General features: G+C 40.5%; 3 protein-coding genes, 2 long non-coding RNA genes and 2 other non-coding genes across 7 annotated transcripts in view; 3 read left to right on the top strand and 4 right to left on the bottom strand.

Annotated features, from left to right (window-relative positions):
* LOC115193750 (uncharacterized) overlaps nucleotides 1-5,286 on the top strand; it is an 8,263-nt gene extending 2,977 nt beyond the window's left edge. The window contains exon 2 of the long non-coding RNA XR_003878228.1: nucleotides 4,735-5,286. This is a non-coding gene — a long non-coding RNA (uncharacterized LOC115193750). The remainder of the gene's footprint in view (nucleotides 1-4,734) is intronic.
* Nucleotides 5,287-12,634: 7,348 nt separating this feature from the next.
* On the top strand, nucleotides 12,635-21,695 carry LOC115193752 (uncharacterized). The gene is made up of 2 exons (XR_003878229.1): nucleotides 12,635-13,531; nucleotides 21,144-21,695. It is a non-coding gene; the product is annotated as an uncharacterized LOC115193752 (long non-coding RNA).
* LOC115193751 (interferon-induced protein with tetratricopeptide repeats 1-like) lies at nucleotides 13,809-15,980 on the bottom strand. Its single transcript, XM_029752708.1, has 2 exons — nucleotides 15,871-15,980; nucleotides 13,809-15,725 (listed from the first exon to the last, which is right to left on the bottom strand). The coding sequence occupies exons 1-2, from the start codon at nucleotides 15,894-15,896 to the stop codon at nucleotides 14,408-14,410; spliced, it is 1,344 nt and encodes a 447-aa protein (XP_029608568.1). The 5' UTR covers nucleotides 15,897-15,980; the 3' UTR covers nucleotides 13,809-14,407.
* Nucleotides 21,696-27,063: 5,368 nt separating the features above from the next.
* Nucleotides 27,064-29,169, bottom strand: LOC115193753 (interferon-induced protein with tetratricopeptide repeats 1). Its single transcript, XM_029752709.1, has 2 exons — nucleotides 29,085-29,169; nucleotides 27,064-28,966 (listed from the first exon to the last, which is right to left on the bottom strand). The coding sequence occupies exons 1-2, from the start codon at nucleotides 29,108-29,110 to the stop codon at nucleotides 27,649-27,651; spliced, it is 1,344 nt and encodes a 447-aa protein (XP_029608569.1). The 5' UTR covers nucleotides 29,111-29,169; the 3' UTR covers nucleotides 27,064-27,648.
* Nucleotides 29,170-31,603: 2,434 nt separating this feature from the next.
* LOC115193387 (cholesterol 25-hydroxylase-like protein) lies at nucleotides 31,604-32,781 on the top strand. Its single transcript, XM_029752105.1, has one exon. It carries the CDS (start codon nucleotides 31,760-31,762, stop codon nucleotides 32,690-32,692), a length of 933 nt encoding a protein of 310 aa, XP_029607965.1. The 5' UTR covers nucleotides 31,604-31,759; the 3' UTR covers nucleotides 32,693-32,781.
* A 17,608-nt stretch (nucleotides 32,782-50,389) lies between these two features.
* On the bottom strand, nucleotides 50,390-50,465 carry trnag-ucc (transfer RNA glycine (anticodon UCC)). Its single transcript has one exon. It is a non-coding gene; the product is annotated as a tRNA-Gly (tRNA).
* Nucleotides 50,466-62,097: 11,632 nt separating this feature from the next.
* On the bottom strand, nucleotides 62,098-62,173 carry trnag-ucc (transfer RNA glycine (anticodon UCC)). Its single transcript has one exon. It is a non-coding gene; the product is annotated as a tRNA-Gly (tRNA).
* Nucleotides 62,174-72,089: the final 9,916 nt, after the last annotated feature.

Genomic DNA, 72,089 nt, shown 5'->3' on the forward strand with positions numbered 1-72,089 from the left:
CATTGCGCATGGTGAACTTAGGCTTGTGTGTGGGTGCTCGGCCTTGGAGGCCCATATCAGGAAGCTCCCTAGGAACAGTTATTATGATGACATTGCTTCCAGAGGCAGTTTGGAACTCGGTAGTGAGTGTTGCAACCGACGACAGACAACTTTTACGCGCTAGGCGCTTCAGCACTCGGCATCCCCGTTCTGTGAGCTTGTGTTGCCTACCACTTCGCGGCTGAGTCGTTGTTGCTCCTAGACGTTTCTACTTTACAATAACAGCACTTACAATTGACCGGGGAAAGTGACTTGATCTTGATGCCTGTGTGCCAAAACGATTTAGTTGTAAAACGAGAGTGACGAGTGTTTTCATAAAGGTAATATTGTCAAAATTCCGCTTTTAACAACCATCATAATTGGTCACTTGGCGATAATGTTCCCAGACAGCACACATATATCTCACTGACATCGGCCTGGCCGATGTAGTATGGAGAGCGTTTGCACATTGGCAAGATGTCGCCAAGACGTCGGCATTAGGCATTCGCCTTCAGGCGCTATTTGGACAATGCACGTCGAAGCTGCATGCTGTCTAACTCTCTACAGACAATGTAAAAAATACCTTTATTTGAGGTTGGACCCAACAGCAAATAATGTTTCACTACATGACTTGAATTACTCATTACCAAATGAGTGTAAACATCAAATTTGAATGTAAAATATAGAAAAGATTATTAGCAAAATTATACTGGCAATAATAAAACACAACAGGCTTTTAATTTTTGTCATTTAGCAGAGACTATTATACAGAGCAACTTACAGTGGTGGGTGCACATATTTTTCATACTGGTCCCCCATGGGAATTGAACCCTCAACCTGGGTATTGCAAGCACCATGCTGTACCAACTGAGCTAAGTGGGACTATACTAGACTAGAAGTTATTTTGTTTGTAAGTAAAATGAAAAGAGAAGGTTCACATTAATGTCAAATTTTATTAGGCTACTGCTATACAATCAAGTTCTTAAAAGAACTCCGGCATAAAGAGAGAAACAAGGCACAGAGAAACCGAAACATCACCATGTAACAAAAATATATCTTATGCAGAGGGTGTCCAGTTAGTTCGATAAAGATGGAATTAAGGTTTTATTACAGGCAAATTGATTTTTGCAGTGAATGTGTGATGAATATATTTACAAAAAATGGTAACATTTGAGCCAAGTGGTGAAATAATGTATGGGACAAGTCCTGTTGTCAGAAAATGCGTTTTTATTAAGTTATTTAAGCTTATAGGCTTCATACATCTTTTCTGGTAAAAGTATTGCCAACCATGACCCGAAAATGTTTGACTGTCCATGGGTAGGCTATGCATAAAAGATGTGAAATTGTGGCCCCAGCGGGTGAGGAATGATTATGCATCGAGAGAAGGCAGCATTGTTACACTCGGCCCCATTTCGATGTCTACACGATCTATGGCCGACTCTGTGATGCTGAGCGGCCATGTGACCGTGCAGCGTGCATGCATTTCGACCTCCCACACTCACAGCTGCCCTTCCGCCAACCTTCTAAATGGACCCCGATCTACTAATTATATACCGCTGTCAGGCCGACGTCGGTGAGATGTATGTGTGCTGTCTGGGTTGCATACAACATTGCATTCATTTGAGACAAATGTTGATTATTTCCATCAAACACAATCAAAGTTAACATAAGTCCTAGAGGCCTTCAATTTCCCAACTTTAGCCATGCTCAATTTTAGGGATTTTTTTTTATTTTTACAATGTGATGTTGCACTCCAAACGAATAACTTGAAATAACATGATGTAGGTAATTCAATAATCGAAAGAAATGTATTTATTGGCCTAGTTGGTTTTAAAAGTATTTAGGCATATCATGTGAAATAAGCCTCATGCGACATCATTGTCAAAAGCGCAAGAGACACTTTTGCATGTACGTCTAGATTATTTATGGATTGATCATATACCAAAACATTATGTTAACAACTCCAAAGCAGTTGCATGTGGCGCAGGAACCATTGACTCACTGCATACTTCTATTATCATGACACCTGCTATTAACTCAACTCGTTAGGGCAGCTCATTCAGTGATGCCAATTTAGCAATTTTGTTGCTAGATTTAGCAACTTTTCAGACTACCCTGGCAACTTTCTTTTCAAACAGCACCTAGCAACAAATTTAGCTACTTTAAAAAATGTATTTGGAACTTTTAGCAACTTTTGAAAAGTGACTCAAACGCTAAACTGCACACATTTTCCCTCTAAATGACACAAAAAACGATTTTCTCTGTCACACACTCAGTCACAACACAAGGTGCCTGGCTGCAAAAGTGCATTGTGAGTGACGTCAGCAGCAGGCTCTCAGCTCGTGCACAGGCAGCAGCAGGCCAGCAGCAATTTCAGCAAATTGCAAATCATTGTTGGCTGACTGCAGCAGCAGTGGTACGGGTTCGACGAGCCAAACCCAATGAATATAGTTGGTCACGAATGTTTGATCTTGAACAGAACTTACAACATCAATCAACATGTCTCAATCAAAATTGTACAGCCAGAAGTACAGAAAAGAGTGGGAGTCTGTACCTGAACAAATGTGAAATCATATTTTTTGCCGAGATGGCCAGTCAATTTGAGTAACGTTATTGTTTATTCTACGTAATGACGCAGTTTTACGTTATCACGCAATGACATCACAATGTCATTTAGCAACTTTTAGCAACAAATCAACCTGCCTCTAGCAACATACCCTGAAAATTTGTTGGCAACACTGAGCTCATTAGATATCCTAAATATCTGTATCCTAAGTGGGACTCTTATGAATAAAGAGGTTTCATTCATAATTTTTATTTTTACCCATAAGAGTAGGAGTAAAATGTATATTCTCAGCACATGCGACAAATGTTCTACTCTGGGACACTTTTTTGGATAAGGGCTCTGGTCCACCCTGATCATATGATAGTGTGATCATACTCCTACTCTGAAACGCTTTGTGAATACTGGCCCTAGTGTATGAATAGCAGTCTACAAAATCCTCCATATTCTTATTGCGTCTCTCACAGGTTTTATGAGATGGTCCTATTGCTTGTGTGATTTATATAGTTTGGCTCAACCAAAGTGCACTGCGAGCGACAAGGGCTCATTAGTCTCATTTCAAAAAATAAAATAAACGTAATCTCTTATTCCCACTGAGCTCAAGAAGTGGACGGAATGCATGTTTGAGAATCCAACAGTGAAAGCCACCATGTTCCCCAATGAGACCTACTGTACAAGGCCTTTATTAACAAAGGCTACGTCGAATGGAAATCCAATTTTGACTATTGCCTGTAGATACATGGCACGATGGCAATTCACCCTTGACCGTCCAGTTTTCCCATTCTAAAATTATTTTGACATATCCTCTATGTAATTAGGGTATCAGATGTCGATGTCAACTTAGTTGTGCAGCTGTGTATCTCATAGGAAACTTTTCTGAAGGTTCATTTCTGTGCTCCTCCAGACCATTATTCCTCCTCCACCAAATAAAAAATGTGTCACTATGCGTTCAGGCAAGTAGAGTTCTCCTGGAATCTGCCAAATCCAGATTCGTCCGTTCAATGGCAGCGAGCTTTACAACACACCAACCGACGCTTGGCATTGTGCATGGTGCGGCTGCTTGTGCAATGTTATATGCAACATTATCGGCAAGTGACTTGATCTTGATTCCTGTGTGTCAAAACAATTTAAAGTTGTAGAACGAGAATGAGGAGTGTTGATATAACGGTGATATTGTCAAAATACCGCTTTTAACAACCATCAGCATTAGTATAAACGTTTAATATAATTTTTGCCTGACATGATCACTTTGCATATTCTTAATTATTGATTATGTTGGCATGAATAACTTTTTTTTAAAGCAATTCTGATGGTTGTTAAAGCGGAATTTTGACAATATTACCGTTCTATCAACACACTCGTCACTCCCGTCTTACAACTCTATATCGTTTTGGCTGACAGGCATCAAGATTAAGTCACTTGCCAATAATGTTGCATACAACATTGCATACGTATGAAACTGTCTATTATTTCCATCGAACACAAAGTTAACATAAGCCCTAGATGCCTTCAATTGCCCAATTGTAGGCATATTTGTTTTACAATGTGATGTTGCGCTCCAAAGGGATAACTTGAAACAACATGATGCAGGTAATTAAATTATCGAAATAGTCAAAAGCGCAAATACTGTTGCATGTACTTGTAGATGATTTATGGATGGAAATATCAAAACATTTTAACAACTCCAAAGCAATTGCATGTGGTGCAGAAACCACTGACTCAATGCATTTTTCTATTATCAAGACACCTGCTATTAACCCATAACTGGTTTGGACAGCTCATGAGGTTTCCTAAAAATCTATTTTTACTCATAAGAGTAGGAGTAAAATGTCTCTATTCTCAGAACTTGCGACCAATTTTCTACTCTGGGATGCTTTGTGGATATGGGCCCTGGTCCCCCCTGATCATATGATCGTGTGATCATACTCCTACTCTGAAACACTTTGTGAATACTGGCCCTAGTGTATGAATATCAGTTCACATAATCATTCACATTCTTATTGCATCTCTCACAGGTTTTATGAGATGGTCCTATTGCTTGTGTGATTTATATAGTTTGGCTCAACCAAAGTGCACTGCTAGTGACAAGAACTCATTAGTCTCATTTTCAAAACTCAAATAAATGTAATCTCTTATTCCAATCTGTCTGAAAGGTACCACTGAGCTCAAGAAGTGGACAGAATGCATGTTTGAGGATCCAACAGTGAAAGCCACCATGTTCCCCAGTGAGACCTACAAGGGAGCTATGTCGGAGGGAAACACCATTTTTACCATGGCCTGTAGATACATGGCACGGTGGCAGTTCACCCTTGACCGTCCAGTTTTCCCATTTTAAATGTATTTTATATTCCTGCGATGGTAATTATGTCATCAGCTGTAGATGTCAACTTAGTTGTGCAGCTGTGTATCTCATAGGACACTTTTCTGAAGGTTCATTTCTGTACTCCTTTCCTTTGTTTACATTTCATTGTATACGGAACATGGTTTGATTACCAGATGTTCAATGAACCCATAACAACGATTATTTAGAATGATTGTAGTGTAGTTTCATAAGTGGTAGATCAGAAATACTGATGGAACTATGTGAATCATGTCTGTTGAAGTTCATTTCTATCATGCTTTGTCAACACCTGGCATATTTTTAATTTTTTTACATTTACAAAAGCATATAAATATTTTCATGTAATAAAGACTGCACAACAAGAGTTCCGGTGTTTTTATATTCTTGTCCTGAAATCTGTAAGTGAAATAGTGTGATAGTCATCTGCATTACCTTTTCAAAACCAGTCCTGACATAAACCTATACTGTACTTGGACAGGTCTGTGAATAGAGGGTGGAGCACTGCCATGGAATAATATCTCTTTGTGGAATTGGTTATGCTACTGTCTTGCCTGCCACATTGTCAAGTCCTATCTTGTATGTCCATGCATAGCTAAATCAATGTCACGACACAACACAAGTAATAGACAGTCCTTCAAACTGGAAGCAACCTTCAACATTAATGAATAGAAAAACCTCATATGCAAATAAAAACATACATTGTTAAAATTACATTATGTGGTAAAATAGGCAAGTTACAATGGGTATGAGAGATACTGGCAATACTACAAAACATACAACTTAAAACAAACATATACACAAATTTTAACTAGTGCATTCCACTCTTCTATCTTCAACCATACATTTCTATTTGACATTTAATTATACATTGACCCAAGACTGAACTTAAACAGAGGGGAATTGTTTCCTTCAATTATACTGAACAAAAATATACTTTTACAGTTCATATAAGGAAATCAGACAAGTGAAATAAATTCCTTAGCCCCTAATGTATGGATTTCACATGACTGGACAGGGGTGCCGGCATGGGTGGGCCTGGCTCCCAAATGGGTGGGCATATGCCCTCCTAGGCCCACCAATGGCTGCGCCCCTGCCCAGTCATGTGAAGGCCATAGATTAGGGCCTAAGGAATGTATTTCAATTGACTGATTTCCTTATATGAACTGTAACTTAGTAAAACCGTTGAAATTGTTGCGTTTATATATACCCACTTGGGAGTCAGGCCCGGCAATTCAGAATATATTTTCCCCACATAGGGCTTTATTACAGACAGAAATACTCCTCAGTTTCATCAGCTGTCTGGGTGGCTGATCTCAGACGATCCCGTAGGTGAAGAAGCTTGATGTGGAGGTCCTGGGCTGGCATGGTTACACGTGGTCTGTGGTTTCGAGGCTGTTTGGATGTACTGCCAAATTCTATAAACAATGTTGGAGGAGGCTTAAAGTAGAGAAATTAACATTCAATTCTCTGGCAACAGCTCTGGTTGACATTCTTGCAGTCAGCATGCCAATTGCACCCTCCTTCAAAACTTGAATCATCTGTGGCATTGTGTTGTTTGACACAACTGCACATTTTAGAGTGGCCTTTTATTGTCCCCAGCACAAGGTGCACCTGTGTAATGATCATGCTGTTTAATCAGCTTTTGATATGCCACATCTGTCAGGTGGATGGATCATCTTGGCAAACGAGGAACGATCAATAACAGGGATATAAACAAATGTGTGCACACAATTTGAGAGAAATACGCGTTTTGTGCGTATGGAACATTTCTGGGGTATTTTATTCCAGCTCATGAAACATGAGACCAACGCTTTACATGTTGCGTTTATATTTTGTTCAATATATTTGGCATTTCCTCGGCAAACTGCAATAGTAGCCAAGCATATGATACAAAATATACTCCATAAAGTTGTCATGGCTTTTAGGTTGGTTTTGTCTGTTTTTTGAAATTTCCCTCATGACAAAGACTATGATAAGGTATGAAAGTTATAGAGCCAGGAAAAATATAATTCAGAATTCATTGTTGTTAAGAGCTGCTACACTCTGTCTGAACATTAACCCCCATCACTTGTGGTACGGTTTTGGAAGCATGTGGACCTTCTTTATCTTTCATATCGGCAAGAAATCATTTTCCAAAAACTAAACAGGTTAAATTGATCAACTTTATATGTTTAGGGTTCCCACACGGCCATATTTCCATGTCACAGCACTTGTTTGTGGAAAACAGATGGAAGACAGAGTGGACTGGCAGAATCTAAGCGATAGAGGTGAGAGAGACATGGCTGCCAAGATGGAAAATGGAACATGAGTAAATATGGAGTGGGGAAATGCACAAGCCTTCTGAAAGATCTGAAAGAGAAGGTGGTGGACAAGAATAGAAGTAAAAGTTTAACATGTCTTGAGGGAATATGATATGGAGGAATTCACAAAACTTTTGGAAGAGCTACAGACGGAAATTAAACGCGACGAGAGTGAGGATGAATTAACTGCGGTGGCAGGGGCAGTGATGAATGCTGAGAAAGAGCTGAGTGTAGAGGGAAGCAGTGTGGTGAGGAAGGTTGGCGTCAAGTGCAAAACGAGGGGCATGTGCTCCAGTAGTTCAGAGATGGAACCTGACGAGAGTGAGGATGAAGTACCAGCGGTGAGAACCACCGAGTTCATGCCTCATCCCAATGACGACAAGTAAGATTCTGGCCCAGTGAGAATGAGATTTCTGGAGAGAATCTATCCTTGTGACCTGTGATGATTTATTGTATTTCTTCCGTCCAGTGGGAGCAGGTGCTCCAGACCAAGTGACAAGGACTGGGACTTGCTTCGCTCTCCAGAGCAGGGCGCCATTGAAAGGAGTGATAACAGGGGTAGCATTAAGTGTTGAGGAGGATCAGCTGAAATGGAAGATTCCTGGTGTCTGTGACACCCAGCATTTGGTGTGATGCAGATCCAGGGAGGAAGTGGTGAAACGGTGAAGACATTGTCTGTCCTGCTGAGTCTTTGTCCAACAAGGTACATTATTTTGTACATTTTATTCATTTAGCAGACACTCTTATCCAGAGCAACTTACAGTAGTGAATGCATACATTTCATTTCATGCAAGTTTTTTTTTTGTACTGGCCCCCCATGGGAATCGAACCCACAACCCTGGCGTTGCACACACCATGCTCTACCAACCGAGCCACAGGATATGTCAGTCAGTTATCCTGTGAGAGAATTTGTTACGAAAATACTACAGTGTTTTAGGTGCCAAGCTTATGGTCATGTGGCAGCAGTGTGTAAGAGGGAGATTCTTAGATTTGAGAAGTGTGCAGGAGAACATGAGACGAAGGAATGTGTACTATCGGTGGAGAAAGTTGGCCCTAGACTCACTTCAATTTTCTTACCGCTCAGCAAGGAAAAAGCCACTGCTCCAAAACCGCCATAAAAAAGCCAGACTACGGTTTGCAACTGCACATGGGGACAAAGATAGTACTTTTTGGAGCAATGTCCTCTGGTCTGATGAAACAAAAATAGAACTGTTTGGCCATAATGACCATCATTATGTTTGGAGTATAAAGGGAGATGCTTGCAAGCCGAAGAACACCATCCCAACCATGAAGCACAGGGGTGCACATTCAACTATGTAAAGAAAAAAGTATTTAATAAGATTATTTCTTTCATTCAGATCTAGGATGTGTTAAGTGTTCCCTTTATTTTTTTGAGCAGTATATTACAAAGTCCACCTTTTTAACATTTCATGATCCCTCGTTTAATGAGAAACTAGTGGTGGCTCTACTACCATTGTTTCTTCCCCGCCATTCGCTCCTTCCACTCTTCTCACCACTTCCAGATAGGAGACACTGGACATCCCTTACTCTTTCCACCTCGGTCTCCTTCACCCTAACAGGGCACTCCAGGAATTCGGACGCATGTTGCCACCACAATTGCAGAATTTAATTTAATCTGGCATATGATACTCTTCCCGTCTGCACACATTTGACACATGACCAAATCTTCTGCATTAATGGCACTGAAAGGGTTTGTGCACAAAAGCTCTTACAGGGTATCTCATGAATCTTGACTTTATATGGGAAGGGAAAGACTCTTCATTAAAGAACACTAGTATGGATGAAGTAAATGTATTTTCTCCATCCACCATACGGGTCAGTCGACATGCAACAACCACTCCATCTACAGTATGTCTTCAGTTATATCATCTGCCTTTACTTCTTGCGAAACCCCAGAAATAACCCTCTTGATAGGCACCCTGCTTTGAAAATCCATACAGGAAGCATTCCACCGATTATCTTTTTGAGTATTAAAACATGCTTCTTCTGCTCCGCATACATGAAACATCTAAATAAGACCACTTCTTGTGATTCTCACTGACTTAACACTTTCCTTCAACACATTCCAGATTTTCCTAGAGACGTTAAACAGATTTCCCAGGTAGCATTGGTCCAATACCCTCACTCCGACTAAAAATGAGTCTAGGGGTTTCCTAGTTTCCACCACAACTGTACTTCTCTTGTTTCCATTTTTTTTGCCACTGTAACCCACTCATTATAACTCTCTGTGCTATTATCTTCACCCAACTCACTAACAGTTTCAAACAAAACCTCATTTTCCGCAATCTTGTCAAATCCTTCTATGTAAGAATGCTGTTCGTTGACTATAGCTTAACCTTCAACACCATTGTACCATCATCAAGCTCGGGGCCCTGGGTCTGAACCCCGCCCTGTGCAAATGGGTCCTGTACTTCCTGACGGGCCGCCCCCAGGTGGTGAAGGTAGGAAACAACACCTCCACTTCACTCTTCCTCAACACAGGGGTCCCAAAAGGGTGCGTACTCATCCCCCTCCTGTACTCCCTGTTCACCCATGACTGCGTGGCCACACACACCTCCAACTCATTCATCAAGTTTGCAGAAGACACAACCATAGTAGGCCTGATTACCAACAATGACGAGACAGGACGGCACACAATTGTCCCAGCGTCGTTCGGGTTTGGCCAGTGTAGGCCGTCATTGTAAATAAAAATATGTTCTTATCTGACTGGTTAAATTAAAAATAAATTAAAAAAGACAGCCTACAGGGAGAAGGTGAGGGCCCAGGCAGAGTGGTGCCAGGAAAATAATTTCAGAAAAAAGCAGTGGAAGATCACCCCTATCCACATTGAAGGGACCGCAGTGGAGGTGGAAATCTTCAAGTTCCTCGGCTTTCACATCACTGACGATCTGAAATGGTCAGAGACAGTGAGGTGAAGAAGGCGCAACAGTGCCTCTTCAACCGCAGGAGGCTGAAGAAATTTGGCTTGGTCCCTAAGACCCTCACAAACTTTTACAGATGCACAATTGAGAGCATCCTGTTGGGCTGTATCACCGCCTGGTATGACTACTGCACTGCCTGCAACTGCACTGCTCTCCAGGTGTGATGCGGTCTGCCCAACCCATCACCGGGGGAACACTGTCTGCCCTTCAGGTCACCTACAGCATCCGATTTCACAGGAAGGCCAAAAAGATCATCAAAGACATCAACCACCCAAGCCACGGCCTGTTCACCCCGCTATCATCCATAAGGCGAGGTCAGCACAGGTGCATCAAAGCTGGGTCCGAGAGACTGAAAAACAGCTTCTATCTCAAGGTCATCAGACTCTTAAATAGGCACCACTAGCTGGCTACTGCCTGGTTACTCAACCTTGCACCTTAATTAATAATGTTTACATATTGCTTTACTCATTTCATATGTATATACTGTATTCTACTGTACTGTATTTTAGTCAATGCCACATTGCTCTTCCTAATATTTATTTATTTCTTAATTCCATTATTTTACTTTTAGATTTCTGTTTATTGTTGTGAATTGTTAGATATTACCGCACTGTTGGAGCTAGGAACACAAGCATTTCACTACACCCGCAATAACATCTGCTAAATATGTGTATGTGACCAATAAAATTTGATTTGAGCTGGCGCCCAATTGACTCCCATTCACCCTTTTGAAGGAGAGCGCTCTATGTCCCAAAATAGCTCAGCATGCACAGCGCGGCCCTTTGTGTACGTTGCCCATGCATCGTCAATGGCGTTATCAAAAGAATAATGGAGTTTCCCATCTCCTCTAAAGTTTCAAACTGGGCCTGCTAATTGGCTCATCGATTAAACATATGATCTCAATACATTTTTAAATTCCCAAAACTAAGATATGTTACGAACACAGTGCACTAAATTTTATAGAGTTGACACTTTGCTAAAGTAAAAAAAAATGCGTTGTTTAGAAGGAGTGCAGTGTTGAATTGAGTTTGTGCACACGCGTACTTCACAGAGGAGGCGTTACCTAACGGCAATATGCAAATAGTTGCTACAACGCGCCAATATCTCGTGCTTGACTTTGCCCAGCTCATTTATTGTTCTGCCCACTATGCTTCATTTGCTCCCTGTGAACGGCACAGAAGATCTATCTTGGGATAGTTATACATATCTTTGTTGTAGTCCTTAAACCTGGAAATAAATTTCATCTGGTTCGTTCAGTTAGAGAGGTAGACCCAACTCGGCGGAAAATCTGTCTCCCTCCAGCATGTTACGTTTTTTTGTTGTTTCCCCAACCAAGGAAGGACGTTTTGTATGGAAATCAATTGTATGGAGTGTCGAATTTGGTAAATAAAAAAATGCATGACTTATTTGCTACGTGAGGTTTATTTGATTGAAAATAAGTTTCGTAATGCTAATGCTGTTACGAGGGTACGTGACATACCAGCAACTTTGAAAAAAAAAAAAACTTAATCGGAGTTGTCTTGAGATGCATGGTCTGAGGCTAGTAGCATAGCATCTCTCTATTGAATACGTGCGGTTGACGTCAACAACCCTCATCGAACATTCAAAAGAGGATTACAATGAGATATATCCACCAATCCAAAGAAAGTGCCGCTTTGTGGACAACAACTCCCATTGTTAGGGCGGAGAAACATGTATTTTGTCAGTATGACCATAATCTTTGGTTCAGGCATTCCTATGTGGATAATTAACATACGTTTAGGAGAGTTTATACGTTTTGTTCTGTGAGATAATATAAGTCAGTTAACATGACCTTTATGAATGATGAAGCCTTTATGTGCTTTTAAAAAAATCACAAAAAGTTACATTAGCCTGACAAAGATGACCAATAAACGTTTAAGATCTCCTAAACCTGTGTTTACCGCTGACCTTATTTTTGGCGTTTATCCAAAAACAAAACTACAAAAACACTATTTGGAGTTAGTGTGCCTCAAAAATACGTAATTACTATTTATTTCTGGAGTTTCTGGTCAATATAATCGATAATCTGTGCCTCTGCCGTGTCCCCTAACCAGATGTTCTGGTTTTCAGAAGAAATGGAAAGAGAGCCTGTGACGCAAATCCGCTTTTGGAAGTTAACAACGAGACACCAACGATAGACAAAAAGAAAAAAAAGCCTGTCGTTTCCAATAGGAAAAATGTGTCATAGTGGGCAGAACAAGAAAGGAGGTGGGCAGAGCCTATTGGCGCATTCTACTATAGATCTGCATAGAAGAGAGTGTGTGTGTGTGTGTGTGTGTGTGTGTGTGTGTGTGTGTGTGAGTGAGTGTAAGAACTCAAATCGCCTTTGCACTCCTTAACAGCGCGATTTAAAAAAAACCTATGACAAAGGGGAAGTCTACAAAACTTAGTCCGTTCTGTTCATAACATATTTTAGTTTTGGGAACAGAAAACTGTATTGAGATCAAATGTTTCATTGATGAGAAGATTTGCAGAATGTTGACCAAAATCCATCTCGTTCCATCTTCTCCCATTGCCAGCAAATAGGCTTGATGGCGGATGCTTCCGGATGCTTCACATTTATACATCCAGTGAAATATCTGTCTCATTGTTCTATCTGTGGCGACACTCCATTTTAACTACTCTACAGTTACTGGATTGGTTGAACAGTGCAGAAGAGAACACCCCCGAAAGTTTTTTTTCTTCACGTCAGATCCAGGATGTAGGGGATCTAATTTCAGGCGTTTCTGTTAGGCCTGCCATATAAGATTAGGGGAGAGATAACCAAATAGAGAAACAGTATATACCATCGAAGAGTAAGGGACAGAATGTAAATAAACGAGCCCTGTGTTCACATATGGATTCACCTACTATGAATAGGTACACCACCAGAGACAGGAGAAGAGAGATGGAATGAGAATGTTATGTTTAAGGCCAGGAGTTTTCCTTGACCTGACTTCAGCATGTCAGTCAATCAATGACAAATAGAGACACATGGGTGAATTTATGGATGTTAAACTGGTTGTGATGCATGAGATGATGGGGAGTTATGGATTGTCTTCATTAAAACACCAGGTGGCGCCTTATGCACATAAAATCAATTTTTTTGTCAAACCCTTTCGAGAGAAGTAGTTGTCTGACTAAAACTGAAGGAGCAATGTTAAGTCAGTTGAGAAAAAAGTATTATTTACAATGATAGCCTAGGAAGAGTGGGTTAAATGCCTTGTTCAGGAGCAGAAGAACATATTTTACCTTGTCAGCTTGGGGATTCAATCTAGCAACCTTTCGGTTACTGGCCCAACACTCTAACCACTAGGCTACCTGCTGCCCAAACGATACTGTGATTTCTGGAGCTACTTCTGAGAAGGTGATGTATTATGATGCCAACTGACCCTAGTCACACTTCATTCCCCATTGCTTTCCATGGAAACATTCTGTGCTGTATTGTGGTGTTCTGTCTCTGACTGTGTACCATGACCTTGTAACGTATGCATGACCTTCAGAGCCTTAATCAAACGCAGACCATAGCTGATCATAGTCAATGTATTTTGTTGTACAATTTCAACTAGATATCCACAGCTATGCATTACGAAATTGTAGTAACCTACTGGGATAGTGGTGTATTATAAAATAACTTGGAATTGTTTGCTGTTACTGTATTTCTTTAATTAATGATCTCTTAATTAACATAATACCTTTTATTTTCACAAGAACTTACAAGATATTTGACAGTACAATATTACACATTACATACCTTTTCCAGCAACATAATCTATTGTGCCCAGTGTGAAGAAAATGAAATCAATAAGATCCTATCTGGATAGTCAGTCTGTGAGGCTATACAGGGCCTCTCTACTCTATAATGAAACATTTAATAAATAACATATTAGTTTGTCTACAGTACATTAGTCCAAAGTACATTTTTACAGACTCAATTCAAAATGTGGATTCCAGACAGATGTTTGTCATGTTGGCCTACATATTTATAAGACTATTATAAGCATTGCATTTACTTTCAAGTGTTAGTATTGATGGTCATGCAATTGAGTGCAGACCTTTTTAATACTAAGGTATTCAGTTTCTTCTAAATCAAAATGTGTCCTAGATTGCCCTAGATTTTTCCTAGTGGTGTATTGGTAGAGTGAATATATTTTCTACATTAATTAATATTAAAAAGGTGATGCAAATTTGACTGACTCGGCAGGCAGTTCTACCTAATTCAAGCCTTTATTGGAAAAAAGGTTTAGAATTGGCCAACAGCACCTTCTCCATTAAGGCCATCCAGAAAGTCCACAATTTCCTTAGCTCTGTCACCTCCATTATGAACAATGGACAACAGAACATGAATACTGCTATCACGTTGGTCAGTAGGTAGCATAATTTCCACTGCCTTCTTGTGGAAATCAATTGACCTGGAAGCATCTTGTTTTGCATAAAACAGATGTTGGGCATACCAGTTGTAGATTTTTTGTAAATTCTGTGGTTCCATTCCTTCCCTATCAAGAAGCAGGTCCTCGAATATCTTATCCGCTCTATCAACTCTGCCAGATTCTTTGTACATAGCAGACAGTTCCAGTTTAGCTGCAAGGGATTTTGGGTAGAGTGTGACCACCTCTTCATAAAGGTTGACTGCATTTTCAATCAGAATATGCCTCATTGGGTTCCTTTTCTCTTCCGGAGAGAAAATCTTCCATTTGTAACACTTCCCAAGATGCCTTTTCAGCTGGCGTGAATTGGGGTGCCTCTCCAGGGTCCTTCTTGCCAGGTCAATGCTTGAATCATTAGAGATGTAATCTCGTAAAAAATATAGCAAGATTCCAAATCCACCAAAGCTGTCCAAAGGCTTCTCTATCACTTCCTTTGCGAGTTTACGTGCTTCCTCAACCTGGCCGTTCTCTGCAAGCCTCTGCAGGTACATCACTGTGATGTACACATCTTCTGGATCCAATTCTCTAGCAATCTGTAGGTGCTCCAACATCTCAGATCGCAGCTTCGGGGTAATGTCTTTCTTTTCAACAGATTTATTAAACGCCATGGCGTAACCGCAGCGCAGCAACTTGTTCTCAGGGTCCCCTTTCAAGGCCATCCGGAAGCAATATACCGCTTCCTTCCTCTTGCTTACATCAAACTTATTCAAAGTCCAGGCCCTTTCTCCCCACACTACACCTGGGCAAGTCAAGCGGTTGTCCTGCAGTAGTCTCCCCACCTTCTCCACATAGGTCTGGCTCTCTGTCAGCTCCCCTTGGTGATAGTGCACCCAGGCCAAGTTCCCATAGTGGACTACCAGACTTAGCTCAACGTTGTCTGGGCTGTTTAGGCGAATGGCCTCTTCAGCCTTCTTCAGGCAATGAAGAGCGTCCTCTGTGGAGCCCAAAGCGTGGTGTAGGTAAGCCAGGAAGTTGTACAGATAACCCGTCCAGGAACATTGAACCCCCTCGCTGCTGCTGATGTCTATCATGGTTTCTCTGAGGCTGTGAAGTTTAGATCTGTTGTAATCCAGCTTCCAGGTGAAGTGGCATTCTAAACCCTGCAGCCTAATTTTCAATGAGTTCTGAGCCATTCTGGTTGAAAAAAGAAAACAGTTCAATCAAAATAGTTTAGAACTAACAATACTTAAGGGAGATATTTCAGACCTGGATGATGAACCAATTACTCGTTGTTTGTGTGTGAGTGAGAGAGAGGGAGAGAGAGAGAGAGATCACTTACTTCGGAGTTGGGCAAGAGAAAGCCATCTTGTGGTCTCTGAGTTTCAAGACAGAGCAAATGAGTGTCTGATTAGATACCTCACTGACTATCCTGATTTTATACTGTATGGACCAAATTGTTACCTTCCAATGGGCGGGTTATGCGGTTATTGTCATAGTTTCGTTTCAAACAAATAGAGACTAAAGCAAATGGGTGTGTACTCCACAAGACTCATGTTGAAACACGAAAGGGCCTTTTGCCACAAAGTTGGAAGCACAGAATCATCTAGAATGTCATTGTATGCTGTTTCGTTAAGATTTCCCTTCACTTGAATTAAGGGGCCTGGCTTGAGCAATGAAAAACAGCTCCAGACCATTATTCCTCCTCCACCAAACTTTACAGTTGGCATTATGCATTTGGGCAGGTATCGTTGTTCTAGCAAAACCTAGATTAGTCCGTCGGACTGCCAGATGGTGAAGTGTGATTCATCACTCCAGAGAACGTATTTCCACTGCTCCAGAGTCTAATGGTGGCATGATTTACACCACTCCAGCCGACGTTTGGCATTGCGCATGGTGAACTTAGGCTTGTGTGTGGGTGCTCGGCCTTGGAGGCCCATATCAGGAAGCTCCCTAGGAACAGTTATTATGATGACATTGCTTCCAGAGGCAGTTTGGAACTCGGTAGTGAGTGTTGCAACCGACGACAGACAACTTTTACGCGCTAGGCGCTTCAGCACTCGGCATCCCCGTTCTGTGAGCTTGTGTTGCCTACCACTTCGCGGCTGAGTCGTTGTTGCTCCTAGACGTTTCTACTTTACAATAACAGCACTTACAATTGACCGGGGAAAGTGACTTGATCTTGATGCCTGTGTGCCAAAACGATTTAGTTGTAAAACGAGAGTGACGAGTGTTTTCATAAAGGTAATATTGTCAAAATTCCGCTTTTAACAACCATCATAATTGGTCACTTGGCGATAATGTTCCCAGACAGCACACATATATCTCACTGACATCGGCCTGGCCGATGTAGTATGGAGAGCGTTTGCACATTGGCAAGATGTCGCCAAGACGTCGGCATTAGGCATTCGCCTTCAGGCGCTATTTGGACAATGCACGTCGAAGCTGCATGCTGTCTAACTCTCTACAGACAATGTAAAAAATACCTTTATTTGAGGTTGGACCCAACAGCAAATAATGTTTCACTACATGACTTGAATTACTCATTACCAAATGAGTGTAAACATCAAATTTGAATGTAAAATATAGAAAAGATTATTAGCAAAATTATACTGGCAATAATAAAACACAACAGGCTTTTAATTTTTGTCATTTAGCAGAGACTATTATACAGAGCAACTTACAGTGGTGGGTGCACATATTTTCATACTGGTCCCCCATGGGAATTGAACCCTCAACCTGGGTATTGCAAGCACCATGCTGTACCAACTGAGCTAAGTGGGACTATACTAGACTAGAAGTTATTTTGTTTGTAAGTAAAATGAAAAGAGAAGGTTCACATTAATGTCAAATTTATTAGGCTACTGCTATACAATCAAGTTCTTAAAAGAACTCCGGCATAAAGAGAGAAACAAGGCACAGAGAAACCGAAACATCACATGTAACAAAAATATATCTTATGCAGAGGGTGTCCAGTTAGTTCGATAAAGATGGAATTAAGGTTTTATTACAGGCAAATTGATTTTTGCAGTGAATGTGTGATGAATATATTTACAAAAAATGGTAACATTTGAGCCAAGTGGTGAAAATAATGTATGGGACAAGTCCTGTTGTCAGAAAATGCGTTTTTATTAAGTTATTTAAGCTTATAGGCTTCATACATCTTTTCTGGTAAAAGTATTGCCAACCATGACCCGAAAATGTTTGACTGTCCATGGGTAGGCTATGCATAAAATATGTGAAATGTGGCCCCAGCGGGTGAGGAATGATTATGCATCGAGAGAAGGCAGCATTGTTACACTCGGCCCCATTTCGATGTCTACACGATCTATGGCCGACTCTGTGATGCTGAGCGGCCATGTGACCGTGCAGCGTGCATGCATTTCGACCTCCCACACTCACAGCTGCCCTTCCGCCAACCTTCTAAATGGACCCCGATCTACTAATTATATACCGCTGTCAGGCCGACGTCGGTGAGATGTATGTGTGCTGTCTGGGTTGCATACAACATTGCATTCATTTGAGACAAATGTTGATTATTTCCATCAAACACAATCAAAGTTAACATAAGTCCTAGAGGCCTTCAATTTCCCAACTTTAGCCATGCTCAATTTTAGGGATTTTTTTTTATTTTTACAATGTGATGTTGCACTCCAAACGAATAACTTGAAATAACATGATGTAGGTAATTCAATAATCGAAAGAAATGTATTTATTGGCCTAGTTGGTTTTAAAAGTATTTAGGCATATCATGTGAAATAAGCCTCATGCGACATCATTGTCAAAAGCGCAAGAGACACTTTTGCATGTACGTCTAGATTATTTATGGATTGATCATATACCAAAACATTATGTTAACAACTCCAAAGCAGTTGCATGTGGCGCAGGAACCATTGACTCACTGCATACTTCTATTATCATGACACCTGCTATTAACTCAACTCGTTAGGGCAGCTCATTCAGTGATGCCAATTTAGCAATTTTGTTGCTAGATTTAGCAACTTTTCAGACTACCCTGGCAACTTTCTTTTCAAACAGCACCTAGCAACAAATTTAGCTACTTTAAAAAATGTATTTGGAACTTTTAGCAACTTTTGAAAAGTGACTCAAACGCTAAACTGCACACATTTTACCTCTAAATGACACAAAAACGATTTTCTCTGTCACACACTCAGTCACAACACAAGGTGCCTGGCTGCAAAAGTGCATTGTGAGTGACGTCAGCAGCAGGCTCTCAGCTCGTGCACAGGCAGCAGCAGGCCAGCAGCAATTTCAGCAAATTGCAAATCATTGTTGGCTGACTGCAGCAGCAGTGGTACGGGTTCGACGAGCCAAACCCAATGAATATAGTTGGTCACGAATGTTTGATCTTGAACAGAACTTTCAACATCAATCAACATGTCTCAATCAAAATTGTACAGCCAGAAGTACAGAAAAGAGTGGGAGTCTGTACCTGAACAAATGTGAAATCATATTTTTTGCCGAGATGGCCAGTCAATTTGAGTAACGTTATTGTTTATTCTACGTAATGACGCAGTTTTACGTTATCACGCAATGACATCACAATGTCATTTAGCAACTTTTAGCAATAAATCAACCTGCCTCTAGCAACATACCCTGAAAATTAGTTGGCAACACTGAGCTCATTAGATATCCTAAATATCTGTATCCTAAGTGGGACTCTTATGAATAAAGAGGTTTCATTCATAATTTTTATTTTTACCCATAAGAGTAGGAGTAAAATGTCTATTCTCAGCACATGCGACAAATGTTCTACTCTGGGACACTTTTTTGGATAAGGGCTCTGGTCCACCCTGATCATATGATAGTGTGATCATACTCCTACTCTGAAACGCTTTGTGAATACTGGCCCTAGTGTATGAATAGCAGTCTACAAAATCCTCCATATTCTTATTGCGTCTCTCACAGGTTTTATGAGATGGTCCTATTGCTTGTGTGATTTATATAGTTTGGCTCAACCAAAGTGCACTGCGAGCGACAAGGGCTCATTAGTCTCATTTCAAAAAATAAAATAAACGTAATCTCTTATTCCCACTGAGCTCAAGAAGTGGACGGAATGCATGTTTGAGAATCCAACAGTGAAAGCCACCATGTTCCCCAATGAGACCTACTGTACAAGGCCTTTATTAACAAAGGCTACGTCGAATGGAAATCCAATTTTGACTATTGCCTGTAGATACATGGCACGATGGCAATTCACCCTTGACCGTCCAGTTTTCCCATTCTAAAATTATTTTGACATATCCTCTATGTAATTAGGGTATCAGATGTCGATGTCAACTTAGTTGTGCAGCTGTGTATCTCATAGGAAACTTTTCTGAAGGTTCATTTCTGTGCTCCTCCAGACCATTATTCCTCCTCCACCAAATAAAAAATGTGTCACTATGCGTTCAGGCAAGTAGAGTTCTCCTGGAATCTGCCAAATCCAGATTCGTCCGTTCAATGGCAGCGAGCTTTACAACACACCAACCGACGCTTGGCATTGTGCATGGTGCGGCTGCTTGTGCAATGTTATATGCAACATTATCGGCAAGTGACTTGATCTTGATTCCTGTGTGTCAAAACAATTTAAAGTTGTAGAACGAGAATGAGGAGTGTTGATATAACGGTGATATTGTCAAAATACCGCTTTTAACAACCATCAGCATTAGTATAAACGTTTAATATAATTTTTGCCTGACATGATCACTTTGCATATTCTTAATTATTGATTATGTTGGCATGAATAACTTTTTTTTAAAGCAATTCTGATGGTTGTTAAAGCGGAATTTTGACAATATTACCGTTCTATCAACACACTCGTCACTCCCGTCTTACAACTCTATATCGTTTTGGCTGACAGGCATCAAGATTAAGTCACTTGCCAATAATGTTGCATACAACATTGCATACGTAAGAAACTGTCTATTATTTCCATCGAACACAAAGTTAACATAAGCCCTAGATGCCTTCAATTGCCCAATTGTAGGCATATTTGTTTTACAATGTGATGTTGCGCTCCAAAGGGATAACTTGAAACAACATGATGCAGGTAATTAAATGATCGAAATAGTCAAAAGCGCAAATACTGTTGCATGTACTTGTAGATGATTTATGGATGGAAATATCAAAACATTTTAACAACTCCAAAGCAATTGCATGTGGTGCAGAAACCACTGACTCAATGCATTTTTCTATTATCAAGACACCTGCTATTAACCCATAACTGGTTTGGACAGCTCATGAGGTTTCCTAAAAATCTATTTTTACTCATAAGAGTAGGAGTAAAATGTCTCTATTCTCAGAACTTGCGACCAATTTTCTACTCTGGGATGCTTTGTGGATATGGGCCCTGGTCCCCCCTGATCATATGATCGTGTGATCATACTCCTACTCTGAAACACTTTGTGAATACTGGCCCTAGTGTATGAATATCAGTTCACATAATCATTCACATTCTTATTGCATCTCTCACAGGTTTTATGAGATGGTCCTATTGCTTGTGTGATTTATATAGTTTGGCTCAACCAAAGTGCACTGCTAGTGACAAGAACTCATTAGTCTCATTTTCAAAACTCAAATAAATGTAATCTCTTATTCCAATCTGTCTGAAAGGTACCACTGAGCTCAAGAAGTGGACAGAATGCATGTTTGAGGATCCAACAGTGAAAGCCACCATGTTCCCCAGTGAGACCTACAAGGGAGCTATGTCGGAGGGAAACACCATTTTTACCATGGCCTGTAGATACATGGCACGGTGGCAGTTCACCCTTGACCGTCCAGTTTTCCCATTTTAAATGTATTTTATATTCCTGCGATGGTAATTATGTCATCAGCTGTAGATGTCAACTTAGTTGTGCAGCTGTGTATCTCATAGGACACTTTTCTGAAGGTTCATTTCTGTACTCCTTTCCTTTGTTTACATTTCATTGTATACGGAACATGGTTTGATTACCAGATGTTCAATGAACCCATAACAACGATTATTTAGAATGATTGTAGTGTAGTTTCATAAGTGGTAGATCAGAAATACTGATGGAACTATGTGAATCATGTCTGTTGAAGTTCATTTCTATCATGCTTTGTCAACACCTGGCATATTTTTAATTTTTTTACATTTACAAAAGCATATAAATATTTTCATGTAATAAAGACTGCACAACAAGAGTTCCGGTGTTTTTATATTCTTGTCCTGAAATCTGTAAGTGAAATAGTGTGATAGTCATCTGCATTACCTTTTCAAAACCAGTCCTGACATAAACCTATACTGTACTTGGACAGGTCTGTGAATAGAGGGTGGAGCACTGCCATGGAATAATATCTCTTTGTGGAATTGGTTATGCTACTGTCTTGCCTGCCACATTGTCAAGTCCTATCTTGTATGTCCATGCATAGCTAAATCAATGTCACGACACAACACAAGTAATAGACAGTCCTTCAAACTGGAAGCAACCTTCAACATTAATGAATAGAAAAACCTCATATGCAAATAAAAACATACATTGTTAAAATTACATTATGTGGTAAAATAGGCAAGTTACAATGGGTATGAGAGATACTGGCAATACTACAAAACATACAACTTAAAACAAACATATACACAAATTTTAACTAGTGCATTCCACTCTTCTATCTTCAACCATACATTTCTATTTGACATTTAATTATACATTGACCCAAGACTGAACTTAAACAGAGGGGAATTGTTTCCTTCAATTATACTGAACAAAAATATACTTTTACAGTTCATATATGGAAATCAGACAAGTGAAATAAATTCCTTAGCCCCTAATGTATGGATTTCACATGACTGGACAGGGGTGCCGGCATGGGTGGGCCTGGCTCCCAAATGGGTGGGCATATGCCCTCCTAGGCCCACCAATGGCTGCGCCCCTGCCCAGTCATGTGAAGGCCATAGATTAGGGCCTAAGGAATGTATTTCAATTGACTGATTTCCTTATATGAACTGTAACTTAGTAAAACCGTTGAAATTGTTGCGTTTATATATACCCACTTGGGAGTCAGGCCCGGCAATTCAGAATATATTTTCCCCACATAGGGCTTTATTACAGACAGAAATACTCCTCAGTTTCATCAGCTGTCTGGGTGGCTGATCTCAGACGATCCCGTAGGTGAAGAAGCTTGATGTGGAGGTCCTGGGCTGGCATGGTTACACGTGGTCTGTGGTTTCGAGGCTGTTTGGATGTACTGCCAAATTCTATAAACAATGTTGGAGGAGGCTTAAAGTAGAGAAATTAACATTCAATTCTCTGGCAACAGCTCTGGTTGACATTCTTGCAGTCAGCATGCCAATTGCACCCTCCTTCAAAACTTGAATCATCTGTGGCATTGTGTTGTTTGACACAACTGCACATTTTAGAGTGGCCTTTTATTGTCCCCAGCACAAGGTGCACCTGTGTAATGATCATGCTGTTTAATCAGCTTTTGATATGCCACATCTGTCAGGTGGATGGATCATCTTGGCAAACGAGGAACGATCAATAACAGGGATATAAACAAATGTGTGCACACAATTTGAGAGAAATACGCGTTTTGTGCGTATGGAACATTTCTGGGGTATTTTATTCCAGCTCATGAAACATGAGACCAACGCTTTACATGTTGCGTTTATATTTTGTTCAATATATTTGGCATTTCCTCGGCAAACTGCAATAGTAGCCAAGCATATGATACAAAATATACTCCATAAAGTTGTCATGGCTTTTAGGTTGGTTTTGTCTGTTTTTTGAAATTTCCCTCATGACAAAGACTATGATAAGGTATGAAAGTTATAGAGCCAGGAAAAATATAATTCAGAATTCATTGTTGTTAAGAGCTGCTACACTCTGTCTGAACATTAACCCCCATCACTTGTGGTACGGTTTTGGAAGCATGTGGACCTTCTTTATCTTTCATATCGGCAAGAAATCATTTTCCAAAAACTAAACAGGTTAAATTGATCAACTTTATATGTTTAGGGTTCCCACACGGCCATATTTCCATGTCACAGCACTTGTTTGTGGAAAACAGATGGAAGACAGAGTGGACTGGCAGAATCTAAGCGATAGAGGTGAGAGAGACATGGCTGCCAAGATGGAAAATGGAACATGAGTAAATATGGAGTGGGGAAATGCACAAGCCTTCTGAAAGATCTGAAGGAGAAGGTGGTGGACAAGAATAGAAGTAAAAGTTTAACATGTCTTGAGGGAATATGATATGGAGGAATTCACAAAACTTTTGGAAGAGCTACAGACGGAAATTAAACGCGACGAGAGTGAGGATGAATTAACTGCGGTGGCAGGGGCAGTGATGAATGCTGAGAAAGAGCTGAGTGTAGAGGGAAGCAGTGTGGTGAGGAAGGTTGGCGTCAAGTGCAAAACGAGGGGCATGTGCTCCAGTAGTTCAGAGATGGAACCTGACGAGAGTGAGGATGAAGTACCAGCGGTGAGAACCACCGAGTTCATGCCTCATCCCAATGACGACAAGTAAGATTCTGGCCCAGTGAGAATGAGATTTCTGGAGAGAATCTATCCTTGTGACCTGTGATGATTTATTGTATTTCTTCCGTCCAGTGGGAGCAGGTGCTCCAGACCAAGTGACAAGGACTGGGACTTGCTTCGCTCTCCAGAGCAGGGCGCCATTGAAAGGAGTGATAACAGGGGTAGCATTAAGTGTTGAGGAGGATCAGCTGAAATGGAAGATTCCTGGTGTCTGTGACACCCAGCATTTGGTGTGATGCAGATCCGGGGAGGAAGTGGTGAAACGGTGAAGACATTGTCTGTCCTGCTGAGTCTTTGTCCAACAAAGTACATTATTTTGTACATTTTATTCATTTAGCAGACACTCTTATCCAGAGCAACTTACAGTAGTGAATGCATACATTTCATTTCATGCAAGTTTTTTTTGTTGTACTGGCCCCCCATGGGAATCGAACCCACAACCCTGGCGTTGCACACACCATGCTCTACCAACCGAGCCACAGGATATGTCAGTCAGTTATCCTGTGAGAGAATTTGTTACGAAAATACTACAGTGTTTTAGGTGCCAAGCTTATGGTCATGTGGCAGCAGTGTGTAAGAGAGAGATTCTTAGATTTGAGAAGTGTGCAGGAGAACATGAGACGAAGGAATGTGTACTATCGGTGGAGAAAGTTGGCCCTAGACTCACTTCAATTTTCTTACCGCTCAGCAAGGAAAAAGCCAGTGCTCCAAAACCGCCATAAAAAAGCCAGACTACGGTTTGCAACTGCACATGGGGACAAAGATAGTACTTTTTGGAGCAATGTCCTCTGGTCTGATGAAACAAAAATAGAACTGTTTGGCCATAATGACCATCATTATGTTTGGAGTATAAAGGGAGATGCTTGCAAGCCGAAGAACACCATCCCAACCATGAAGCACAGGGGTGGCAGAATCATGTTGTGGGGGTGCTTTGCTGCAGGAGGGACTGGTAGATGTCCTAACCGACTTGCCAAAACTATAGTTTGTTCACAAGAAATTTGTGGAGTGGTTGAAAAACAAGTTTTAATGACTTCAACCTAAGTGTATGTAAACTTCCGACTTCAACTGTATATTCTTAATCCATTCCTTACTTAGATTTACATGTATTTTGGGTATATGTTGTGAAACTGTTAGATATTACTTGTTAGATATTACTGCACTGTTGGAGCTAGAAGCACAAGTATTTTGCTTCACCAGCTAAAACATCTGCTCAACACCTGTATGTGACCAATTTGTATTTATTTGATTATTTGATTTTGAAAATATTGATTCCAGACAAATGTTTGTCATGTTAAGCCTACATGTTTACAGGAATTAGAATACTTTACCGTCAGCCTTGAATTTACTTTAAAATGTTTGTATGGATGATCATGCATCTCTCAACAATCCCAGTAGCTAAAACTGTGCCCAGACACTTTTTAATATGAAAGTATTTTGTTTTTACTAAATAATTTTTGTCTCTAGATTGTCCTAGATACTAGATAGTTCTGGTTAATTCAAGCCTTTATTGGAAAAAAAGGTATAGAACTGGCCAACGGTACCCTCTCCATCAAGGTCATTGAGAAAGTCCACAATTTCCAAAGCTGCTCCTCCATTAAGATCAAGTGACAACAAAACACGGTTTCTGTTGTCACAGTGTTAATAAGTAAGTAGCATAATTTCTGCTGCCTTCTTGTGGAAAATAATTGATATAGAAGTATCTTGTTGGGCATGAAACAGCTGGTGGGCATACCAGTTGTAGAGCTTTTATAAAAACAAACAGTTCAATCAAAAATAGTTTAGAACTAAGTTCAGCTAACAATGCATAAGTGAGTGAGTGAGGGATAGATTGAGAGAGAAACACACTTAGGGAAAGAAAGCCATCTCATGATCTCTGAGTTTAAAGAGCAAATGAGTGTCTTATTAGATACCTCACTGACTTCTGTCCTGATTTTATGCTGTACGGACCACATCCTTATCTTCCAATGGGCTGTTATTGCCTCAAGTATTACAGATTTATTTCTAGCTATAATTTAGTTTCTAGCAAATAGAGACTAAAGCAAATGGGTGTGTGCCGCATTTTAAGTGCGCGTGAGAGTCATGTTAGGGGAGAGAGGTGAACCGAGAGGTGTAAATGGGCCCAAAATATGAAGTCTCCAGCAGGTGGCGTTTTTTTTACCCCGCTCTGTTTCCTCCATTAGGGAAAGTGGACGACAAAACACGAATACTACTCTCACGTCGGTCAGTGGGTAGCATAATTTCTGCTGGTTTGTGGAAATCAATTGACCTGGAAGCATCTTGTTTGACATAAAACAGATGTTGGAAATAGCAGTTGAAGAATCTATTGTAAATCCTCTATCTTATCTGCTCTATCAACGCTGACAGATGCTTTGTACATGCCAGACAGTTTCAGTTTTACTGCAAAGGATTGTGGGTAGAGTGCGACCACCTCATAAAGGTTGACTTCATTTTGGATGCTGAACTGGTGGTGATGCACGAGACAATGGGAAGTGATGCATTGTCTTTATTAAAACACTAGGTGGCGACTTATACACATCAAATCCTGTTTTTCCTCTGACTAAAACTGAACGGGTAGCCATCTGTACAAAATCATGGAGCTCAATGGGTGTGTAGTGTAATGTGTATTTCAATAATGTCACATACCTTAGAACTTAAAACATTAGTGAAATACTGCACAGTACTGTTGGCCAATCTTTCTCAGCAGCAATGATACTGTGATTGCTGGAGCAACTTCTGAGAAGGTGATGGATGAATTGCGATATCAACTGACACTTGTCATCCTTCATCCCCCCATTGCTTTCCACTGAAACATTCTGTGCTGTATTGTGGTGTTCTCTGTCTCTGACGGTGTACCCTGACCCTGACCTTGTACCGTATCCATGACCTTCAGAGCCTTAATCAATCAAACTCAGACCATAGCTGATGATAGTCAATGTATTTAGTCGTACAATTTCAACTGGATATCCACAGCTATGCATGAAAACATTTTAGTAACCTACTGTAGTGGTTTATAATTATAAAATGACTTGTTGTTGTTTGCTGATACTGTATTTCTTTAATTAATGATCTCGTAAAAGAATAGAACAGAATACCTTTATGTTCACAAGAACTTACAAGATATTAGACAGTATAATATTACACATTACATACCTTTTCCAGAAACAGAATCTATTGTGCCCAGTGTGAAGAAAAGAAAATAAATCATATCCTATCGCTCTGGATAGTCTGTCTGTGAGGCTATACAGCACCTCTCTACTCTATAATGCAATAAAAATAACATATTTGTTTGTCTACAGTACATTTGTCCACAGTTAACTTTATTTGTCATGTTAGGCCTACATATTTATGACTTTACTCTCAGCCTTGAATTTCCTTTCCAGTGTTAGTATTGATGATCATGCATCTCTCAGCAATCCCAGTGGTAAAATTGAGCACAGACATTTGGAATACTAAGGTATTCAGTTTGTACTAAATGAAAAATTGTCCTAGTTTGCCCTAGATTTGTCCTAGTGGTATAGTGAATATATTTTCCACATGAATCAATCATAAACAGGTCATGCAAATTTGACTGATTCGACAGGCAGTTCTGGTTAATTCAAGCCTTTATTGGAAAAAAAGGTCTAGAACTGTCTGACAGCACCTTCTCCATCAAGTCCATCCAGAAAGTCCACAATTTCCTCAGCTCTGTCTCCTCCTTTATGGACAATGGACAACAAAGCACGATAACTGTTGTCACGTTGGCCAGTGGGTAGCATAATTTCTACTGCCTTCTTGTGGATATCAATTGACCTGGAAGCATCTTGTTTGGCATAATGCAGATGTTGGGCATACCTGTTGTATAATGTTTGTAAATCCTGTGGTTCCATTCCTTCCCTATCAAGAAGCAGGTCCTCGAATATCTTATCTGCTCTATCAACTCTGCCAGATTCTTTGTACATGGCAGACAAATCCAGTTTTACCGCAAGGGATTTTGGGTAGAGTGTGACCACCTCTTCATAAAGGTTGACTGCGTTTTCAATGAGAATATGCCTCATTGGGTTCCTTTTCTCTTCTGGAGAGAAAATCTTCCATTTGTAACACTGTGCAAGATACTTCTTCAGTTGGCGTGAATCAGGGTGTCTCTCCATTGTCCTTCTTGCCAGGTCAATGCTTGAATCATGAGAGACGTATTCTCTGAAAAATGATAGTATGAGTCCAAATCCACCAAAGCTGTCCAAAGGCTTCTCTATCACTTCCTCTGCAAGTTTACGTGCTTCCTCAACCTGGCCACTATCTGCAAGCCTCTGCAGGTACATCACTGTGATGGTCAAATGTTCTGGATCCAATTCTCTAGCAATCCGTAGGTGCTCCAACATCTCAGATCGCAGCTTCGGGGTAATGTCTTTCCTTTCAAAAGATTTACTAAATGCTATGGCGTAGCCACAGCGCAGCACCTTGTTCTCAGGGTCCCCTTTCAAGGCCATCCGGAAGCAATATACCGCTTCCTTCCTCTTGCTTACATGAAACTTATTCAAAGTCCAGGCCCTTTCTCCCCACACTACACCTGGGCAAGTCGAGCGGTTGTCCTGCAGTAGTCTCCCCACCTTCTCCACATAGGTCTGGCTCTCTGTCAGCTCCCCTTGGTGATAGTGCACCCAGGCCAAGTTCCCATAGTGGACCACCAGACTTAGCTCAACGTTGTCTGGGCTGTTTAGGCGAATGGCCTCTTCAGCCTTCTTCAGGCAATGAAGAGCGTCCTCTGTGGAGCCCAAAGCGTGGTGTAGGTAAGCCAGGAGGTTGTTCAGATGACCCGTCCAGGAACATTGAACCCCCTCGCTGCTGATGATATCTATCAGGGTTTCTCTGAGACTTTCCAGTTTAGATCTGCTGTAGTCCAACTTCCAGGTGAAGTGGCATTCCAAACCCTGCAGCCTAATTTCCAAGGAGTTCTGAGCCATTCTGGTTAAAAAAAAGACAACAGTTCAATCAAAATAGTTTAGAACTAACTAAGGGAGATATTTCAGACCTGGATGGTGAACCAAGGACTTGTTTAGAGAGAGAGCGAGCGAGAGCTTACCTCTTAGTTGGACAAGAGAAAGTCATCTTGTGGTCTCTGAGTTTCAAGAGCAAATGAGTGTCTGTTTAGTTACCTCACTGACTTCTCTCCTGATTTTATACTGTATGGACCACATTGTTATCTTACAATCAGCTGGTTATGCTGTTTACTGCCTCACTTTACAAGCCGTATCAAAGTTTCATTTCTAGCCATAGTTTTGTTTCTAGAAAATAGAAACTAAAGTGAATGGTCATTGCAGACACCATTCCAATAACATTTACATTTAAAGATCAATCAACTTTAATCAACCAACCAACCGACCCATCATCCCAATTACTTAATAAATACATATATGATATTTCTGAGAAATTAATACAAACATAATTCAGCCTTTTTACTCTATGCAAAAGTAAGAAACCCTTCAGTGGATTGCTAACTGACCCATTTTAATTGGCAGTCACAGAGATGTTGAATAAACACGTTGAGCCATAGGCGGTTTTGTGTATCACATCTTACAGGTTAAAGTTTATTAAGGTCAGAGAGCAGGCTCTTTCAGGTCCAAGGTCTAGACGTGTTGTACACCAGATGTAAAGGTTTAATATTTTATGGCATCAAGTGTTTCTTATTTTATGACATCACGTGTGGTTTAGCTCCTCTTGGTGATAGTGCACCCAGGACAGGTTCTCATAGTGGACAACCAGACTTAGTTTTTTTAGATACATTTTATTATAATGTTTGAAACATCTTATGATACGAGTTCTTCTTCTTAAGAAATCAAAAGCAATGTTTCATCATCTCACTTTTCAGAGAGAAAAATATGGTGAGAGATGGGATGTTAATGTTAAATCGCTGTGTGCCCCTTTAAGAGCGCACAAGAGTTATGGGCTAGGCCAGGGTTTCCTGAACTCGTTTGCTTTTTTCCCTAGCACATCACAGCTGATTCAAATAACCAAAGCTTGATGAAGAGTTGGTTATTTGAATCAGCTGTCTAGTGCTAGGAAAAAAAACAAAATGTGGCCCCAGGACCGTGTTTGGGAAACCCTGGAGTTGCCCATCCCTGCATGAGACGATGGCGAAGTGATGCATTGACTTTATTAAAACACTAGGTGGAACCTTAAACAAAAATAAAATCCTGTTTTTTGTCAAACCATTGCAAGGAAAAGAGTGTTGTATTTGACTAAGACTGAAGGGGTAGTCTACTTTATAGTGATGGGCATTCCGAGTCTTTTTGGTGAGCCGGATCATTTTGCCTCGTTCAACTAAAAGAGCTCTTCATTTGCCTCTCAAATAGCTCATCATTTTGTAGTGCTTAAACATTTACATAAAACCATACAAAAGAGCACATCTGTAATGTAAAGCATAGCCTTTTACCTGCCATTATGTCACAATGTGACATGCAACTTAAAGTACATTTTTATCTGACCAAATTAATAGATGGCCTGCAAAGAAAATGAAGATATTTTTTGTTACGCAGTGTGTGGACCAGAATGATGCTCTCTTCTCACTACTTATTGTTCCTGCAGTGAGGAATCTCCAGAGATTTTTTTTAGAACTTATCTACAGATAATTGTTGTTGGCAGCTGAAAAAGCAGTGGTAACAGTAGGCTAGACAAATCTGGGAGACAAAGAAATGGCTCTTCCACGGATGCGATTCGACGTTCACCAAAAAGAGCCGTTCGTTCGCGAATGACCCACTGTCACTACTACTGTACTGTACAACATCAAGAAGCTCAATAGGTGTGCAGTGTAGTGGGTATTTCAATAATGTCACGTACAATAGAAGTTTAAGAATTTGTGAAATACTGTACAGTAGGCCTACTGGCAATATGCTGTCCAATATTTCTAAGAGAAATGATACTGTGATTTCTGGAGCACTTCTGAGAAGGGGATGTATTGGGGTGTCTACTGAAGTCTAGTCACCCTTCATTCCCCATTGCTTTCTACCAAAACTCTTTCTCTGACTGTGTACCCTAAGACTGACCTTGTACCTACAGTACAAGTCAAAAGTTTGGACACACCTACTCATTCAAGGGTTTTTCTTTATTTTGATTATTTTCTACATTGTAGAATAATAGTGAAGACATCAAATATAAAATAACATCTTTGGGTTACTACATGATACTATATGTGTTATTTCATAGTTTTAATGTCTTCACTATTATTATACAATGTAGAAAATAGTAAAAATAAAGAAAAACCCTTTAATGAGTAGGTGTGCCCAAACTTTTGACTGGTACTGCATATAAATCAAACATTTTTGTAAATAAAAACACAAAACAAACCAAACATACACACAGTTAGAAACTATAGTCCATGATCAAATTATGTATTTACCTGTCTATGGTTCAAGCAGGTGGGAAGGTGTTGTCATAGTAGACCATTTGAAAACAGTTACTATCAACTATGTTAAACTAATGAATAATGACTTACTTCGTTGTCTGAAGCATTTTGTCACCCTAAACATCACAGATTTTATTTCCCTTTTGAAAAATGACATTTTGATTTGAGGACAGTTGTTCATAGACACAGAGGGTTAAATCGTTTGGAGAGTGAAGCATTTCATTCCCTCCTTGCGGAGTTCCCCAGCAGGAAAAGACTAATAAGGACCTGCAGAACGTCACACAGAGTAACAATACACCCTCTTTAAAAGGCAGGGCATCCTCTACTGCAGACTGAAGACCATTCGATCAGTCAAGATGGAGCCCTCACTGGAGTCCTCCTCTCCTTTCCTGCTACAGACTTTATGGGACAAGATAAGAGCACAAGAAGACTTTCTCCGCTCTCCCTTGTTCCCTGTCCTGTTCTCCATGACACTCTATCTGAGCTGCTGCCTGCCTTACCTGTGCCTGGACACCCTGTCCTCCAGAGTAGCCCTGGTGCACCGCTACAAGATTCAGTCACAGAGCAGGGTGACCTGGGCAATGGCATGGAGCTGCCTGGCTACCTCCCTGCACACCCACGCTGTGTTCATTTTCCCCCTCAGTGTTCTGCACTGGTACTGGAGACCAGTGGTCCTCCCTGCCCAAGCCCCTGGGGCTCTTCGTGTGGCCTGGGACGTGTTAGCCTGTCTCCTCCTCTTTGACCTGCAGTACTTTGTGTGGCATGTGCTGCACCACAAGGTGCCCTGGCTCTACCGGACTTTCCATAAGGTGCACCACCGCTACACAGCCACCTTCGCCCTGACCACAGAGCACTCTGGGATCTGGGAGACCCTGAGTCTGGGCTTGTTTGCTGCAGTGAACCCTAACCTGCTGGGCTGCCACCCGCTCACCAAGATGTTCTTCTTCACCCTGAACATCTGGCTGTCTGTGGAGGACCACTCAGGTTATGACCTGCCCTGGGCCCCTCACAGACTGGTACCCTTTGGGCTCTATGGCGGATCTCCGCACCACGACCTCCACCATCTCAAGTTCATGGTCAACTACGCACCCTACTTCACACACTGGGACAGGCTGTTCGGCACGCTGCTGCATACAGACAAACCAGACACGTATGATGTCGATGTGTTGGATGCTTCAAAAAGATGTGATACAGCATCAAGTGGTGTGACTGATGTAAGCCATGCACCAGTGTATGAGGCTACACAAAGCTGTGTGAAAGACTATGAGGTACAGTTCAGAGGAAAATGAGGAGGACCTTTTCTCTGACCCCACAGGGACCAAATCAGAAATGTATATAGTGTTTGTTTTTAAAAAGTGCAATACTGTGAAGAAAAAAATTGAGAATCATGTGACCAATGGACTATTACTGTAGCTGCTTCTTTACAATGAATATACAGTGTGTGAAAGTCATTTTACATTTTAGTAATTTAGCAGACGCTCTTATCCAGAGCGACTTACATATTTGTATTTATTTTTTCGTACTGGCCCCCCGTGGGAATCGAACTCACAACCCTGGCATTGCAAAAACCATGCTGGCGTTGCAAACACCATGCTCTACCAACTGAGCCACAGGGAAGACATCTCATGTATGGGTGATTCTGCAACTTTGGGCACTTTGGCCGTGCAAACTTTCAGAAATGAAAACTTATTCAAACACCATTTTACCAGTATTGTACTTGTCTTTGATTTGTCTAGAAACTATATCTGATAATGGCTGCGATCGCACTATTCAGGAATTTATATATTTTTGTCCCTTTTCCCAGACAGCCATAGACAAATGTCATTTCCATCACGTCATTAAACATCCATTTTTGTTGAAAATCAAATATCATACAATTGATTTATAACAAAGTTCTTATACATTTGTACATGAACTTGTATTGAATATTATTTTAAGTGATTTTTAAGGTTTTCCTAATATTAATAATTCAACACGATGCCTGAATGTTTAAACTTGCCTTGGTGACAGCTGAAAACATTTATTTATCATGAAAAATAAGATATTTCCACCCAACCTTTTTGTGAGATTATGTTAACAACCGTATGATTTCCATATCTAAAACAAATAAATGTATGTAAATTATACATAAAATACTCATTTACCTCAAAAATATGGGTTGTGATGGAAATGACAAGGTGTGGTGTAAATGACATCTATGTAAAAAAAACGTATGAAAACAAAGTGAACTGCCTGGATTTCACTGGTGTATTTACACAGGTACTGTAGTTCTCTGCAAAGTCAATATGCACAATGATCTCCTCTTTCTCTGGATTCTCTTTTAATTCTCTCAGTTTGGAGTATTGGTGTCGAATGTTGTACACGTGTTTCCCCAACTTCTCTTTCAATCCGTTGGAGGTCCTCCAATAGAATCTGCAGTGTGCCACATATCTTTTCTTTTACTGTCAAATGTACAGTGAACTTCTCCATGTTTCCCTCTTTGTTTTTCTTCTCTCTCTTTTCATCTTTGTTTTTCCACTCAAACCACCATGTCTGCTCACCAGCATCAAAGTCAGATATTTTAAGCGCTTTATCTTGGCAAAGGGATCACTCTCTACACCCGCACTCCTTCTTCAGGTTCTCACAGCACAAAGACTCATTAACTTTCTCAATGTTGCTGCAGCTGATCACTTTGTGATGCTGTAGTTTGTCCGTCATGAACTGGAGGTTGACGTGGGTTTTGCAGAGACGTGTCCCTATCTTGGACTGCTGGCTTGACAACCCAAAAATGATGTCTTTTGCAGAATTCACAGTAGGAAATTTGAATTTCTGAATATTCCCTCTTAAACTTCTGATAAAGGTTCTGAATTGTGCCATTCAAGAAGCGCTTCTGCTTTTCTTCTTGTTCCTCGCTAGTGTGTCCTTTTTCCCTGTTGTTGCTCTGCTGTTATCATCATGGTCATAGAATCTTGTGATTTTCTCTTCTGTGACTGTGCTAATTCGGTTACACAAATTTTTCCTGGAGTATTGAATAATTGATGGCCTCTTTTCATTGGCCCTCATTGCTTTTGCTGAAAAGCTAAATTCTCTGTTTGCGGCTTTGACCAGGCCATACTTTCTCAGGATGTTGCCTCTGAGCATTTTTGTAGCAACTTGTTTATCCTTGGCACTGCAATTTTTTTAATACTTTTGTTTTAACTCTGAAATGATGGCATTTTGAAACAATACAATCCTTCTCAATGTCACGCGTCATAAGGGACAGACCAAGGTGCAGCAGGTAAAGTGCTCATCTTCTTAATTTATTAGAAAAAACACTTAAACAAAAGAAACAAACGACGAAACAGTCCCATAAGGTGCACAGACTATACAGGAAATAACCACCTACAAAACAAAAGTGAAACAAACCTCAACTAATTATGGCTTCAAATTAGAGACAACGACAGCCAGTTGCCTATATTTGCAGGTTCTTTGTTCTCGCTTTGTAAGCTCAGAGATAGATTTCACTTCTCCCTTCTTTTTTTTCTTCCAGTATCTCTCCCTGTCTTTATGCAGATGTTCCTGGTATCATATAGGACCTTTTTTTTGTTGGTTTCTATATGTCTGTGACCTCTGTGCTGTTTTATGTGGCATCTTCAAAAAATAAAGACAAATACTACTTAGTTTTCAACTTGTGCACACCTTGTAGCATTTTCTAGATTTAATTCATTTAAAACATGATTAAATAAGCCTAAAGTAAAAAAAAAAGGAAAGTAAAATTGAATAAGATAATGTATTTGTGTCATTTCCACCACTTTCTGTCATTTCCACCACACTTAAGTTTGTGATGGAAATGATTGGGATGGAAATTACACTTCTACAGTTTCTGGAGAGAATTGACAGACTGCTTAGCATGCTTTGGTTAGTATTACAGCTAACATATCATTTACACTAAATACATAAAATATTTAAAAAATATATAAAGTTCTACCACAAATTAAAGAAATGATAGCCTGTCTGGAAATGACTGACAATTAAAATATTCTCTAGACAAGCAATATTTACCTCGATTTTTCTTCAACTTCTGGACATCACATCTGGAACAACTGTCCACTGCAGCCATGTGCTTCAGTGTCACAATATGTTTCCATGGTAACTAAATTAACATTCTCTTGAAAAAGCTTTATTAATGAGGAATTTGTCCTCAGTGGTGGAAATGACACCACTCCCAAAGGACAGGTATATTTCTTGTGTAAAAAACAATATAAAGGGCATACTCACAATACATATTGATATAGATTTTATTTAATTGACTCTTTCTGTAGTACATAACATTATATAATGTGTAATTATTCATGTTTTCTCATAGAAAAACATAGTAGAAGCTTAAAAGTCTGAGTTAGGGACAAGGGCAAAATAGTGAAATTGAGGTATACAATGCATCTGAAAAGTAGCTAGAATACTTGATAGAGAGGTTGTCACAGGTGTCAAAAGGAGTAGACCAAGGTGCAGCGTGGAATATGTTCATCTTGTAATTTAATGAAAGAAATGAACACTTTACAAATTAAACAAAAAATGACAGCAGACAGTTCCGTCAGGTATTTACTACTAAACGGAAAACAACTACCCACAGAAAACAAAGGAAAAACAGGCTGCCTAAGTATGGCTTCCAATCAGAGACAACGATAGACTCTGATTGGAAACCATACCCGGCCAAAACATAGAAAACAAAACATAGAATGCCCACCCACCTATCACACCCTGGCCTAGCTAAACAGAGAAAACACAGCTCTCCTAGGTCAGAGGGTGACAGAGGTGTTTAAAAAAGTATGGGGTGATTCCAGTGTGAACTTACCATACAAATATTTGTATTTGTTTTATTTTTTATAAAATCCCCAAAATTGACCCGAGGACATAGAAGTAGTTGCATAATCACCCATATATATTTTATAAAAAATAAAACAAATACAAATATTTGTATGTTAAGTTCACACTGGAATCACCCGAAACTTACATTTTTAGACATCTTTGCAGGAAAATACCTTTTTTTTGTCTTAAAGGGGCAGTGTTGTATCTTGAGACAGGCTTGAATAAGCTAAGTAGCCAATAGGCAGACGGTAGCATAATTTGTCTGATTCTCTGTAATAATAATGTATTTTATTTTATGTGGATTCTTGCATCAACATTTTCATCAACATTTTCAGTCAACTCCTTGTCTGAAGGAGAAGTGGATAAACAGGTTAATATCAAGCCCTGCATGTTTTTTCCCCAAATGTCTCATGGAATATAGACCTACATTGAATACTACACATTGGCTGCTATTGTAGACTGAATGATTGAACAGCTATTTCTATGTTAAGATGTTATGGGGTGCATTTTCTCCATTGTTTTTGATGGTAGGTCACTCTGGTAGGCCAACATCATGATCAAATAGCCACAGTAGCCTTCTTGGCCACTTTTAAAACTGTTACTTACAGCCTCAGAGTTTACAGTAAAAGTTTGCTGGTAGTTGCACAGAATTTTCTCAACGTTCAGGTTTGCTCTCAGCAGACATGAAATTAGCTCAGTGACGAAAAACATTTGAGAGAACATTGGTGGTGGGTGCTGAGGAGTATATTTGTCTATAATAAAGCACTTTTGGCTGGGCTTAGCTCCCCAGTACATTTGACATTTTTTACATTTTAGCCATTTAGCAGACGCTCTTATCCAGAGCGACTTACAGTAGTGAATACATACATTTCATTTCAAGTGCGTGGGCCTATGCCCTCCCAGACCTACCCAATTTCCTTATATGAAAGGTAACTCAGTAAAATCGTTGGAAAATACAGTATGTGTATGTATACTGCTCAAAAAAATAAAGGGAACACTAAAATAGCACATCCTAGATCTGAATGAATGAAATAATTTTTTCTTTACATAGTTGAATGTGCTGACAACAAAATCACACAAAAATAATCAATGGAAATCCAATTTATCAACCCATGGAGGTTTGGATTTGGAGTCACACTCAAAATGAAAGTGGAAAACCACACTACAGGCTGATCCAACTTTGATGTAATGTCCTTAAAACAAGTCAAAATGAGGCTCAGTAGTGTGTGTGGCCTCCACGTGCCTGTATGACCTCCCTACAACGCCTGGGCATGCTCCTGATGAGGTGGCGGATGGTCTCCTGAGGGATCTTCTCCCAGACCTGGACTAAAGCATCCGCCAACTCCTGGACAGTCTGTGGTGCAATGTGGCGTTGGTGGATGGAGCGAGACATGATGTCCCAGATGTGCTCAATTGGATTCAGGTCTGGGGAACGGGCGGGCCAGTCCATAGCATCAATGCCTTCCTCTTGCAGGAACTGCTGACACACTCCAGCCACATGAGGTCTAGCATTGTCTTGCATTAGGAGGAACCCAGGGCCAACCGCACCAGCATATGGTCTCACAAGGGGTCTGAGGATCTCATCTCGGTACCTAATGGCAGTCAGGCTACCTCTGGCGAGCACATGGAGGGCTGTGCGGCCCCCCAAAGAAATGCCACCCCACACCATGACTGACCCACCGCCAAACCGGTCATGCTGGAGGATGTTGCAGGCAGCAGAAAGTTCTCCACGGCGTCTCCAGACTCTGTCACATCTCTCACGTGCTCAGGGTGAACTTGCTTTCATCTGTGAAGAGCACAGGGCGCCAGTGGCAAATTTGCCAATCTTGGTGTTCTCTGGCAAATGCCAAACGTCCTGCACGGTGTTGGGCTGTAAGCACAACCCCCACCTGTGGACGTCGGGCCCTCATACCACCTTCATGGAGTTTGAGCAGACACATACACATTTGTGGCCTGCTGGAGGTCATTTTGCAGGGCTCTGGCAGTGCTCCTCCTGCTCCTAAGGTAGCGGTCCTGCTGCTGGGTTGTTGCCCTCCTACAGCCTCCTCCACGTCTCCTGATGTACTGGCCTGTCTCCTGGTAGCGCCTCCATGCTCTGGACACTACGCTGACAGACACAGCAAACCTTCTTGCCACAGCTCGCATTGATGTGCCATCCTGGATGAGCTGCACTACCTGAGCCATTTGTGTGGGTTGTAGACTTCGTCTCATGCTACCACTAGAGTGAAAGCACCGCCAGCATTCAAAAGTGACCAAAACATCAGCCAGGAAGCATAGGAACTGAGAAGTGGTCTGTGGTCCCCACCTGCAGAACCACTCCTTTATTGGGGGTGTCTTGCTAATTGCCTATAATTTCCACCTGTTGTCTATTCCATTTGCACAACAGCATGTGAAATTAATTGTCAGTCAGTGTTGCTTCCTAAGTGGACAGTTTGATTTCACAGAAATGTGATTGACTTGGAGTTACATTGTGTTGTTTAAGTGTTCCCTTTATTTTTTTGAGCAGTGTATATATATATGTGTGTGTGTGTGTATATACAGTACCTGTCAAAAGTTTGGACATACCTACTAATTCAAGGGTTTTTCTTTATTTTTACTATTTTCTACATTGTAGAATAATAGTGAAGACAAACTATGAAATAGCACATATGGAATCATGTAGTAACCAAAAACAAGTGTTAAACAAATCAAAATATATTTTATTTTTGAGATTCTTCAAAGTAGCCACCCTTTGCCTTGACAGCTTTGCACACTCTTGACATGAGGTGGTCACCTGGAATGCATTTAAATTAACAGGTGTCACTGGTTAAAAGTTCATTTGTGGAATTTCTTTCCTTCTTAATGCGTTTGAGCCAATCAGTTGTGTTGTGACAAGGTAGGGGTGGTACAGATGATTGCCCTATTTGGTAAAAGACCAAATCCATATTATGGCAAGAACAGCTCACATAAGCAAAGAGAAATGACAGTCCATCTTTACTTTAAGAGATGAAGGTCAGTCAATATGGACAATTTCAAAAACGTTGAACGTTTCTTCAAGTGCAGTTGCAAAAAACAATCAAGCTCTGTGATAAAACTGGCTCTCATGATGACCGCCAAAGGAAATGTCATGGTTGTCATACGGATTAGACCAAGGTGCAGCGGGAGTGTGTATACTCATCTTCTTTTAATTAGGCAGAAAGGAAAAACCAAAACGTATACAAAAACAACGGCGCAACAGTCCTGTAAGGCAACTAGGCTATACAAAGAACTACCTACAAGACCTTCAATTAGAAGCAACGAGGAGCAGCTGCTTCCAACTGAAGGTCAACCCCATTAACTAAACAAAGAAATAGAAAGACTAGAACTAACATAGAAATAAACTAACAAGTACATAGCCCAACAAACCCCGAAACACTCTAAACAAACACCCCCTGCCACGTCCTGACCAAACTACAATAACAAAATACCCCTTTACTGATCAGGACGTGACAGAAATGGAACACCCAGGGTTACCTTTGATGCAGAGAATAAGTTCATTAGAGTTACCAGCAATAATATTTTGCTTAGATTTTTATTCTAAATAAAACACAAACATGAAAAACTATGTGTGTACATCTTTAAACCAGAAGTCAAACTGTTAAGGAGAGCACACTGAGTAGAGTAGATTTATGACCAGTATTTCCTGACCAGTATTTCCTGTTTTAAGACCGAATGGAAAACTCACTGGAAAACTCACTGAAATTGTACCTCCCTTCCAACAGATCAGTACTGTCACAGGTGTCATATTGAATAGACCAAGGTGCAGCATGAATAGTGCTCATTCTTAATTCTTTAATGAGTAACACTTTACAAAAATAACAAATCGACCAACAGTTCTGTCAGGTACAACAACTAAACGGAAAATAACCACCCACAAAACCCAAAGGAAAACAGGCTGCCTAAGTATAGCCTCCAATCAGAGACAACGAAAGACACCTGCCTCTGATTGGAAGCCATACTCGGCCAAACATGGAAAACGAAACATAGAAACACAAAACAACCCGCCTGCCACGCCCTGACCATTCTACTATGGCAAATGACCCTTTTCACTGGTCAGGACGTGACAAGTACATGTCAATGAACTATTGGCAGAGGAACCAAAATTAAAACATTACTTACAATACAACTGTGACACAACATCCTCTGTGCAAAAATATCTTTCAAGACAAAACAACGCATGGAAATAGAGAAATGTGTCACGTCCTGACCAGTAGAAGGGGTTATTTGTTATTGTAGTTTGGTCAGGACGTGGCAGGGGGTATTTGTTTTATGTGGTTCGGGCTGGTTGTGTTTATAGGAGGGTGTTTGATTTATTATTCCGGGGTTTTGGGCACTGTTCTATGTTTATGTATTTCTATGTTTAGTCTAGTCATTTGTATTTTTATGTTTAGTTTATTGGGGGTTGGACTCTCAATTGGAAGCAGGTGTTTTCTAGTTGCCTCTGATTGAGGGTCCTATAAATAGGTATGTGTTTGTATTAGTATTTTGTGGGAGATTGTGCTGTGTATAGCTTTGTGCCTTACCGGCCTGTTATTCGTCGTGGTTTGTTCTGGTTTACCTTCTTTGTCCAATTAATAAAAGATGAGTGCACATATTCCTGCTGCGTTTTGGTCCACTCTACCCTACGACAACCGTGACAAAATGTGTCTCATTATATCTTGTCAGGTTCTATGTAGTACGGTGCCACAGTGTTTTTCTTCTCACTTGGGCATTGGAGAATTGCGAAAGCAAACTGAGGTATGTGAATATTATGGGAGCAGGATGGGTTTTGGGATGTTAAATGCATATGAATCCATCAATGCAAAACTTAGTCACATCCACAACTGGTTCATTTTGGGCATAAAGTGAACTGTACCAGTCCCAGCGAAGAAAAACGTGGTTTGTGATTTTCCATTAAAAAAATGCTTTAGATTGAACTTTCATGAGTATGTTTAGTGCTAATCAAATCACAGCAAATCAATGTTATTGGATGCTAACACATATTTGCATAATGCATGTTGATGTATTCAGTAAGACTGGCTGAGACAGAGTGGCTAATGGTAAAGGGACAATGACCCTCAACACTCTTGTTCACTAACCTGACATCCATATCCTGTACCTGCTACTCCCTGTTCCTCTCGCTCAGTTTCCTTTTCTTTTCATCCCCCATCTCTCTCTCGCACACAACTTCTCTCGTTGGCTTCTGATATTTTATTTAGTTATTGTCATGATCTCATACTGTTGGTAGCTAGGAACCATTGCCCAGTGTATGCTCCTAAATATCCTGAAAACTTTCCCTGCCTTTCCCACTGATGACAACATTACAAATCACTGAAATTAACATCAGATGTTCATCAGATGTTTTAAAGACCAAGACCAACACCATTAGATGCCAGAGACAGTGAAATATGTTTTTCATAGAATAAACTCCTCTGGCTGAATAAAATAAAGTGTTTTTTGAAAGTGACAAATTTTTCCAAAGATAAAGCACTATCATGTATCCTAATTACACTGTAATATAGCTGTACATATAATATACAGTTATATGGGCTAATAAACACCTTTTCCTTAAACTAATTTCACTGTGTTGCACCGAGATAAACAACTCAGGGTGACTTACACTTTCACTATTTCTTGAGTGGACTATGATATGCTTCATACCATGACATATTAGAAGCAGGGTTGGAGTCAATTCCAGTAAATTCAGGAAGTACTCTAAAATGTAATAATTTTTTGCTGGATTATTTGAAGTGGGTGGTTTGTGTTTGCTCACCTTGAGGTATGAGTATTTTATGGCGAATGTGTCTCTTGATCCTTCCTTACATTGTGCAGTTGGATAGATTCCCATACGATTGAGATTATATTGTGTACCAAGTTTTTACCACTCCAAAGCACGTGACTATCTCACTCTCACAAATCAGCCAGCCGCCCTAAAGTTTTCTCCACATTAATTTCCAATTATGGAGTCTACCAATTCCAGGGGATGTCTATCTCTCCACATGAGGAGAGATGCAAGGAATGAAATACTCTGCACAATAGGCCTACTGTGGTTTTTTCACTGTATAAAACAACAGGCTATTTGGAAAATATAGTCCGCCTTATGTGGTGACCTTTTGCATTAGATCTGGCACATTAGAATGGCACTTTCTTTGTGACTAATTTAATAGTGAGTTTTGGGCATTGTGCTATTTATGTGGGCTTTATTAAAAAATATTATTGAAGACTGCATTGACCACACATGCCACAAAGTCCATGGACCATCGTAAAACTGTGTCCACTTTGGGGTGGCAAAGATTTGATGGTAATACATTGTTCCCCACAAGCACCTGATCAAATTGATATATGACAACTCTCCAAAAAGTAGATTTCTATCTTTTTCACACCTTTTCTTTTTTTGTTATATGGGAGGCTATGCAATAGAACGTTCACAGGCTATTAAAATAATATTGAGACAAGTTGGAATGTTCACATGCTCATTGAAAATGACTGTGTAAAACAACAATGGAACATTCTATCTTAAAAACCATGGTATTTTATCAGGAATCAAGGTAAGACCCAGATACATCGAATTGACAATGGTTTAATATTCCAACAGGGGCAGGCAATATACAGGTCAACGCAGGCAGGGGTCAGTAAACCAGAGGTTGGGCAATGGTACCGGACGGCAGGCATGCTCAGGGTCAGGGTAGGCAGAGGGGTCAAGCAGGCGGGCTCAGAGTCAAGACAGGCAAGGGTCAAAACCAGGAGAGTGAGAAAAGAAAGACTGGGAAAAGCAGGAGCTGAGAACAAAAACTCTGGTTGACCTGACAAACAAGACGAACTGGCAACGGACAGAGAACACAGGTATAAATACACAGGGGATAATGGGGAAGATGGGCGACACCTGGAGGGGGGTGGAGACAATCACAAGGACAGGTGAAACAGATCAGTGTGTGACAGTATTTGGTACATTTTTGCTATCAGATCTAATGATTTACCTAGACTGACTCATTACTGAAACAACAACGTTACAAATAGTAGAACTGTTGGGCATACTGGGAAATAATACACGTTCAAGAGAAAATGACTACCCAGGGGTATGCGCAATGCCATCGGGGGTACACCAAATAAAAATGTGATTCACATTTTCAAACAATCCATTTAGATTTTCCAACGGGGCTATACATTTGGGTGATGTTTTTCTCTCGCCTGAGTAGACTCGTTTCACTGCCAAAAGACTAGTCAAATAATTAACATCCAATCACATTAACCGTTACTCTCTCGCGTATGTCGCCAAACGTAGCTGCTGCTCATTCCGTTTGCTCGAAAATGTATAAATAGTTTTTAAAAAGTAAGGCCCGCGTCCACAGAGACACATACCAGCTCTACTGGTTGTACTGCTACTAGCAGCAGTACTACACCTGCACCTGTCGATGACACAAGTTGTTCTGCTTCCATGAACACATCCAAAGCTAGCATCAGTAATTCTAAATTTGTTTCTAGCCCAGCTAACATGGACACTGACAGTTGTGAATCTGATGTAGCCAAAGAGCTACTGCCCCCTTACCCGGGTAAGCACAGAACAACAGACAGGGACGTTGGACCATTGAAGAAGCGCAAATATGATGAGAAGCACATTGATTTGGGGTTCACTTATATTGGGAGTAGTGCCTTTCCTCAGCCACAGTGTGTTATATGTGCAAAAGTAATATCTCAGAACTCGATGAAACTTTCAATCTTGCGCAGACATTTAGCAACAAAACATGCCAATTTGAAAAATAAGCCACATTAGTTTTTTGAGCGAGAATTAAGACAACTTTCAAGTAGTAAGACATGTATAAAAGCAACAGATACAATTAATAAGAAGGGGCTAGAAGCGTCTGTCACAATTCCCACCGACGGTGGCGCCCCCTCCTGCTCGGGTGGCGCTCGGCGGTCGTCGTCACCGGCCTATTAGCTACTACCGATCCCTTTTTGGTTTTCCCTTTTTTTGGTTTTGGGCACCTGTGGCCAATTAGCTATTAGAGGGGGTATTTAGTTCAGCTGGCCCGTCTGTTGTTTGTGCGGGATTAATTTGTGTTCATTGACGAAGTGTTGTTCGCCGGCTTTACCTGGTCGTCTATTTTGTATTTTATTTCCTATGGTTGGGAACTTTTGTTTATCCTGTGTGATTAAAAACACCACTCCCTGTGTTCGCTGTTTCCTGCGCCTCATTCCTCCTACCCGACTACCGAAGCCGTTACAGCGTCTCATATGGTGATCTACCGAGTGGCTAGGACAGGCAATCCCCATACTATTGTGGAGGATTAAATTCTTCCTGCTGCTGTAGATATGGCTGGGACAATGCTGGGAGAAAAGGCCCCAAAAAAACGATACAGACAATGCCTTGATCAAACAACACTGCTTTACGACGCATCCGTGACATGGCATGTTTTGAAACAATTACTGCTTCACAAACAAGCCAGTCAATTCTATGCGTTACAGCTGGATGAGTCAACAGACGTGGCGGGCCTGGCACAGCTCCTGGTATATGTCCGTTAGGTTTATGGGGGGTCAATTATGGAAGACATCCTCTTCTGCAAACCACTGGAAACCAGGACAACAGGAGAGGATACTTTTAAAATACTGGACACCTTTGTGACATTAAATGGACTTTGGTTGTCAAGATGTGTTGGCATCTATACTGATGGCGTAAAAGCCATGACAGGGAGACATAGTGGAGTGGTAACACGCATGCAAGCAGTTGCTCCCGACGCCACTTGGATACAACCCAACATTGCAGAGTTATGTGCATCCGTTCAAGCACACCCTTCTCATTAACCTGTAGTGAGTTATTCACAATTTTCGATGAACAATTAATGTTTTATATGTAAGATGTCTAAATAAAGAGCAAAAATCTTATTTTTAATAAATGTATTGTAGTGTGTGTGTGTGTGTCAGGCTTACAATGATGGCAAACAAACAACATTTGAGAGAGGAGGTAGGCAGCTGGAGGTTGAATGTTTGAAGGGGTACGGGACCATAAAAAGTTTGGGAAACACTCATCTAGGGTACCATGTGGTAACAGAGCACATCCCAATACTGCCCATTCTCTCCCGATCTACCCTAAAATAATTACATGTATGACCTTTGACCCCACTCCCCAGGTGGGCCCATACAGATGTCATTACCAATGCAATTGTTTCATACCTTCATATGTGTTGTATTATGAAGTTAATAATATCAAATTGCCTTAGTTTCAGAAGATTGTTCCCAGATAATAGACTATTTAATTTAATACCCTCAATCCTGTTGGCCCAACTAACGGCATACCGGTCAAAATATATAATGCTGTGATAACCACATTTAGGTGCACTGGCCCTACTTGACTTTCCATAAAGTGCACCACCGCAACAAATTCGCCCTGACCACAGAGCACTCTGGGATCTGGGAGACCCTGAGTCTGGGCTTGTTTGCTGCAGTGAACCCTAACCTGCTAGGCTGCCACCCGCTTACCAAGATGTTCTTCTTCACCCTGAACATCTGGCTGTCTGTGGAGGACCACTCAGGTTATGACCTGCCCTGGGCCCCTCACAGACTGCTACCCTTTGGGCTCTATGGCGGATCTCCGCACCACGACCTCCACCATCTCAAGTTCATGGTCAACTACGCACCCTACTTCACACACTGGGACAGGCTGTTCGGCACGCTGCTGCATACAGACAAACCAGACACGTATGATGTAGATGTGTTGGATGCTTCAAAAAGATGTGATACAGCATCAAGTGGTGTGACTGATATAAGCCATGCACCAGTGTATGAGGTTACACATAGCTGTGTGAAAGACTATAAGGTTTTATTTTTTTTATTTAAGTCACCTTTATTTAACCAGGTAGGCCAGTTGACAACAAGTTCTCATTTACAAAACCTGTCCAAGATAAAGCAAAGCAGTGCGACAAAAACAACAACACAGAGTTACACATAAACAAACGTACAGTCAATAACACAAAATAAAACAAAAATTTAAAAATCTATGTACAGTGTGTGCAAATGTAGAAGAGTACAATTTAGCATTAATACTGGAGGGATAGTTTTGCAGATGATGATGTGCAAATAAAGATACTGGGGTGCAAAAGAGCAAGAGGGTAAGTAATAATATGGGGATGAGGTAGTCGGGTGTGCTACTTACAGATTGGCTGTGTACAGGCACAGTGATCGGTAAGCTGCTCTGACAGCTGATGCTTAAAGTTAGAGAGGGAGATATAAGAAAACAGCTTCAGAGATTTTTGCAATTCGTTCCAGTCATTGGCAGCAGAGAACTGTAAGGAAAGGCGGCCAAAGGAAGTGTTGGCTTTGGGGATGACCAGTGAAATATACCTGCTAGAGCGCGTGCTACGGGTGGGTGTTGCTATGGTGACCAGTGAGCTGAGTTGCTGCAGGGGGTGCTGAGATGTTGGCCAGGGTAGGGGTAGCCAGGTGGAAAGCATGGCCAGCCGTGGAAAAATGCTTATTGAAATGATCGATTAACGTAGATTTATCGGTGGTGACAGTGTTTCCTATCCTCAGTGCAGTGGGCAGCTGGGAGGAGGTGCTCTTATTCTCCATGGACTTTACAGTGTCCCAAAACTTTTTGGAATTAGTGCTACAGGAAGCAAATTTCTGTTTGAAAAATCTAGCCTTAGCTTTCCTAACTGACTGAGAATATTGGTTCCTGACTTCCCTGAAAATGTGCATATTGCGGGGGCTATTCGATGCTAATGCAGAACGCCACAGGATGTTTTTGTGCTGGTCAAGGGCAGTCAAGTCTGGGGTGAACCAAGGGCTAGTTCAATTTTTTTTGAATGGGGCATGCTTATTTAAGATGGAGAGGAAAGCACTTTTGAAGAACCAGGCATCCTCTACTGACGGGATGAAGTCCATATCCTTCCAGGATACCCGGGCCAGGTCGATTAGAAAGGCCTGATCGGTGAAGTGTTTTAGGGAGCGTTTGACAGGGATGAGGGGTGGTCGTTTGACCGCGGACCCAGTACGCACGCAGTGATCGGTGAGATCCTGGTTGAAGACAGCAGAGGTGTATTTAGAGGGCAGGTTGGTCAGGATGATATCTAAGAGGGTGCCCATGGTTACGGATTTAGGGATGTACCTGGTAGGCTGCTTGATGATTTATCTGAGATTGAGGGCATCTAGCTTAGATTGTAGGGCGGCCGGGGTGTTAAGCATGTCCCAGTTTAGGTCACCTAGCAGCACGAGCTCTGAAGATAGATGGGGGGCGATCAATTCACATATGGTGTCCAGGGCACAACTGGGGGCCGAGGGGGGTCTATAACAATCGGCAACGGTGAAAGACTTGTTTCTGGAAAGGTGGATTTTTAAAAGTAGAAGCTTGAATTGTTTGGGCACAGACCTGGATAATATGACAGAACTCTGCAGGCGATTGCCTTTGGCAGTTCTTGTTAGAATAATTTGTATGTGTTAGAATAATGACTAAATTGTTCCACTCTGTCATTATAGGATAGGGTGAAATGTTTGAGAATTATGGGAAGATAACACCAGGATGTTGGTAGATCTGTTAGGATGGTAATACTTTGATGTTATATCCTTTAGTAGGGATGTAAACAGAGTGAAGTTGTAGAGTAGGTAATAGGAAATCATTAGAGGGTTTCAAACCAAGAGGGTCACAACGGGGGAGGGGAGGTGAAAGCCTTGAAGAATGTGACAACTTTTATTGTTCTTTGTGGTTAGTGAAAAAGTACTGGTTGTTTGAGAAGTGAGTATATTATAACTCAGCTGCAAGGAAAAGGTCAGTAATCTTTATTCATTAGTTTGGGGGTTAAGTTAAAAACTCGCTTAAAAAATGGACTTTGCATTAGTCAAAATAGAGTGGGAAAAGGCTTGATTCTTAAACCAAACGGGATTGAATGGTATCGGGTATACGTCCATATAATCTAACATAGAGAAAGTCTAATTACAAAAGTATCTATGTTAGTGTTGGCGGCACTGGGTAACAGATCATTGAAAGGAGTCGAACGGATACGGACGGGTCAGTAATGACTCGTAGTAGTTAAGGCCATTACTAAAAATAAAATACCCTGTGTTGAAAAAGTATTCAGGAAGAGGTATTAACACCTAAAACCTATGGGACAAAGGAGCATTATGAAAACGTAATATAGAAGGTGAAATATAAAGTAATAACGATTGAAAGTCTATTAGGAGGGAAACCTAAAATAGAGCGTGTGAAATTAGATATTAACTGAGTAAAAAGTCATAAGAAGCGGTAAATTGTATGCGTGTAAGACCTAATAGTCTATTGTCTATGAGTAGAGAGAGATATATTAATCAGTCGCGACACAAAAACGATAATTCGCTCACGTGTGAGACTAATATTCGATAAAAGATCACCTCTATAGATAAGTTTCAAGAAAGTAGGTCAAAGACATAATGGTATGAATATAGATCTCCTATCGAAATACGTTTCAGGGGGGATAGTCGAGATCTTCCGGAGGCACACAAATAGGTCTGACTATTCCGAGAGGGAGGAATTAATGGTTCATTATTTGCGTATGTCAGAGAGGTCAGACCTAATATTCTATCAAAAGTCATAAAAATTATTATTCTGAATTCCTAGGAGGGTAACAACGGGAAGGGTTAACTAATAATAGGTAGTAAAACCTCCAAAGAGGTCCCGGAATTAACCGGGGACGAGAGATATTTGGAATCTGAGAAAAAGGAAGTCGCCAAGAAAGAAGAAGGAAGTAGCCAAGAGTATCTAATGGCCACTCTAGGACAAATAGCCGAGAAGGGTGGAGGTGAGAACAGACAAAGGACCCATAAGAGAGATATAGTAAGTGCTGTAGAGGGAATAGTACACCCAAAGACAGAAATAGAGGGGTTTAGGGGGGACATGGAAGGATTGACCGAATGTTTTAAACTAAATACCGGGGAGCTGGAAAGAGCAGTTAGACAGATAGTGGGAAAAGATTGGGCAGCCGTGAAGGGAGAATGGACACCAGGACAGGGGGACAGAGTGGTTCTACAGTGGGCTGCAGACGGGGATTATCAAGGTAAACTCAATCAGTTATGTAATAATCATAGGGATCATTATGACAGGCATGCTGATTTTTCCAACATCCAGGAATGTAGACAGGGAGACAGTGAGACAGTTAGTCAATCTTTGGAAAGATTAAGGGACGTGTTTAATGCGAATAGTGGACTGATCGAACCTGGCCCTGGGATAGGAGGAGATGGGCCACCAACAGTTAAAAATAGCTTTTTTTAAGCGGTATGAGACCTGACATTTGCCAAGCAATAAAAAAAAACTCTGGTTGGGTGAGGAACAGCTACATTGGCCGAAGTAAAGAGGTATGCGATTCACCATGAACAGAAAGAAGGAGAGCATCTGATAGTAACTCTCGAGATAATCGTAGATAAGCATAAAGGAGGCTTCAAGGAAAAGAAAAGTAAGAAAGAACAGACAGGAGCAGAATATTTGATCGCCACTCTTGGGGAAATTGCAGGAAAGAGCAGGAAAGATTTTAAAGAGAAAGGGGGAAACAGGGAGAGTAGAAAATGGATAGAACTAGACGATAGAAAGTGTTACAATTGCAATAAGACAGGACATTTCGCCCGGGAGTGTAAGGCTCCCTGTAAACATTGTGACCGCGTAGGAAACAACACCAAAATTGCAACCATAAGCATTAGCATTGGTGGTTCAGAGGTGGAATTCACGCCTGCCATGCGCGAGGCCTGGGTTTGTTTCCCAGCCTTTGGACTAAAATCTGGTTTTTTTAATTGCAATTTTAACTATTGGTATGTTTTGCCTGGAAAGATAAGGTTGTTAGTGTTTGTTTAAGATATAAACCAAACGTTTTGATAGCTTGTTTAGTTTAAATTGAAGGACTAATTCATTCAAAATAATAGTGAGGCGAATTCTATGTAGTACGTTGCCTAAATGGTCGGCTGAAATGAAATAAAGGGAATATAGTTGTATTTAAGTATCTGAATCAAAGAAGAGACAGTTACCTGAATCTAATTAATTAAAATAATGAGCGGATAGGTGATTGTGATAGAGTTGTACCCACCGAAATGTGTTTTTTTTTATTCTAAAAGAGTTGAATGAAGTATTTTATAAATTTGCCATTTAGCAGACACTCTTATCCCGAGCGACTTACAGTAGTGAATGCATACATTTCATAATTTTTTTCCCATACTGGTCCCCCGTGGGAATCGAACCCACAACCGTGGCGTTGGAAACACCATGCTCTACCAACTGAGCCACACGGGACCGATTTACATGGTACTTTTAAAGTCTTGGACATTTCATAAGTGTGAAGCCGAAGGAGAAGAGAAAGTTGTAACATATGTTTTAATCTTACGATAGAGGTAAGGTAGAACGTTGTTTGAGTAGGGGTTATATTTTGCCTACTGGAAAGAATAGGTGAGTTAGTCGCGCGCTCTGGGCTATATATTGGCGGTAAGCGATTCAGGTTTGGATAGTTGAATCGTAAAAGTTTTGTGATAGTTTCTGGTTATTGATTCTTGGTTTGATGGTTTAGTAACACTAGTGAATTGAACAGGAAGTTCATGTATTCTAACATTATAATTGGTTTCCATTATGTGGAACAATGTCAGGTCAGTAAAGAGAATTGCAGGTTGAGTTAATTTTATTTTACAGGGACAGTGCACATCAATCACAGTTGTGGGTATCTAATGGCAGGGTATTCCTATCAAACAATTTGAGAGCCTGTTTGCAGACAGACTGAAGGGGTTTTAATGTTGTAAAGCAAGCTTGGGTCAAACTAGTCAAGTAGTATGTTAAATAGGGAAGTTTCATAGATTTGAAGTACAGTATTGTATTCAAGGGTAGCGCATGTTCAATTAAGTACACATAACCATTGAGGAAGTTTAAAATGATTTGAGGGAGTACAGTGGAATTATTATTAGGTTTTGTTTGTAGTTAACTTTTGGGCTTCTGAATCGGTGTAGTATAATGAATGCTGACCAAGTGGTTGTTTTTCTCTGGGAAAAGGAGTGCTTCATTATCTCTCTTTGGAATTTTTCATAGAGCCACGATATCTTAAAGGGGTATACACACATGGACTTTTAGAAGTTTTATTTTCTGAGTTTAATTAAATGTGAATTATTTTGGATAAAGGAATGTTCTGGGAACCTCAGATGCAACATGTAAAAAATGTTGATGGTTTTTCTTGAATTTGTCTAATATAGTAAGAAACACTTCTGTGAAGGGGTGGTATGACTCTTGACCTCTATCATGGCGTTCCTTTGTGGTCTGATCAGCCTCATGGGAGGGCCATTTGGATAGTGAATTTAAGGTCATTTGTGATACTGATTTTAAGGAAATTTGTATAACTGATAATTATGATGGAGTTTAGAGTTCTTAGACATATATGTAATTTAAGCACATGAGACGGCAGTGTAAGAAATTGAACACAACAAGGCTGTGAAATTGATATAATAAGTATTATTATATTTTGTTGTTGAACAAGGTCATTAAGTTAGCAAGAATGAGTTTAATAATGGTAGACTTATTTTAAGTATTTAGGATATATTTTAAGCCTGAAGGAGTAAGAACAAATGACGAAAAGATTTTGGTTGTTCAGCTTCCGGACTTCCGACAGTGGAAAGACTGTCTGCCACAGTGGTTATGAAACATGAGATGTCGGGAGATCAGGCATGTATTCCAATCCTGAACTCCAGGTTATGTCTAGATAGCCTGTGGAATGATTCTGTTGAATGTGGTTGTCACCCCCACAGAAAGCCGAGGCCATAAAATAGATTACTCCCACCTTTGAAGACTTGGTAGAGTTGGGGTGTAATTAGAGAAAGTGATGAATAATGCAATTCTCCAAGGTTTTGGCGAAGAGAGCAGCCCCAGTTGGGAATTCTGCCACAAGAGGAATGGTAACCACTTCTGGTAAACCTATTACACATACTCAGTTGATTTTGAACCTAATAGATGCTGTACTTTTACCAGAAAAGTTAGCTATTTGTAAGTGTGAGGTTCCTATTAAAGAGACGGATAAAGTTAGCAATGGCAACAGAAAGGCAGATGAAGAAGAGAAAAAGACAGGCTTTAAACCACAGACATCTACACAGCAATATTTGAAAGAGGAAGTGAACATAGAAAAAACCCTACTAAAAAGATAGTCAGTCTAGAGCACAAGTAAAGGAGATTTCTAAATGGAAAAAACTAGGAGCGATGAATAAGGATGGTATTTGGTATCAGGGAAATGTACCTATATTACAGTAGGTGTGTCCAAAACCTTGACTGGTACTGTATGTGTCTGTGTGTATATATATATATATATATATATATGTATGTATGTATGTGTGTGTGTGTGTGTGTGTGTGTGTATATATAAATATGTGCATGTGTGTGTGTTGTGTTATTTATATTTTACATGGCACTGTTATTTATTTCACAGATTATACTATATTTAACAATCAATGACTGCCAATCATATTTTACTTACATTTTTTACCAAAATAAAACACAAATATGAAAAGCTATTGCAAATGTATAGTGTGTGTACATCTTTAAACCAGAAATAAAACTGTCAAGGAGAGCACGCTCACTCACCTACTGTAATATAAATACAGTATCAAAGTAAGTACTGTGTAATGACACACAGAACAATGCCGTAAAAATTACTATTAAACTGTAATAAAAAGTAAATGCCACCGTAATCGGAATGAATGACTGAAGGAATGTCTGAGTTTCTTACTGTTGATAATTCCTAAAATTCCCGTATAAATTACAGTTTCCATTACAGTGTATAAACTGCAAGGAGGAAGTGCAGTCACAGATTTAAGACCAGTATTTCCTGACCAGTATTTCCTGTTTCAAGACCGAATGGAAAACTGGCTGAGGACCAGTACATGTGATACATTATTTATAAACTCACTGAAATTATACCTCCCTTCCAACAGATCAGTACATGTTAATGAACTATTGGCAGAGGTACCAAAACAAACATTACTCACAATACAACTGTCATGCAACATCCTCTGTGCAAAAATATCTTTCAAGACAAAACAATGCATGGAAATAGAGAATCATGCCTTGTCAGGTTCTATGTAGTAGGGTGCCAAGGTGTCTGTCATCTCACATGGGCATTGGAGTATTGCGAAAGCAAAAGGAGGTATGTGAATACTATGTGAGCAGTATGGGTTTTGGGATGTTAAATGCACATGAATCCATCAATGCAAAACTAACAGTTACATCCACAACTTTTTCGTTTTGGGCATAACGTGAAATGTACCAGTCCCAGCGAAGAAAAACGTGGTTTGGGATTTTCCATTAAAAAAATGCTTTAGATTGAATGTTCATGAGCCCTTTTAGTGCTAATCAAATCAAATCAAATGTTATTGGTCACATACAGAGTGGCTAATGGTAAAGGAACAAGGACCCTCCACACTCTTGTTCGCCCACCTGACATCCATATCCTGTACCTGCTACTCCCTGTTCCTCTCGTTCAGTTTCCTTTTCTTTTCATTACCCATCTCTCTCTCACACACAACCTCTCGTTGGCTTCTGATATTTTATTTAGTTATTGTCATGATCTCATACTGTAGGTAGCTAGGAACCATTCCCCAGTGTATGCTCCTAAAAATCCTGAAAACTTTCCCTGCCTTTCCCACTGATGACAACATTACAAATCACTGATGAAATTAATATCAGATGTTCATCAGATATTTTTAAGACCAAGACAAACACCATTAGATGCCAGAGACAGTGAAATATGTTTTTCATACAATAAGCTCCCCTGGCTGAATACAATAAACATATTTTTTGAAAGTGACACATTTTTCCCAAGATAAAGTATTATCATGTATCCTAATTACACTGTAATATAGCTGTAATTATAATGTATATTTATATAGACTAATAAATACATTTTCCCTAAACTAATTTCACAATCATTACTGTATGTTGCATTGAGCTAAACAACTCAGGGTGACTTTCACTTTCAGTATTTCCTGAGTGGACAATGATATGCTTCATACCATGACATATCAGAAGCAAGTTTGTGGTCAATTCCATTTCAATTCCAGTCTATTCAGAAAGTACTGTAAAATTCAAAAATCCAATTCCAATTCTCTTCAATGATTTTCAATAAAGAAAAATTGGCATGCAAATTGGAGATGGGTTCACTTTCTGAATTGACTGAAAATGGAATTGACCCGAACCCTAATCAGAAGTGGTTATTGAATGGTTTCATTCTGAGGTATTTTTGGTTGTGTTTATAAGACTACCTCAACATGTGAGTGAACAGAAATAGTACAACCTTGGTTTGTGGATAGGTAACTAATCTCATTTTTGTTTGCAAACAATACACTCAAAAAAACTTGGTTTCTTTGGAGATCTGCTACCTGAACCTAAAATGGTTCTTCAGCTGTCCCCATAGGAGAACCCTTTGAAGATACCTTTTTGGTTCCAGGTAGAACCCTTTTGGTTCCAGGTAGAACCCTTTTGAGTTTCATGTAGAACCCTTTACACGGAGGGTTCTACATGGGGACAGCCGGAGAACCCCTTTGGAAGCCTTTTTTCTAAGAGTGTACATCCTAAACTCAGCAAAAAAAAGAAACGTACCTTTTTCAGGACCCTTTCAAAGATCATTCGTAAAAATACAAATAACTTCATAGATCTTCATTGTAAAGGGTTTAAACACTTTTTCCCATGCTTGTTCAATGAACCATAAACAATTAATGAACATGCACCTGTAGAACGGTCATTAAGACACTAACAGCTTACAGACACGGTAGGCAATTAAGGTCACAGTTATGAAAACTTAGGACACTAAAGAGGCCTTTCTACTGACTCTGAAAAACACCAAAAGAAAGATGCTCATCTGCGTGAACGTGCCTTAGGCATGCTGCAAGGAGGCATGAGAACTGCAGATGTGGCCAGGGCAATAAATTGCAATGTCCGTACTGTGAGATGCCTAAGACAGTGCTACAGGAAGACAGGACGGACAGCTGACCGTCCTCGCAGTGGCAGACCACGTGTAACAACACCTGCACAGGATCGGTACATCCGAACATCACACCTGTGGGACAGGTACAGGATGGCAACAACAACTGCCTGAGTTACATCAGGAACGCACAATCCCTACATCAGTGCTCAAACTGTCCGCAATAGGCTGAGAAAGGCTGGACTGAGGGCTTGTAGGCCTGTTGTAAGGCAGGTCTTCCCCAGACATCACCAGCAACAACGTCGCCTATGGGCACAAACCCACCGTCGCTGGACCAGACAGGACTGGCAAAATGTGCTCTTCACTGATGAGTCGCGGTTTTGTCTCACCAGGGGTGATGGTCGGATTCGCGTTTATCGTCGAAGGAATGAGCGTTACACCGAGGCCTGTTCTCTCGAGCAGGATCGATTTGGAGGTGGAGGTCCGTCATGGTCTGGGGCGGTGTGTCACAGCATCATTACAGGGAAGACATCCTCCTCCCTCATGTGGTACCCTTCCTGCAGGCTCATCCTGACATGACCCTCCAGCATGACAATGCCACCGGCCATACTGCTCGTTCTGTGTGTGATTTCCTGCAAGACAGGAATGTCAGTGTTCTGCCATGGCCAGCGAAGAACCCGGATATCAATCCCGTTGAGCACGTCTGGGACCATCTGCACACATAAACAACTCAAACCCTCAAAGCATCGTTACCCATCGCTCCACAAAAGCCGTGAGCAAGGGAAACAACTACTTCAAGGTCTCAGAGCGAGTGACGTCAACGATTGAAACGCTGTTAGCGCGCACCCCGCTAACTAGCTATCCATTTCACACTGGTTACACAGTTATTATGAAGGCATTTAGCGTAAATGGGTTACCTGTACCTCTTTGCTGAACGTAATGCATTCCTATGGGATTTAATTTGGGGTGCAATGTACAGGGCAGATTTTACAACACAATTTATAGAATCATATTGCATATCATTTTAATCACTAGACATCACTGAATGTGTCTAAATCCTTTTCCAAGTGTTTTAATGTAATATATTTGAAACGGCTACAAAACTCAGCAATTCTGACAGCTTTTTTGGCATATTTTTACCACTATTTTGGAAATATTTAGCTAAATACATATAACTGATATACGTGGACCATCATTTTGGGTTGTCCTTATTTTAACAAATTTTAAGCCCACAAAAAGTGCATTACACAAATGATTTATTATATTATGGCCATGCAAAATCAATGCAGTCCCTCAGCCATGTTGAAAATAGGATACTCGGACTGATTATAGACAAAGTCTATGATGACTCTATATACTGTAGATAAAAAAATACTTTCACAATGGGTTTTCTTGTTCTGTCTTAAATTTGGATTAGTCATCATCTAGGGCAGTGGTTCCCAAACTTTTTATAGTCCCGTACCCCTTCAAACATTCAACCTCCAGCTGCATACCCCCTCTCTCAAATGTTGTTTTTTGCCATCACACACTCTACAATACATTTATTAAAAATAAGAATGAGTGTGAGTTTTTGTCACAACCCGGCTCGTAGGAAGTGACAAAGAGCTCTTATAGGACCGGGGCACAAATAATAATATAATAATAATCAATAAATTTGATCTCTATTTAGCCATCTTAGATATAAAAATGTATTTGTTCATCGAAAATTGTGAATAACTCACCACAGGTTAATGAGAAGGGTGTGCTTGAACGGTTGCACATAAATCTGCAATGTTGGGTTGTATTGGTGAGAGCCTCAGTCTTAAATCATTTTCCACACACATTCTATGCCTATATGTATGCTAGTGATGGCCGAGAATCCAGTCACATAGGTACGTGGTTGCAAAGGGCATCAGTGTCTTAAGCGCAATTTGCCAAGGCAGGATACTCTGAGCGCAGTCCAATCCAGAAATCTGTCAGTGGCTTCTAAATAAATTCAATTTTCACAGAACCGCTTGTTGCAATATCTATGAGGCTCTCTTGTTCAGATATCCGTAATTGGACTGGAGGCAGGGCATGAAAGGGATAACGAATCCAGTTGTTCGTGTCATCCGTTTCGGGAAAGTACCTGCGGAATTGCGCACCCAACTCACTCAGGTGCTTTGCTATATAATATTTGACATTGTCCGTAAGCTTGAGTTCATTTACACACAAAAAAATCATACAATGATGGAAAGACCTGTGTGTTGTCCTTGTTAATGCAGACGAAGAGCTCCAACTTCTTAATCTTAGCCTCAATTTTGTCCCACACATTGAATATAGTTGCGGAGAGTCCCTGTAATCCTAGATTCAGATCATTCGGGCGAGAAAAAACATCACCCAAATAGGCCAGTCTTGTGAGAAACTCGTCATCATACAAGCAGTCAGACAAGTGAAAATGATGGTCAGTAATGACTTTAAGCTAGACTCAAAACTTTAAGCTAGACTCTCAATTTAAAAAAACATGTCAATACTATGCCCCTTGATAACCTGCGCACTTTTGTATGTTGTAAAAGTGTTACATGGTCGCTGCCCATATCATTGCATAGTGCAGAAAATACACGAGAGTTCAGGGGCCTTGCTTTAACAAAGTTAACCATTTTCACTGTTGTGAATACCAGCGTTCAAGCTGTCAGGTATTCCCGTGGCAGCAAGAACCTCTCGGTGGATGCTGCAGTGTACCCAAGTGGCGTCGGGAGCAACTGCTTGCACGCACGTTACCACTCCACTATGTCTCCCTGTCATGGCTTTTGCGCCATCAGTATAGATACCAACACATCTTGACCACCAAAGTCCATTTGATGTCACAAAGCTGTCCAGTACTTTAAAAATATCCTCTCCTGTTGTCCTGGTTTCCAGTGGTTTGCAGAAGAGGATGTCTTCCTTAATTGACCACTCATAAACGTAACGGACATATACCAGGAGCTGCGCCAGGCCCAACACGTCTGTTGTCTCATCCAGCTGCAATGCATAGAATTGACTGGCTTGTATGCGAAGCAGTAATTGTTTCAAAACATCTCCTGCCATGTCACGGATGCGTCGTGAAACAGTGTTGTTTGATGAAGGCATTGTCTCTTTTTTTGGCCTTTTCTCCCAGCACTGTCCTAGCCATATCTGGGGCAGCAGGAATTATTAAGTCCTCCACAATAGTATGGGGCTTGCCTGTCCTAGCCACTCGGTAGATCACCATATAAGACGCTTCTAGCCCCTTCTTATTAATGGTATCTGTTGCTTTTATACATGTCTTACTACTCGAAAGTTGTCTTAATTCTCGCTCAAAAAACTCCTGTGGCGTATTTTTCAAATTGACATGTTTTGTTTCTAAATGTCTGCTCAAGAGTGAAAGTTTCATCGAGTTGTGATTTAGTACTTCTGCACATATAACACACTGTGGCTGAGGAAAGGCACTACTCCCAATATAAGTGAACTCCAAATCAATGTAGTTCTCATCATATTTGCGCCTCTTCGATGGTCCAACGTCCCTGTCTGTTGTTCGGTGCTTTCCCGGGTAAGGGGGAAGTAGCTCTTCGGCTGCATCAGATTCACAACTGTCAGTGTCCATGCTAGCTGGGCTAACAACAAATGTAGTATTACTGATGCTAGCATTGGATGTGTTCATGGAAGCAGAACAACTTGTGTCGTCGACAGGTGCAGGTCTAGTACTACTGGTGCAGGTGTAGTACTGCTGCTAGTAGCAGTACAACCAATAGAGCTGGTATGTGTCTCTATGGACGTGGGCCTTACTTTTTTTAACCATTTATCAATTTTCGAGCAAACGGAATGAGCAGCAGCTACGTTTGGCTACATACGGACCGTTAGTGGAATTCCTGCGAGAGAGTAACGGTTAATGTGATTGGATGTTAATTATTTGACTTGGCTACCTGTATTTGACAGTGTGTTGTTATTTCGCTGAACAGAAATGGTTTCATTTTATTTTTGGCAGTGAAACGAGGCTACCCAGGCGAGCAAAAAAACTCACCCAAATGTATAGCCCCATTGGAAAATATAAATGGACAGTTAAAATTTTTTTTGTTAAAAGTGAATCACATTTTTATTTGGCGTACCCTTGACGGCATTTCTTGCGAATACGTGATCTAGGGTACCATGTGGTAACAGAGCACATCCCAATACTGCCCATTCTGTCTCGATGTACCCTAAAATAATTACATGTATGATCTTTGACCACCCTCCCCAGGTGGGCCCATACAGATGTCATTACCAATCCAATTGTTTCATACCTTCATATGTGTTGTATTATGAAGTTAATAATATCAAATTGCCTTAGTTTGAGAAGATTGTTCCCTGGTAATACAACATGACATTTCATACCCTCAATCCTGTTGGCCCAACTAACTGAGTAGGGGTCACAATATATAATGCAGTGATAACCACATTTAGCTAACTCCAATAAATGATTATCATACCAAAATATAACCCACAGACATGGACCTTAATGAAAATCATCATTAGACTTTGTCATCCCAAAGTGGATGAATATTAGAAATGTGGCCTTCTGGGTCATGGACTAAAATAGTTTTTTCGTGTTTGTCTTCGTGGTTGATGCGGTCTACACCTTTTCCTCTTATGGAGACAATTGTGACATCTCTAGATTATAACAGAAAGTATAGATAACATTGTTGTGTGGTGGCTAACCACTGGTACATATCTTCCATCACTTTCGATTGACATCAACTGCAGAAGTGAGAGTAGACAGACAGGATAATAAGCCGGGGCTCAAAATATCACTCAGGATGAGTCTGTGGAAAGTTTTCTTCCTCATTCAGAACCCGACACCAATGGGGAATGTTTGACTTATGGGTAACATTTGATGCCATTACTGTAAGTGGGTCATAACACATAGCATTACTCCATGATTTGACAACTAGTTTTATACACATACAGTACAGTACAGTACACACACACGCAGAGAGAGAGAGAGAGAGAGAGAGAGAGAGAGAGAGAGAGAGAGAGAGAGAGAGAGAGAGAGAGAGAGAGAGAGAGAGAGAGAGCTGGAGAACCAGGCATCTGGATATCAGTGAGAATAGGTTCCGTTTTGATGCAAGGGGAATAATTGTTCACTGCTGTGACATTTTTATCTCACATGGGTCTTATTGAGGAGAAATAGAAAACATCCCCCAGAATCACCAGTCAGCTAATGTTCCCTGCAGTCATACAGCTTACATGGGTGTGTGCAGCAATACCAACACCTGTGTCTGGAACTGTGAAGGAAAAATTAAGCTTAATGACAATTGTTAGATAACTGTACTGTGTGCTTCAAAGCTTTTATCTAAGTTGAATCGATAAGCTTGCCAGATGTTCCTAGCCTATATAAGCTAAAACGTATTTATGTCTAAGAGAGTCCAACGCTGGCTACATCCAGAAAAGATCTCCCCTGCGCAGGTCACTATTGAATAAACCCTGGGTGAATGCTTAAAAGTTTTCTTGACTACAATAGCTGGTTTTTCTACAACAGAACCACTGAACTAGCTTTTGGTAATGGAGGGCAGACATTGGTAGGCCAGGAGATATGTTCAGAAAGAGTCAAATGGTGAGCATACCACAAGGGAAATGCTGACACTTTGACGACCTGTCTGCAGTAACCAACCACCTGCACTCAATAGGATTTGACTAATCATACAAGCAAAGTAGGTTGATACTTGATCTCAGTACAGGTAAGTTTAAGTTGTTTGAAGTAGTTGCTTTTTGCAGATAAAGGTTGAAAACAACAGGGCAAGAGAAAAAGTTGCTGGTTTACTGAATTCAATTACGACCTGAGATTAGATGATCTACTCGTGTATTTAGCTGTCTGTGGGATCTGAAGTTGTTGATTAAATCAAGTCATCCCTCTCCACTTATAACAATTAGTGCTCCAACCCTCGGCCCCCATGGACAAAACAAACTCTTTGAAGATGACTCAAGCTGGCAGCGTAGGAACAATATTCCCCACCCACCTTCCTTCAGCAAAGGAGTTTTTATTGCATAGGAAAGCCAAGGATTGCATCAACAGGAAAGTGAGGGTGTAGGCAGCACTGTGTGACTGCAGAGTCCAAGTCCTAGGATAGGTGCCAAGTCTGGGGCAATGTGACATTAATGGAGCAATGGAAACCTGGCTGAGGTTCAACTAATGGGGCTATGAGTGACACCACAGCAGCCTAACCTCAAAAAAGGCTTATGGCTAACTGGACTGGAGCCAAGTACATTAGCTCCATTGGAGTGTCAACCTCAGTTAGTCAACAGAGGGTAAAAGTTGGGGAAATTGGGGAAATTGCAGGAAAGAGCAGGAAAGATTTTAAAGAGAAAGGGGGAAACAGGGAGAGTAGAAAATGGATAGAACTAGACGATAGAAAGTGTTACAATTGCAATAAGACAGGACATTTCGCCCGGGAGTGTAAGGCTCCCTGTAAACATTGTGACCGCGTAGGAAACAACACCAAAATTGCAACCATAAGCATTAGCATTGGTGGTTCAGAGGTGGAATTCACGCCTGCCATGCGCGAGGCCTGGGTTTGTTTCCCAGCCTTTGGACTAAAATCTGGTTTTTTTAATTGCAATTTTAACTATTGGTATGTTTTGCCTGGAAAGATAAGGTTGTTAGTGTTTGTTTAAGATATAAACCAAACGTTTTGATAGCTTGTTTAGTTTAAATTGAAGGACTAATTCATTCAAAATAATAGTGAGGCGAATTCTATGTAGTACGTTGCCTAAATGGTCGGCTGAAATGAAATAAAGGGAATATAGTTGTATTTAAGTATCTGAATCAAAGAAGAGACAGTTACCTGAATCTAATTAATTAAAATAATGAGCGGATAGGTGATTGTGATAGAGTTGTACCCACCGAAATGTGTTTTTTTTTTATTCTAAAAGAGTTGAATGAAGTATTTTATAAATTTGCCATTTAGCAGACACTCTTATCCCGAGCGACTTACAGTAGTGAATGCATACATTTCATAATTTTTTTCCCATACTGGTCCCCCGTGGGAATCGAACCCACAACCGTGGCGTTGGAAACACCATGCTCTACCAACTGAGCCACACGGGACCGATTTACATGGTACTTTTAAAGTCTTGGACATTTCATAAGTGTGAAGCCGAAGGAGAAGAGAAAGTTGTAACATATGTTTTAATCTTACGATAGAGGTAAGGTAGAACGTTGTTTGAGTAGGGGTTATATTTTGCCTACTGGAAAGAATAGGTGAGTTAGTCGCGCGCTCTGGGCTATATATTGGCGGTAAGCGATTCAGGTTTGGATAGTTGAATCGTAAAAGTTTTGTGATAGTTTCTGGTTATTGATTCTTGGTTTGATGGTTTAGTAACACTAGTGAATTGAACAGGAAGTTCATGTATTCTAACATTATAATTGGTTTCCATTATGTGGAACAATGTCAGGTCAGTAAAGAGAATTGCAGGTTGAGTTAATTTTATTTTACAGGGACAGTGCACATCAATCACAGTTGTGGGTATCTAATGGCAGGGTATTCCTATCAAACAATTTGAGAGCCTGTTTGCAGACAGACTGAAGGGGTTTTAATGTTGTAAAGCAAGCTTGGGTCAAACTAGTCAAGTAGTATGTTAAATAGGGAAGTTTCATAGATTTGAAGTACAGTATTGTATTCAAGGGTAGCGCATGTTCAATTAAGTACACATAACCATTGAGGAAGTTTAAAATGATTTGAGGGAGTACAGTGGAATTATTATTAGGTTTTGTTTGTAGTTAACTTTTGGGCTTCTGAATCGGTGTAGTATAATGAATGCTGACCAAGTGGTTGTTTTTCTCTGGGAAAAGGAGTGCTTCATTATCTCTCTTTGGAATTTTTCATAGAGCCACGATATCTTAAAGGGGTATACACACATGGACTTTTAGAAGTTTTATTTTCTGAGTTTAATTAAATGTGAATTATTTTGGATAAAGGAATGTTCTGGGAACCTCAGATGCAACATGTAAAAAATGTTGATGGTTTTTCTTGAATTTGACAAATATAGTAAGAAACACTTCTGTGAAGGGGTGGTATGACTCTTGACCTCTATCATGGCGTTCCTTTGTGGTCTGATCAGCCTCATGGGAGGGCCATTTGGATAGTGAATTTAAGGTCATTTGTGATACTGATTTTAAGGAAATTTGTATAACTGATAATTATGATGGAGTTTAGAGTTCTTAGACATATATGTAATTTAAGCACATGAGACGGCAGTGTAAGAAATTGAACACAACAAGGCTGTGAAATTGATATAATAAGTATTATTATATTTTGTTGTTGAACAAGGTCATTAAGTTAGCAAGAATGAGTTTAATAATGGTAGACTTATTTTAAGTATTTAGGATATATTTTAAGCCTGAAGGAGTAAGAACAAATGACGAAAAGATTTTGGTTGTTCAGCTTCCGGACTTCCGACAGTGGAAAGACTGTCTGCCACAGTGGTTATGAAACATGAGATGTCGGGAGATCAGGCATGTATTCCAATCCTGAACTCCAGGTTATGTCTAGATAGCCTGTGGAATGATTCTGTTGAATGTGGTTGTCACCCCCACAGAAAGCCGAGGCCATAAAATAGATTACTCCCACCTTTGAAGACTTGGTAGAGTTGGGGTGTAATTAGAGAAAGTGATGAATAATGCAATTCTCCAAGGTTTTGGCGAAGAGAGCAGCCCCAGTTGGGAATTCTGCCACAAGAGGAATGGTAACCACTTCTGGTAAACCTATTACACATACTCAGTTGATTTTGAACCTAATAGATGCTGTACTTTTACCAGAAAAGTTAGCTATTTGTAAGTGTGAGGTTCCTATTAAAGAGACGGATAAAGTTAGCAATGGCAACAGAAAGGCAGATGAAGAAGAGAAAAAGACAGGCTTTAAACCACAGACATCTACACAGCAATATTTGAAAGAGGAAGTGAACATAGAAAAAACCCTACTAAAAAGATAGTCAGTCTAGAGCACAAGTAAAGGAGATTTCTAAATGGAAAAAACTAGGAGCGATGAATAAGGATGGTATTTGGTATCAGGGAAATGTACCTATATTACAGTAGGTGTGTCCAAAACCTTGACTGGTACTGTATGTGTCTGTGTGTATATATATATATATATATATATATATGTATGTATGTATGTGTGTGTGTGTGTGTGTGTGTGTGTATATATAAATATGTGCATGTGTGTGTGTTGTGTTATTTATATTTTACATGGCACTGTTATTTATTTCACAGATTATACTATATTTAACAATCAATGACTGCCAATCATATTTTACTTACATTTTTTACCAAAATAAAACACAAATATGAAAAGCTATTGCAAATGTATAGTGTGTGTACATCTTTAAACCAGAAATAAAACTGTCAAGGAGAGCACGCTCACTCACCTACTGTAATATAAATACAGTATCAAAGTAAGTACTGTGTAATGACACACAGAACAATGCCGTAAAAATTACTATTAAACTGTAATAAAAAGTAAATGCCACCGTAATCGGAATGAATGACTGAAGGAATGTCTGAGTTTCTTACTGTTGATAATTCCTAAAATTCCCGTATAAATTACAGTTTCCATTACAGTGTATAAACTGCAAGGAGGAAGTGCAGTCACAGATTTAAGACCAGTATTTCCTGACCAGTATTTCCTGTTTCAAGACCGAATGGAAAACTGGCTGAGGACCAGTACATGTGATACATTATTTATAAACTCACTGAAATTATACCTCCCTTCCAACAGATCAGTACATGTTAATGAACTATTGGCAGAGGTACCAAAACAAACATTACTCACAATACAACTGTCATGCAACATCCTCTGTGCAAAAATATCTTTCAAGACAAAACAATGCATGGAAATAGAGAATCATGCCTTGTCAGGTTCTATGTAGTAGGGTGCCAAGGTGTCTGTCATCTCACATGGGCATTGGAGTATTGCGAAAGCAAAAGGAGGTATGTGAATACTATGTGAGCAGTATGGGTTTTGGGATGTTAAATGCACATGAATCCATCAATGCAAAACTAACAGTTACATCCACAACTTTTTCGTTTTGGGCATAACGTGAAATGTACCAGTCCCAGCGAAGAAAAACGTGGTTTGGGATTTTCCATTAAAAAAATGCTTTAGATTGAATGTTCATGAGCCCTTTTAGTGCTAATCAAATCAAATCAAATGTTATTGGTCACATACAGAGTGGCTAATGGTAAAGGAACAAGGACCCTCCACACTCTTGTTCGCCCACCTGACATCCATATCCTGTACCTGCTACTCCCTGTTCCTCTCGTTCAGTTTCCTTTTCTTTTCATTACCCATCTCTCTCTCACACACAACCTCTCGTTGGCTTCTGATATTTTATTTAGTTATTGTCATGATCTCATACTGTAGGTAGCTAGGAACCATTCCCCAGTGTATGCTCCTAAAAATCCTGAAAACTTTCCCTGCCTTTCCCACTGATGACAACATTACAAATCACTGATGAAATTAATATCAGATGTTCATCAGATATTTTTAAGACCAAGACAAACACCATTAGATGCCAGAGACAGTGAAATATGTTTTTCATACAATAAGCTCCCCTGGCTGAATACAATAAACATATTTTTTGAAAGTGACACATTTTTCCCAAGATAAAGTATTATCATGTATCCTAATTACACTGTAATATAGCTGTAATTATAATGTATATTTATATAGACTAATAAATACATTTTCCCTAAACTAATTTCACAATCATTACTGTATGTTGCATTGAGCTAAACAACTCAGGGTGACTTTCACTTTCAGTATTTCCTGAGTGGACAATGATATGCTTCATACCATGACATATCAGAAGCAAGTTTGTGGTCAATTCCATTTCAATTCCAGTCTATTCAGAAAGTACTGTAAAATTCAAAAATCCAATTCCAATTCTCTTCAATGATTTTCAATAAAGAAAAATTGGCATGCAAATTGGAGATGGGTTCACTTTCTGAATTGACTGAAAATGGAATTGACCCGAACCCTAATCAGAAGTGGTTATTGAATGGTTTCATTCTGAGGTATTTTTGGTTGTGTTTATAAGACTACCTCAACATGTGAGTGAACAGAAATAGTACAACCTTGGTTTGTGGATAGGTAACTAATCTCATTTTTGTTTGCAAACAATACACTCAAAAAAACTTGGTTTCTTTGGAGATCTGCTACCTGAACCTAAAATGGTTCTTCAGCTGTCCCCATAGGAGAACCCTTTGAAGATACCTTTTTGGTTCCAGGTAGAACCCTTTTGGTTCCAGGTAGAACCCTTTTGAGTTTCATGTAGAACCCTTTACACGGAGGGTTCTACATGGGGACAGCCGGAGAACCCCTTTGGAAGCCTTTTTTCTAAGAGTGTACATCCTAAACTCAGCAAAAAAAAGAAACGTACCTTTTTCAGGACCCTTTCAAAGATCATTCGTAAAAATACAAATAACTTCATAGATCTTCATTGTAAAGGGTTTAAACACTTTTTCCCATGCTTGTTCAATGAACCATAAACAATTAATGAACATGCACCTGTAGAACGGTCATTAAGACACTAACAGCTTACAGACACGGTAGGCAATTAAGGTCACAGTTATGAAAACTTAGGACACTAAAGAGGCCTTTCTACTGACTCTGAAAAACACCAAAAGAAAGATGCTCATCTGCGTGAACGTGCCTTAGGCATGCTGCAAGGAGGCATGAGAACTGCAGATGTGGCCAGGGCAATAAATTGCAATGTCCGTACTGTGAGATGCCTAAGACAGTGCTACAGGAAGACAGGACGGACAGCTGACCGTCCTCGCAGTGGCAGACCACGTGTAACAACACCTGCACAGGATCGGTACATCCGAACATCACACCTGTGGGACAGGTACAGGATGGCAACAACAACTGCCTGAGTTACATCAGGAACGCACAATCCCTACATCAGTGCTCAAACTGTCCGCAATAGGCTGAGAAAGGCTGGACTGAGGGCTTGTAGGCCTGTTGTAAGGCAGGTCTTCCCCAGACATCACCAGCAACAACGTCGCCTATGGGCACAAACCCACCGTCGCTGGACCAGACAGGACTGGCAAAATGTGCTCTTCACTGATGAGTCGCGGTTTTGTCTCACCAGGGGTGATGGTCGGATTCGCGTTTATCGTCGAAGGAATGAGCGTTACACCGAGGCCTGTTCTCTCGAGCAGGATCGATTTGGAGGTGGAGGTCCGTCATGGTCTGGGGCGGTGTGTCACAGCATCATTACAGGGAAGACATCCTCCTCCCTCATGTGGTACCCTTCCTGCAGGCTCATCCTGACATGACCCTCCAGCATGACAATGCCACCGGCCATACTGCTCGTTCTGTGTGTGATTTCCTGCAAGACAGGAATGTCAGTGTTCTGCCATGGCCAGCGAAGAACCCGGATATCAATCCCGTTGAGCACGTCTGGGACCATCTGCACACATAAACAACTCAAACCCTCAAAGCATCGTTACCCATCGCTCCACAAAAGCCGTGAGCAAGGGAAACAACTACTTCAAGGTCTCAGAGCGAGTGACGTCAACGATTGAAACGCTGTTAGCGCGCACCCCGCTAACTAGCTATCCATTTCACACTGGTTACACAGTTATTATGAAGGCATTTAGCGTAAATGGGTTACCTGTACCTCTTTGCTGAACGTAATGCATTCCTATGGGATTTAATTTGGGGTGCAATGTACAGGGCAGATTTTACAACACAATTTATAGAATCATATTGCATATCATTTTAATCACTAGACATCACTGAATGTGTCTAAATCCTTTTCCAAGTGTTTTAATGTAATATATTTGAAACGGCTACAAAACTCAGCAATTCTGACAGCTTTTTTGGCATATTTTTACCACTATTTTGGAAATATTTAGCTAAATACATATAACTGATATACGTGGACCATCATTTTGGGTTGTCCTTATTTTAACAAATTTTAAGCCCACAAAAAGTGCATTACACAAATGATTTATTATATTATGGCCATGCAAAATCAATGCAGTCCCTCAGCCATGTTGAAAATAGGATACTCGGACTGATTATAGACAAAGTCTATGATGACTCTATATACTGTAGATAAAAAAATACTTTCACAATGGGTTTTCTTGTTCTGTCTTAAATTTGGATTAGTCATCATCTAGGGCAGTGGTTCCCAAACTTTTTATAGTCCCGTACCCCTTCAAACATTCAACCTCCAGCTGCATACCCCCTCTCTCAAATGTTGTTTTTTGCCATCACACACTCTACAATACATTTATTAAAAATAAGAATGAGTGTGAGTTTTTGTCACAACCCGGCTCGTAGGAAGTGACAAAGAGCTCTTATAGGACCGGGGCACAAATAATAATATAATAATAATCAATAAATTTGATCTCTATTTAGCCATCTTAGATATAAAAATGTATTTGTTCATCGAAAATTGTGAATAACTCACCACAGGTTAATGAGAAGGGTGTGCTTGAACGGTTGCACATAAATCTGCAATGTTGGGTTGTATTGGTGAGAGCCTCAGTCTTAAATCATTTTCCACACACATTCTATGCCTATATGTATGCTAGTGATGGCCGAGAATCCAGTCACATAGGTACGTGGTTGCAAAGGGCATCAGTGTCTTAAGCGCAATTTGCCAAGGCAGGATACTCTGAGCGCAGTCCAATCCAGAAATCTGTCAGTGGCTTCTAAATAAATTCAATTTTCACAGAACCGCTTGTTGCAATATCTATGAGGCTCTCTTGTTCAGATATCCGTAATTGGACTGGAGGCAGGGCATGAAAGGGATAACGAATCCAGTTGTTCGTGTCATCCGTTTCGGGAAAGTACCTGCGGAATTGCGCACCCAACTCACTCAGGTGCTTTGCTATATAATATTTGACATTGTCCGTAAGCTTGAGTTCATTTACACACAAAAAAATCATACAATGATGGAAAGACCTGTGTGTTGTCCTTGTTAATGCAGACGAAGAGCTCCAACTTCTTAATCTTAGCCTCAATTTTGTCCCACACATTGAATATAGTTGCGGAGAGTCCCTGTAATCCTAGATTCAGATCATTCGGGCGAGAAAAAACATCACCCAAATAGGCCAGTCTTGTGAGAAACTCGTCATCATACAAGCAGTCAGACAAGTGAAAATGATGGTCAGTAATGACTTTAAGCTAGACTCAAAACTTTAAGCTAGACTCTCAATTTAAAAAAACATGTCAATACTATGCCCCTTGATAACCTGCGCACTTTTGTATGTTGTAAAAGTGTTACATGGTCGCTGCCCATATCATTGCATAGTGCAGAAAATACACGAGAGTTCAGGGGCCTTGCTTTAACAAAGTTAACCATTTTCACTGTTGTGAATACCAGCGTTCAAGCTGTCAGGTATTCCCGTGGCAGCAAGAACCTCTCGGTGGATGCTGCAGTGTACCCAAGTGGCGTCGGGAGCAACTGCTTGCACGCACGTTACCACTCCACTATGTCTCCCTGTCATGGCTTTTGCGCCATCAGTATAGATACCAACACATCTTGACCACCAAAGTCCATTTGATGTCACAAAGCTGTCCAGTACTTTAAAAATATCCTCTCCTGTTGTCCTGGTTTCCAGTGGTTTGCAGAAGAGGATGTCTTCCTTAATTGACCACTCATAAACGTAACGGACATATACCAGGAGCTGCGCCAGGCCCAACACGTCTGTTGTCTCATCCAGCTGCAATGCATAGAATTGACTGGCTTGTATGCGAAGCAGTAATTGTTTCAAAACATCTCCTGCCATGTCACGGATGCGTCGTGAAACAGTGTTGTTTGATGAAGGCATTGTCTCTTTTTTTGGCCTTTTCTCCCAGCACTGTCCTAGCCATATCTGGGGCAGCAGGAATTATTAAGTCCTCCACAATAGTATGGGGCTTGCCTGTCCTAGCCACTCGGTAGATCACCATATAAGACGCTTCTAGCCCCTTCTTATTAATGGTATCTGTTGCTTTTATACATGTCTTACTACTCGAAAGTTGTCTTAATTCTCGCTCAAAAAACTCCTGTGGCGTATTTTTCAAATTGACATGTTTTGTTTCTAAATGTCTGCTCAAGAGTGAAAGTTTCATCGAGTTGTGATTTAGTACTTCTGCACATATAACACACTGTGGCTGAGGAAAGGCACTACTCCCAATATAAGTGAACTCCAAATCAATGTAGTTCTCATCATATTTGCGCCTCTTCGATGGTCCAACGTCCCTGTCTGTTGTTCGGTGCTTTCCCGGGTAAGGGGGAAGTAGCTCTTCGGCTGCATCAGATTCACAACTGTCAGTGTCCATGCTAGCTGGGCTAACAACAAATGTAGTATTACTGATGCTAGCATTGGATGTGTTCATGGAAGCAGAACAACTTGTGTCGTCGACAGGTGCAGGTCTAGTACTACTGGTGCAGGTGTAGTACTGCTGCTAGTAGCAGTACAACCAATAGAGCTGGTATGTGTCTCTATGGACGTGGGCCTTACTTTTTTTAACCATTTATCAATTTTCGAGCAAACGGAATGAGCAGCAGCTACGTTTGGCTACATACGGACCGTTAGTGGAATTCCTGCGAGAGAGTAACGGTTAATGTGATTGGATGTTAATTATTTGACTTGGCTACCTGTATTTGACAGTGTGTTGTTATTTCGCTGAACAGAAATGGTTTCATTTTATTTTTGGCAGTGAAACGAGGCTACCCAGGCGAGCAAAAAAACTCACCCAAATGTATAGCCCCATTGGAAAATATAAATGGACAGTTAAAATTTTTTTTGTTAAAAGTGAATCACATTTTTATTTGGCGTACCCTTGACGGCATTTCTTGCGAATACGTGATCTAGGGTACCATGTGGTAACAGAGCACATCCCAATACTGCCCATTCTGTCTCGATGTACCCTAAAATAATTACATGTATGATCTTTGACCACCCTCCCCAGGTGGGCCCATACAGATGTCATTACCAATCCAATTGTTTCATACCTTCATATGTGTTGTATTATGAAGTTAATAATATCAAATTGCCTTAGTTTGAGAAGATTGTTCCCTGGTAATACAACATGACATTTCATACCCTCAATCCTGTTGGCCCAACTAACTGAGTAGGGGTCACAATATATAATGCAGTGATAACCACATTTAGCTAACTCCAATAAATGATTATCATACCAAAATATAACCCACAGACATGGACCTTAATGAAAATCATCATTAGACTTTGTCATCCCAAAGTGGATGAATATTAGAAATGTGGCCTTCTGGGTCATGGACTAAAATAGTTTTTTCGTGTTTGTCTTCGTGGTTGATGCGGTCTACACCTTTTCCTCTTATGGAGACAATTGTGACATCTCTAGATTATAACAGAAAGTATAGATAACATTGTTGTGTGGTGGCTAACCACTGGTACATATCTTCCATCACTTTCGATTGACATCAACTGCAGAAGTGAGAGTAGACAGACAGGATAATAAGCCGGGGCTCAAAATATCACTCAGGATGAGTCTGTGGAAAGTTTTCTTCCTCATTCAGAACCCGACACCAATGGGGAATGTTTGACTTATGGGTAACATTTGATGCCATTACTGTAAGTGGGTCATAACACATAGCATTACTCCATGATTTGACAACTAGTTTTATACACATACAGTACAGTACAGTACACACACACGCAGAGAGAGAGAGAGAGAGAGAGAGAGAGAGAGAGAGAGAGAGAGAGAGAGAGAGAGAGAGAGAGAGAGAGAGAGAGAGAGAGCTGGAGAACCAGGCATCTGGATATCAGTGAGAATAGGTTCCGTTTTGATGCAAGGGGAATAATTGTTCACTGCTGTGACATTTTTATCTCACATGGGTCTTATTGAGGAGAAATAGAAAACATCCCCCAGAATCACCAGTCAGCTAATGTTCCCTGCAGTCATACAGCTTACATGGGTGTGTGCAGCAATACCAACACCTGTGTCTGGAACTGTGAAGGAAAAATTAAGCTTAATGACAA

The sequence above is a fragment of the Salmo trutta genome, chromosome 5 (assembly GCF_901001165.1).
Source record: "Salmo trutta chromosome 5, fSalTru1.1, whole genome shotgun sequence".
Lineage (NCBI taxonomy): Eukaryota > Metazoa > Chordata > Actinopteri > Salmoniformes > Salmonidae > Salmo > Salmo trutta.

Bases quoted from the DNA above. Each gene is read 5' to 3' on its own strand.
- LOC115193751 (XM_029752708.1), bottom strand. From the start codon at position 15,896: ATGGCTTTCTCTTGCCCAACTCCGAA. The intron at 15,726-15,870 runs GTAAGTGATCTC...TTTTTCAACCAG, and splicing joins TTCTCTTGCCCAACTCCGAA to AATGGCTCAGAACTCATTGA.
- LOC115193387 (XM_029752105.1), top strand. From the start codon at position 31,760: ATGGAGCCCTCACTGGAGTCCTCCTCTCCTTTCCTGCTACAGACTTTA.
- LOC115193753 (XM_029752709.1), bottom strand. From the start codon at position 29,110: ATGACTTTCTCTTGTCCAACTAAGAG. The intron at 28,967-29,084 runs GTAAGCTCTCGC...TTTTTTAACCAG, and splicing joins TTCTCTTGTCCAACTAAGAG to AATGGCTCAGAACTCCTTGG.